At 44.8% G+C, this 70972-nt stretch overlaps 5 protein-coding genes, 1 long non-coding RNA gene and 1 pseudogene across 9 annotated transcripts; 5 read left to right on the top strand and 2 right to left on the bottom strand.

Annotated features, from left to right (window-relative positions):
• Positions 1–8805: 8805 nt before the first annotated feature.
• Positions 8806–9749, top strand: LOC136464994 (CDP-diacylglycerol--serine O-phosphatidyltransferase 2-like; annotated as a pseudogene).
• Positions 9750–10120: 371 nt separating this feature from the next.
• On the top strand, positions 10121–10646 carry LOC136464993 (uncharacterized). Its single transcript, XM_066463909.1, has 2 exons — positions 10121–10555; positions 10638–10646. The coding sequence occupies exons 1-2, from the start codon at positions 10121–10123 to the stop codon at positions 10644–10646; spliced, it is 444 nt and encodes a 147-aa protein (XP_066320006.1).
• A 17465-nt stretch (positions 10647–28111) lies between these two features.
• LOC136462450 (MDIS1-interacting receptor like kinase 1-like) lies at positions 28112–31595 on the top strand. The gene is made up of 2 exons (XM_066461547.1): positions 28112–30788; positions 30879–31595. The coding sequence occupies exons 1-2, from the start codon at positions 28112–28114 to the stop codon at positions 31310–31312; spliced, it is 3111 nt and encodes a 1036-aa protein (XP_066317644.1). The 3' UTR covers positions 31313–31595.
• Positions 31596–39733: 8138 nt separating this feature from the next.
• On the bottom strand, positions 39734–40525 carry LOC136464992 (uncharacterized). Its single transcript, XM_066463908.1, has 2 exons — positions 40307–40525; positions 39734–40201 (listed from the first exon to the last, which is right to left on the bottom strand). The coding sequence occupies exons 1-2, from the start codon at positions 40523–40525 to the stop codon at positions 39734–39736; spliced, it is 687 nt and encodes a 228-aa protein (XP_066320005.1).
• A 4802-nt stretch (positions 40526–45327) lies between these two features.
• On the top strand, positions 45328–47862 carry LOC136464991 (SNF2 domain-containing protein ENL1-like). Its single transcript, XM_066463907.1, has 7 exons — positions 45328–45476; positions 45559–45613; positions 45705–45911; positions 45981–46127; positions 47356–47478; positions 47619–47696; positions 47818–47862. The coding sequence occupies exons 1-7, from the start codon at positions 45328–45330 to the stop codon at positions 47860–47862; spliced, it is 804 nt and encodes a 267-aa protein (XP_066320004.1).
• Positions 47863–59184: 11322 nt separating this feature from the next.
• LOC136464945 (uncharacterized) lies at positions 59185–60253 on the top strand. Its single transcript, XM_066463882.1, has 3 exons — positions 59185–59229; positions 59376–59565; positions 59904–60253. The coding sequence occupies exons 1-3, from the start codon at positions 59185–59187 to the stop codon at positions 60251–60253; spliced, it is 585 nt and encodes a 194-aa protein (XP_066319979.1).
• Positions 60254–64027: 3774 nt separating this feature from the next.
• LOC136462449 (uncharacterized) lies at positions 64028–67035 on the bottom strand. Of its 4 annotated transcripts, XR_010760727.1 has the most exons (6): positions 66684–67018; positions 66244–66337; positions 65759–65840; positions 65535–65669; positions 64963–65152; positions 64036–64488 (listed from the first exon to the last, which is right to left on the bottom strand). It is a non-coding gene; the product is annotated as an uncharacterized lncRNA (long non-coding RNA). The 4 variants fall into 4 exon arrangements; XR_010760725.1 differs by having other exon boundaries at positions 64028–64488; positions 64963–65669; positions 66684–67035; XR_010760726.1 differs by having other exon boundaries at positions 64028–64488; positions 64963–65669; positions 66244–66326; positions 66684–67035.
• Positions 67036–70972: the final 3937 nt, after the last annotated feature.

The following is a 70972-nucleotide window of genomic DNA, read 5'->3' as shown; positions in this document are numbered from 1 at the left end:
CCTCCACGGTTCGTCTGGCCATTGGTTCTTAGGACCATACAACCACTCCTTGAAATGACACTTAGCCATTGAATACACCTAAATAATGAGACATTAGTACATAAACACATATAGCTCAAGATTTTAACACATACACTTTGCACTTACTTCATGCTTGTTTGGACATACAAACTCCAATGTATTCTCAGGGTTTATCACAACTCGATCTCCACAATCGCACAGACGAGGTTCCTCGAGTCGTCTAATGGTGGCTAGGTGCTTCTCCTTAGCTGTCATTGCCGGAGGGTTAGGGGGGTGGAACCCACCGCTTAAAGTGCTCACGTGGATGTCTCCCTCTAAACCAATCGTCGAAAAAGAGGTACCTAGGATCAAACTTTTCTGCACCATCGATCCACTGAAAGAAAAAGCACCTCTCATGGTCCTACACAACGAGATTCCAATAATATATTAGTACCATACTTAAACAAATAAAGAAAAAGGATAGTACAAATAATTTCTTACATTAAACCGACTACATGTGTAGAAGCAACGCGCGGCTGTGTCCGGATATTTCGATTGAAAAACATGGGCCGGGAAACCACAATCACAGTTAGGGACAGGAAGGTCAGGGGGAACAGGGGCATCTTTGCTAGACGCGTCAAGGTATAATTCTCGAGGATGACCCCGTTTTCGCCAAAACTCCTCCCGAAACATTTCTTGCATCTAGCAAATAGGATGTAATTTAGCAAACATTAATAAAAACATCACAACAAAATATCAATGAGAACCATAACTACAATCCAAAAAATTTCATTATAAGAACCAAAAGCAGTTAACATTATACCCTAAACCTAGGGTTTCTCATTTCATCCACAACAATAAACCCATAACATAACTACATGCAGCTTGGTTTGCTAGCATTTTCCATGCCTTGAAATGAACCTACGGTTGTATAATACATATATTGAGGGATACAATGAAACCCTAAGTGATGATGATTCTTAGGTTCAAAAATCCGACTAATATGTACCAAATCTATACGAGAAAAACAAGGAGGTGAGCGAGTATACCTTGCTCTCGAAGATCTATGGATCAAATCAAGGTTTTCAAGGTCCAATATATCGATTCGTGAGGTAGGATGAAGTGGCGAGAAAAAAACCCAAGGAGAAAGAAGAGGAAGAACGCTCGGGGAAGAAGGCTGGGCTGGGGTTAAATGCAGGTAGCTCGGCGCCAGAGTGAATGGCGTCGAGGCCCTTATAGGCCGTTTGCCCGTGGCTAGGAGCTCGGCGCCACTCACTCTGGCGCCGAGCCAAGGGTCCATTTCTGGAATTCTTTCCGCCAGGGGTCTATTTGAGAGAAACTTTCGAAAAAAGGGCCAAATAGTAAAAAATTCGGCCGTCTCGTCTGGACGCGGCTCCTTCACTCATCCGCTCTGCCTCTCTCTCTCTCTCTCTCTCTCTCTCTCTCTCTCTCTCTCTCAAATAAAAAATCCCATGCGCTTATCCCTTCTGCTCCTTCACTCATCCGCTCTAGCACTCTCTATCTTAAAAAAAACTCCATTGCGCTTATCCCTTCTGTCCAAATTGCCATGCCGTCCTCTTCTCATCAGGTTCCTCGCTTTCAAGGTCCATTTCTTCCCCGCCCCGACACCGTCGCCTGCCTCAGCCTCGGGCCTAGTGGCACTGTGCTGCTCGCAGCGACTTCTCCTCCTAGTACTTGATGCGGATGCGGTGGCGCTCCATCTTGTCATCGAGCCACTGCTGCTCGGTCCCCATGCCCCCCTCTTGGTCCCTGGTAGTGACATCGCCTCCGGCTCCGCATCTCGGCGATGGTGGTGCAACGCGATAGCGCTTGCGGTTGAGGTTGGGGTTGTCATCCTCGTTCTCCAAAGCTTGCTAGCTATCACAGTCCCCCACTAGGTAGGCCATGGCCGCCGGCGACGCCGTGTTTCAAGTTTTTTAGGCGTTTCAGACTTATATTTTAAGTGTTTATGTGAATGTTGCAAAATTCGATCTGGGATGTTGCATATGTTGCAATGGTGTAAGGAAAATGGACCCTAGGCCATTTACTTTGGATTTTGGTGTTTGATGACCAACACAACCAAATTGGACTAATGAATTTGCAAGTAGTTGTTTTGTAGTTCAATAGGGTGCAAGACGTGACTTAGACGAAGGCGACATGATGATCCCACGATCAACACCACAAGCAAGACCCTAGAAGCACAAGAGAAGACTCAAGATATCAAGCATAGTCCAAGCATGAAGATGGGAACCAAGCCGGATGTAAGATCACGAAGAAACGAGCTCAGCAGAGGTGATCGGACACGGCCCTTATAGTGACTAGACACGTTCGATCGGTGGTTCGAGACAGTGGCAGGCATCAGCAGGAGACCGAACATTGAAGAAGAAACATGACCGGACGCGATGATGGCACTATTCATCATCACATCAATGTTTTTAGCGTGACTGGACGTAGAGGCACTGGACGACCGAACGCAGGAACTGCAGCGTTCGATCGAGTCCAGAGAGGTTCTAGAGCGACACCAGCGTGACCGGACGCGTCCTATCAACAGTGACTGGACTCAGCGTAGAGTCTGATCAACGCGCGCTCCAACGGTCGGAACGACCGGACGCGTCCGGTCAGGACGAAACAGTGTCCGATCAGTAGCAAAAAGCTGAGTTTCGCCCCCAACGGCTACTTTCTCCATGGGGCTTATAAATAGACCTCCAACTGGCCATTTGAGTTGTGGAGAGTTAAGGAAACATACCAAGGGTGTTGATACACCATTTTAGTGATCTCCACTTGCATAGTGCTTAGTGATTCATTAGGTGATTAGCTTAGGTGCTTTGCGAAGTGCTTAGGTTGATTAGACCACCGCTTATGCGCTTGCTCTAGATTTAGGCCTAGTGTTTAGTGAGGTACCTCTTACCTCTTGGTGCTTGCGTGCACCATTGTTGTACATCAGAGAGGCTTGTAGTTTTACGAGATCACACCAACCGCGTTTGTGGTGTGGCCGCCACCGTGTACCGGAGAGAACAAGGTCCGCGGCGTTTTGTCTGGAAGCTTGATAGTGAAGACGGCGGGGAGCGGTCCCGGAGAGGCTTGCCGGAAGGCACACCGGAGACCCACTTGCGCGTGGGGAAGGCCCGAGGCTATCCACGGAGTTACCCGACCGAGAGCTTGGCCCTTGCGAGGAATTACTTGCGAGAGGCTCCAACGAGGACTAGGGGGAAGCTTGCGTGCTTCTCGATACCTCCGTAAAAATACCAGAGTCGTCGACGGGAGTTTACATATCTCTACCTTACTCTTTAGCTTCCGCATTTACATTGTTTGCATAACACCTTTTTGCGGTAGAGATAGCAACACGTTAGCAAAACCATAGTTGCACATCTAGATAGTTTATCTTTTGCATAGGTTTTGCTAAGGTTAGTAAAAGAGGCCATAGTTTTGAGTTAGAGTTTTAAGTTGCCTAATTCACCCCCCCTCTTAAGCGTCACAGTCCCTTTCAAATGGCAATATACGCTGTTGCAAGTATATGTTTCAATTGTTTCATGTGTTTCAGACGTTTGTTTTAAATGTTTCATCTGGATGTTTTAAAAGTTGATCTGATGTTGCACATGTTGCAATGGCTATTCATGCAAGTTTCTGGTGTTTCATTTGTCTTCAAATGTATGTTTCATCTGTATGTTTCAAAAGTAGATCGGGTGTTGCATTGCGTCGGTGGCTGGCGGAGAGCGGTCTGCCATAGGACTTCGGCTACTACCTCGTGCGACGTACCTCGCCCTCTCCTCTCCTTGCCCTCCCCTCCCTTCCCTTCCCTCCATCTCGTTGTGGCAGTAGACCTGAGCATTTTGCGACTCGGGCAAAAAAAAGCCCGGTTATTTCGGGCTAAAATAATTCCGCCCATGACTGTCCCACTGGACGAGTCTAGGCCCGGGCCTGGGTGGGCCGTCCGCATATTTTATAGTATAAAATAGCTTAAATAAATATTTTGGGCCGGGAAAAAATTTTCTGAGTAGCAAGATTTGTGCCCAGGCCTTGTCCACTAAGGTTTACGGGCAGGCTAAAACCCATCGGGCTCGGACCGAGCCTGCGGCTCGGGTCGAGTCGGACTCAAAATGCTCAGGTCTACGTGGCAATTCGAGCTCAACCTGAGCCAGATGGGCGTGGGGCGTTGCGTGCTTCGGGTGCAAGCGCGAGAGCTCCGTCCGGACGGACACCATATGAAACAGGTGTTGCACATGTTGCGTGCTTCGAGTGGAGCGGGATAGGCGCACGGCGAAGGGAGTTGCGTGCATCACGGTAGGGAACGGAGTGCAAGCGCGGGTGTCCAAATGAGTCCAGACGTCCGGGCGTTAGCACTACCCTTGCTAAATATATGGCTAGTAAGGAGGAACTACTTGACCAAATGAAACTGATGTAGTGATTTTTTTTGCAGTTTTGTTGGTGTACAGTTTCAATGTCAACATTTAAAAACTTTCTACAGTTATAAGCAGTTCCTTACCTTCTAACTAATCCATGCTCTCCTCCCTCGTCATTTTAATTGATGATTTGCCATGTAAAGGCTCAGCAGGTAGGGGGTTTTTTTTTTGAGTGGGAGCTCAGCAGGTAGGTACGTAAAGAAGCAGAAAATAAATTGCGCTAGGCCAAGAAGCGATCGGAGCCCACTAGGCCAGCTTTCGCGAGGCCCTAACGAATTTGAGTCGTAAGCGTGCGTGCGTGCGGCGTTTGTGGGCTGCTAGGTGAACGAACTACGTACCGAGCTCAAGAGAGAGATTTTGGACCAGTTTCGATTGTCTAGACTAGATTTTTTATTAGCTATATAGCTCCTCCCGTCCGCGGGCCGCCGTCCCATCCGCACGCAGCGCCGCCGCTCCCGTCCGCGCGCAAGGCCGAGGCCGCTGCTCCTCCCGTCCGCGGGTTGCCGTCGTATCCATCCGCACGCAGCGCCGCCGACGCGCCGCCGCTCCTCCCTTCCGCGCGCATGGCCAAGGCCGCCTTTCCTCCCGTCCGCGCACAAGGTCCGGGCACTGGCACGGGACTCGGTCGCCCGTGAAGAGGGAGGGAGACGCCACGGGAAGCGACGGAGAGTGGGCGTGCCGCTTTGCTCGCGGAGTCGCTGGTCTCCTACGGCGGTGGAGGTGCTGCCACAGAGGAGCCAGCCAGGTCCAGCGTAGCGAGTCGAATCGTAATCCAATCGAACAAAGAACGAGCTCGGATCAGGACACCAGCTCATCACCTTCTCCTACCACTAAAAAAAACTAAAAGTAGACTATTTTTTGTGCGACTTTTTTTTATCGCTCCTCTCTTCTACCCATATGATACCCCGCACGATAGAAAAAGAAACTGTCATCTCTACGATCCCCGCCTACTTTAAAGAAAACAAATCGATCACCTGAGGACTGAGGCAATATACATGGAAGAAAACAATAATCATGCATGGAAGGAAATAATTGGCAAAGATCAAGCAAGACGACTCAGTGAGGTTGACCCTTAATTTTTGTGTTTCCAGCATGCAGACCTGAAATTAAAAAGTGAATGTTCCTTGAGAACATCAGTGGTGCCAAATAAAAGATGTGCAGGTTATACATGATGAGACTGGTGAACCTTCTGCAATTTCCTAAACGAATATTTCCACCATTCGTATATAGGTACATTCCACTGCGTTTCTTCGTGCTCCAATTAGCATATAATATGAAAATATTGTTGTGTTCATCATAACTTTCAATTGACTACTCCCATTAGCATATACTTCTTCTGCCCCAAAATATAAGTCGTTATGGGACGTGTGCAGGTCAAACTTTCTCAATTTTAACTAAGTTTATAAAAAATATATACAACATTTAACAATCAATTGGTCGCCTGAGGCCACATGTATGTAAAAAATACCTGTATTATAATTGGTCGAAGTTAAAAAAAAGTTGACTTCTCGGAAAGCAAGAATAAATTCTATTTTGAGACAGAATGAGTATATCAAAGCAGTGTTGAAAATATTTTAACAATCAAGTTCGTCTCTGTCCGATTGGTAAGCTTAGACACCATAATGGCATCAAAAAATTTGACCCTCATGGACACCCTCATGAATCAGTGCAAAACATTCCAATCCTACAGCATACATAAATGACAACCTTAAAGACCATCTTAGACGTTCTAGCATTAGAGTATATACATGCAGACACATAGGCATGGTGGTGCAAGTGAGCAGTCAGCAGGAGTCGAGAGTTAGGGGGTATTTAGATTCCAGGACTAAACTTTAGTTCCTGTCACATTGAATTTTTAGATATCAATTATGAGGACTAAACATGAGCTAATTATAAAATTAATTATATAAGTTGTGGCTAATTCGCTTGCCAGCGCCGTGTACAGGATGGTATGGAGATGCGGTGGAACTTATTCGTGGATTTGTTGGCGCACAAAAGAAATAGATATCAGAAATCTCTTTCTGCCGGTATAAAAAATGATTTTAGCCGCATCACGAAAAGATCTACATAGTGGAGTTTATGAGCCTACGACACCATGCTCTCTGTGACTGTGTAAATTTCACGAGCTTAGCTTTTTTGATTAAATGTCACTTTAACGTCGGTCATATACTTTTACAGTATTGTTATCTTATCGTGCGATCCGTGTGTTTTTAGTACAAAAGTTTAGCTGTCCCGTAGCAACGTACGGGCACGAACCTATTTACATATATACTCAAACCTGTGTGTACATAATTATATAGAGATACAGTAGAACTTATTCATAGATTTACTGGCACATGAAAGAAATGGATATCGTAGAATTCTTTCTACCAATATAAAATATTATCTTAGTCGTATCACAAAAAAGTCTATACAGTAGAGTTTGTGAGCCTGTGACGTCGCACTCTCCGTGACTGTGTTAATTTCACGAACTTTGCTTTTTGAATTAAATGTCACTTTGACGTCGGTATTTAATCTAACAGTATTGTACGATCCGTGTGTTTTTAGTACAAAAAATTTAGTTGTCCCGTAGCAACGCACGGGCACACTACCTAGTATCGGTAAAAATCCGAGAAAATTGCATATTTGGACTTCAATCATCGCGCTTCGCAGTCTTGGAACTCTAAACATGGACTTCGTAAAAATAGATCTTCAAACGTCGGACTTTTGATTTTTATGACATTACGTGTATTTTCCTCCTTTTATAATATGTATACGTATATTTGACACCTTCAGTGAACCTTTCTGCCCTCGGGTGTTTCTCCATCATACGTATATGTTGAGACCGACACGCCGTAACCGAAGGAAACATCCATCTATTCGTACCGCAGCCGGCCGCCACCGTCCTCCCCACGCCGCGATCCCGTCTTCCCGCGGCAGCCATGGAGGGCCAGCCTCCCAACGCCACGCCCGACCCTTCGCTTTCCCTGGCCGCTAGCGCCCATGGCCAGGCAGCGGCCGCAGAGCGCCAGGCCACACGATCCCAAGGAAGTGTGGAACGTCGCGGCGGTGATCCCCGTGGAGAAGGGCACGGTGGCTGGAGGAGGTGGTGGGCATCACCAGCATGGAGGCCACAAGCACGACGGGCAGACGAAGCAGCAGCAGCAGCAGAGGGAGCTAGAGAGCAGCAACAGCAGCAGTTGCTGCTTCAGCGGCGAGCTGGTTCTGGGCGAGGAGAACAACTTCCTGGGCACCGAGCTCCTCAAGCGCACATGCAAAGGTAAACCCCGATCAGTGCTGGAGGGCGGCGAGCAGCGGCGCTTCTTCGGCCTGCGGACGGCGGAGCAACGGGTGATCGAGTTCGAGTGTGGCAGCCAGCGGGAGTACAAGATGTGGACCAAAGGCGTCGCGCGCCTCCTCGCCATCGTCGACGGACGGAAGCGCTGAGCCTAACAGCCGCCGTCGGTGCCAGTGCGGTGGCAGTGATTCATCGTAGCCCAGCCAGGAATCATGTAGATGTAGCTAGGCAGGGGTCTCATGTCGCGGCTGTTGTTAGAGAAATGAAATCCCAAGTGATTTGCTCTGACGCTGATGTTACCTGTTCATCTTACTTGTTGGAGAAAACTGCCCACTGAGATATCAAATACATGTATACAGATTATAAAAGGGAGAAAATACACATAATGTCATGTAAAATCAAGAGTCCAACGTTTGAAAGCCTATTTTTACAAAAGCGATGTTTGGAATCCAAAAACTACGAAGCGCGACGATTGGAATCCCAAATATGCAATTTTCTCGTAAAAATCCAATGGTAAGTTCGACATGAACTCCAGAGACAAACTCCTTCATTTTTTTTTCCTGTTTATATATTAGAGATCTCGGTTGAAAAAAGGTAGTCATTGGGATATCTGTTCTCACAGGCCTACAATACTGATCTCGCCGAGCTGAATAAGTTGAGAAGTTCCTCGTCTCGCCTTTGAATTCTGATCTCGCCGAGCTGAACAAGAACAAAAGCTCCTAATCTCGCCGTACACACGATTAAGCAAAGTTTGCTTCTTGATGTTGCTAGATTTTTTCTGCTCTTTTATACTGATAAGAGTAGTTCTCGGATAATTTTTGAAGATTAGTTCATATGCTATTATCTTTGGATTCGCTAGCTGAACAAGAACAAAAGCTCCTAATCTCGCCATACACGTGATTAAGCAAGACTATCTTCTTGATGTTGCTAGATTTTTCTGCTCTTTTATACTGACAAAAGTAGTTCTCGAAGAATTTTTGAAGATCTTTTATGTTGCTATTCTATTTGGATTTGCTAGGTTTAGTTAATTCTGGGTAGTGGGTATTCATATGTGTGTGTTTTTAGATGGTTCATATGTGCTATTTGAGTGCACTTCTGCTTGTGCCCAAAAAAAATCTGAACTGCACCATGGTGAATGTCTGCATGTTTTCAAAAATTAGATTTGACCATGGATTAGTATCACAGTTGTGGAACTAATAATACAATTAAGATCATCTTTTTTTCTTTTTTAATTCCAATGGCCCCTTGTGCTGTAGATTGGGAAGATCAATGTGAATTGATATTAGAACTAGAATGCAATTTGTGAAGACTGGTTTTTACTCCATTTGGCTTGCAGGTGAAAAGGTCGTTGAGCCAGTTCGCTGCTGCACAATGGGATACAGATCAGTGGCGTCCTTTCATGGAGTCACTATGGTTCATCAAGTCCTGTTCCTATGTGTTGTCTTCATGACCGCGGAGCTTAACATATTCTTCCTCAAGTTCGGTCTATGCATCCCTCCAAGGAATCCCTTGGTTGTTTATAGATTGATCCTCTGGTGATTAGCTGATTGCTATTCCAACCATCCGTGAGTACAACTCCTACTTAAAAGACGGGTTAGCCTAAGAATGATATTCGGCTGTTATCAACATCACACATGAAAAAAAATTTAACTTTAATTTTTGATCGGTTACTTCTACCAAGTCTGGGTTTTGATCATCACAGCAAACCAGTCAAGAAGTTTGGAACCTTTTGTTGGCTGTCTGTGGCTATATATGCATATTATTAGAGGTTCTTATCTCATCATCTGCATGAAGCTCGGGCATGGTGAGCTTTCTCTTTTCACCTTTCTTGTCAGGTAGTATAGCACTGTCAGTAGTATACGCTATGATGTATGTTTGGGAGGAAAAAAAAAGAAATATTCTGCAAATTGTTTGCCTGAAATTCAAGTATTGAACAGTCTGATCAGGGTTTTTTCTTGACCCAAGCATACGAGGCAGATGATCTTTCGGAGAAAGCTTGGGATTGCACTTGTGATTTGTTGCTTTCATGGTCATGGACGAGTCACAAAAGATTCAGGAGAAAGCGACTGTGATATACAAATCTCAAGCCATTTCAAACTCATCTTTCTCTCCCTTTTTTTTTCTAGAGGTGATATACTCCCTCCATACTGGTATTAGATGTCGTTCTGGCGTCCGCAGAAATTGAATCAAAGGAAGTCGTTCTGGGTCCGAGTGAAGAATTGGACGCTGCTGCCCCTCGCGCTTCGGCTCCCGCGCCGCGCGTTAATAGCCCGCAGTCGATCTCGTTTCCCCGGCCGCGCGTTAATAGGCCACTGCAGCCGCACGCCGCTCCCTTTATTAAATCGCGTTCCTCTCGTAGTTCGCCGCACGCCGCTCCTGCTCGCTCACGCCGCCGTTCGCTGTTCACCGCACACTGCTCGTGCTCGGCATTCGCTGCTGCACCATGGATGCCTCGCCGGACTCCAAGATGGAGATGGAGATGGTGCCGGACTACAAGATGAAGATCGCGCCAGACTCGGAGGAGGTCGCCGCGGACGACGTCGGGCCAGACTCGGAGGAGGTCGCCGCGGACTCCGTCGACCTGCTGCTGTCCGTGGAGGGGCTGGACTCCGTCGACCCGCTGCAGTCCATCGAGGCACTGGACTCCGTCATCGTGCAAGACTCCATCGAGATGGTGCCGGACTCCATGGAGTCGGCTATGCTGTCCTCGGAGATGGAGGAGGTCGCGGACTCCATGGCCGTGGACTCGGAGGTCGTCGCGCCGGAGACGGAGGAGGTCGTCGCGCCGGAGTCCGAGGAGATCGTCGCGCCGGAGTCCGAGGAGATCGTGGTGCCGGATTCTTTGCCGCCGGGCGCTTTTATTTGCCGCCGCTGTCAAGTCGTTCATCTTAACCGCGAAGCATGGGATCGTGTGCACACTGGGCGCTATCCATGCTCTCGTTGCGGTCTCAAGCACACAGACTACTTGATCTTCGCTGTTATTCATGGCTTCTACGAATTCGAGTGCGAGTTTTTCATTCTAGATGTCGACAATATCGTGTTCGATGGCGATCAAATCGTGTTGCCTCCAGACGTGCTCAAGACGGTCGAAGAGGAGGCTAAGGAGAGGCGCGAGCGTAAGCTCACTGCCAAGAAGGCTATGGAGGACGCCAAAGCAGCGGTAAGATCATTAACATTGAGTTCTAACTAACTGATATAGCAAGAGTAATTAACAAGATTTGTCTCCATTACTAAAGCTAACAACCATCAATCTACTTGTTTCATGCAGCAAGAGTAGCCTCGGCTTCATCTAGTAAAGATGGATCACAAGGGATACAAGATGGCAGCCGACCTTGTCTTTCCAATGTTCCTTTTTTCATGTGAGGTATCTTGAAGTTGTTGCAACCTTTCTTCTTCATAGCTTCCATCAAAACACCTTGTAGTGTTAGAAACATTCGGTTTGCAAGGTGTGGTGAGTACTCCATGAATGCCTACATAACAAGTGTGAACAATTGTTGTGGAAGTTTAATTCGGTTTGCAAATTGTTGTGGAAGAAAACATCGAAACATGTGTGAACAATTGTTGAGCAAATTACCTCTTGCACGGCTGGAAGTAGAGCCTCCATTGTTTTTGCATTCTTCTGATATTGAATTGCTTGTATAGCTCGAAAAAAACCCAAGTTAAGAATGTTGAAATCTTGAGAGTTTGGTGGCTGACATATTAGGCGAATATCAAATCCTCCTAGCTTAGCGGACTCACAAAATTGTGGGTCATCCAATTTCAAGTGGGAAGGTGCATTGTCCTGTTGAATGAATATTGGTCTACCCACATCTTCTCTTGGCCACTTAGCTCTAATGGCGGGCAACACTTGGTTGATCATAAAACCTCTAATCACTTCTCTAGTGATCGAAGTTATGGGCTTCATAACCAAGTCTTCACGGACACGACCGGTCCTCTCATTTCCTCTTTGAGCCGCTTCATATTGAACAAGTGGAAAACAACCAATCCTACCATCAAAAATACAATTCCCATCCCTAAACCTTGGCCGAGCGCAAACACACAAGAACATGAGCCTAGGGATGTAGTTCTTATTCTTACAAGTCCGATGGGGTTCATCTTCTTCGGGTAGCAAATAATATCTTTCAGATTTTTGATGTAGGTAGAACCATTTCTCATCAATGAACACAAAGTCATACAACTCCTTAAACCTTGGATCATCAAGCAACTCCCTATTAACCATGTCAACACACCATTGTAACCTAGACTCCTTGTTAGGTTGAGTGAGATATGGTTTGATGCTACTAGAGTGGTGCCTAATCAATCCTTTTTTCAAATACCTTTGAACCCTCCATTTGCTCATGTTTAGTTTGGCGCACACATCCTCTATAGTCATTCTTTCCTTTAGAGGAATGTTTCGCAATGCTTCCAAATCAAAAGGTATTGCTTTACGTCCAACTCTACCCTTCTTTAGACTAGAAACCACAACCGGAACAGAGCTAGAAAGTTGTGTTTTACCTCGGTTCCAAACACGCTGAGCTGTCCGTTTATGAATGTCAAATTGAGCAGCAACAAATGCAGTGTCTTCCTTGTGTAGTGTACCATTGTTGCTTCTAGCCAACAAAGCTTGGTAAACTTGTTTTCGGACCTCTTCACTCATTTCTTTCCTTCGGTTGCGTGGTTGAACTTGTTCTTCCACGGTTGGGTTGTCCACATCATGTTCTGTTAAAAGAAAACAAGCATTCATATTGTTCTGCATGTTCTAGCTTTCATAGGAGAAAAAAAGCTTGGCCACGGCATGTTCTATTTATAGGGAAAAAACACAAAGACATTCCTCCAATGTCATGTTGTATTTTTAAGATAAAAAGAAACACATTCACGTCATGTTCTATTTATAGGGGGGGGGGGGGCAAACACTTTCATGCAATACTTATTCACGGCATGTTCTAATTATAGGGGGGAAAACAAACACTTTCATGGAGTAGCATCATGAGCATGGATCTAGTACAAGAATGTGATTGTGACAAAAAAAATTACCAGCAAGATTTTGTACAAAGTCCAAATCAACTGCACCGAACTCATCTAGTGGTAGGTTTAAATCCAGTACTGTAAAAAACAATAATGAGATCTGAAATAATATGAACAAGCAACGAACGGATAGATCGAAGTGATGCATTTACCGTCGTCTTGTTGCCCTTGGAGATCAAACACGCCGTCGGCATCATTGGCGCCGTCGTATTATGGCTCGTTGAAATCAAACACGTCATTCGGGTTGGGGCCGTCATCTTCTTATGCCGGAAAGTTGAGATCACCTCACGTTAATGCAGTGAATATCAAAAAAAATGAAAGAAAAATGAGTAAGAATGAGCACGTTACCATTGTTGTTGTGGTCCTCCAGTATAGGCTTGTTGAGATTGAAGAATGAGCCGTCGTCATCTTCCTCCATACGAACGTTCAGATCGAAGCCATGGAGGACATGGCTGGATGAACAAGCCATGGCTGGATGAACAAGCAAGTGAAGAGAAGAAGCTAAGCCATGGCTGGATGAACAAGCAAGTGAAGAACAGACAAGGCAAGGCAGTAGTACCGGCGTTTTAATGCAGCAGGCAGGCGAGCCGTTGGACCAGCTGGCTGTGAGCGCGCGCCAAACGAACGAAAATGTCGCGCCTAAACGCGCCCAAGCGAAACAAACCAGCGAACGAAAAAATTCAACCAGCGAATGAAATATTCGCACAGCCACACGCCATCGGCAAAAATTTGTGCGGCATAGGGTGCACAGACACGCCTAAACGCAAGTCAGCCAGCCAGCGTGCACGCGAGAGCAAGCAGCGACGTGCACAGGGCCATGCAAATTCCCCATGCAAAATCCACGTAGAGGTCAAAAATATAATGCGGCCATGGAGTTCAATCCCTGGACCTCCAGCCTCGGGCCATGGAGAGCTTACCAGTCAAGCTATTAAGAATTGTTGTATAGGAGACACCCGTAGGCCTATTTAATAAGGGCAAAGAAGGAAAACTCCCTTCTAATTGATCACTCTTTGGCACTCTTTGGTATGCGCAATCATGTCCTAAACGACTTCTAATACCAGTATGGAGGGAGTACATATATATTTGATATGTGATGTAGCTTATGAAATTTTAAGCAATTATAATCCCTTTTGCACCAGGGCTCCCTTAACTATATCCGCTTGTAGTTCAGTTTTGGGTAGAAACAAATGTGGCAGCTTAGCTTTGTTCAATATAAATATAAAAATTTAGCAATGGTTATACTGATATTTTACTGGTTATCAGTTGGATCATATCGGATGGCTATGCTTTGATTTTATTTGGTTGCTACTTCTGCAAGAACAGGATATAATGAAGTCATGAAGCAAGTTTATTTAGTGGAGTATCATGTCTTCGATGCTCAAATTGCTTGTACATGTCTTAGAAAAGCTTCATAATGAATTGAGACATACATACGTCATAGGAATTTTATTTCTTATCAAGAAGTACTTTCCAATTTGGCTCTTCAATTATACTTGTAGGAGTTTGACGTTTGATAACTTTTTTTTCTCCCGTACGGGCATGTTTGCTAGTCTATTTAAAGAGTCAAAATTTCTGGCTCTTTTTTTTTCGTCCAGCCCATTCAAATTGGCCAAACCGTCCTGGTCCACTCGCTCTCCACTCTAGGCCCACTTCAGCCACCAGATCAAGCAGTGCTTGCGTCCGGCCCACCGGCGGTCCAGTCCAGCCACCAGCCTTGGCCCACCCCGCGGGTCTGTGCCGCTGGGGATTCGAACTGTGGTTTCCAACATCAAAATCCCAAGGGCTCACCACCTGATGTGAAGGTTGATGAAGTTTGTTTCATTTAGCGGTGCAAACACCTCCAATATATGACAACCTTGTTATGGTTGGTAAGACAATAAATAAATAAATAAAACTATGAAAATATGGTATTGCTTGCATATATTATATGTAATAATGTTGAAATATATCCGCTACTAGACTTGTCAGTTTACTTTAAATATGACGCAACGGACTCCAAACACATGTTCCAGCTCCTCCTGCGTATGGGCGTTGCATGCTACTTGCAATGAGTTGTGTTAGCGTCGGAATCAAATTCCTCCTCGAGAATCGTAAGAAAGGAAAGAAAAGAGAAGAAAAAATCGGCCTAAGCTCCAATACAATGGAAGAGGAATTGGAAATCAATAAAAAAAGAACACAAGATTTTTCTGCCCTATTCTAAATTTTAGACTACTCCAATACAAATTGTTTAAAGCACTGAAGCTATTTTACACAGAAAGGAGTCCTCAGAAACAGATGTTTGAAAATAGCAATCGAACTTATCTTCGCTCCTATAGATAGAAAAAACCAACATTCCCTCAGGCAATAGAACACAAATAAAATTTGAAATATATAAAAAACCGACTATCATGCCAAGTGATTAGATCTGCAGCAAATTTTACAAATCAATTTGTCAGGTGAATAGATCTACAATACATTTTACAAATTAATTTTTTAGGGGATTAAATAAGCATTAAATTTGATTTCATGGCTGCATTGCAACAAATACATATAGAAGTGTATTCTTTTTTTTTAGGGGATTAAATAAGCATTAAATCAATTTCGGCAGTTTCCTCGCATGCTTGGAGAGGGGAGATTGTTCATAGGTGGTGCCGTGTGGTGGATCATATGTGGACTGCTGAATTGCAGGGTAAGCTCTGAAATCTGACGATGTTGCTTAAGCTTGGAGGAGCAAATTGTGCCTGAGTTTCAGCCGTCGTACGTCGATCTGGTTTCCAGGATGATGAATACAATTTTGATATAAATAAGAGAGAATTCCTTATTTGACACGGGGAAAATGAGTTGTTCCTTTCTTGGTCCTGAAATTTTCTTCTTTCCCTATTTGACACTCACTTCAACTTTCATCCCTAATTTGACACTACCATCAAATCCGTTAGCTAACGGTATTAACTGGCTGTTAAAAAGACGTTTTTGCCCCTAGAAAAAAAAACGGCAAAGCAAATTTGAGAGGAAAAAAAAACTGCGCCTTTTTTTGCAGCTGGGTATATATGCTCCATGTTTGTTTCGTTGTCGCCATGGCATGTTGCCGCCGATGACCGACTCATTCATTCAGCATGTTCGCTTGTTGATTTTAGCAAGGACTTATCAGCCAGCCAACAGTGCTTTTCTCTCACAACAAATCAGTACCAGTCGGACTTATCAGCCCAGAAATCAACTAACGAACATGCTAATTGTTTCATTCGATGGGCTCCCACTCCCAAAATGTACGATCGAGAAGGGTATGTAGAAGGCTAGAAGCCTGCCTCACCATGCCAATATGGCATCCATGCATGCACGTGCCTCTCACCAAACGCCTCACTAGGAAACTAACCATGCATATAAACAAGAAATAAAGATGATAGAGCACATTATTATACTATATAATATAATATAATATAATATAATATAATATAATATAATATAATATAATATAATATAATATAATATAATATAATATAATATAATATAATATATTAGATTCATTTGTGAGGATGAGCTAGGGAAATATGGATCGTTTGCATGATTAATTCTTGAGCTGGATCCATCAGCCGGGCAAGTTCATGCTTGATAATGGTGTGTGTGATGAGGCTCATCTCCATTACAATTCTAGGATGATATATACAAACATACATATTCCTACTCACTGACATGCCAGGCCCAGTCCAGTTGGCCCCACATGGAAGTGGTTGACATCCATGCCTGTGAGGTACTGGGATTAATAGATTATATACAGTATAAAATAATCCTATTGCTGCGCGTAAAATAAAAGAATGTGATTAGAGAAGGGTGAAGGAGAGAGAAAGATCAGGAGTAGCTAGCTAGTTTGGAAGCTGCTTAGCAAGAGGGTTTCACATGGCCAGCCTCAATTTATCGTTTGATGTTGCCTGTTTATCCATGGCTCGCATGTGCGCATGTGGCTTACCTAGCTAGCCACCAACTGGTAGCGCCTAGCGACGGTGGTCAGGCTGTTAAGCCAGCCAATTGCAACTGAATATTATTCCCCCATCTCTCCATGATTAATCTCCATGTTTCTCTACATGATTGCTTACTTGTGCATGTTAATTGATTCTGGTTTTGTTTCAACTTTATTCTGCAATAATAGCTAAAGGTCTAGAGAGTCCCCTAATTGATTTCACATGTAAATTCGATCCCTGTGCTAAAATAAATCTGTACTTTATTTCCATTGCCAATAGTAATAAGTAAACTCTGCTAAGTTTGATTCAGATTCTTTTTTAGGACACTACTAGTTATAATATATCGCACAATTTGGGGATACATATATGTTTCTTTGAAATAAATTAAGCGTGCAATCAGAAAAATTTCATACACTCGGTTGATTCTATGACAGGTACTAGTAAGTAGTACTCATCACAATTTTGTTAATTTTTTAAAAAAAAATCAAGGAAAAATAATGCACTACATGGGTGAGATCATATGTTTCTCCCATAAAAACCTAGATAAAAATCTACAATACAATGCAATGATGTTTTAAGTTTATGATATACAGTACCATCTTTGTCAAAAAATGTTATACAGGACCTACTTTTTGTTATTCAATATTCATGTTCATGTACCCAAATTTCAATTAACTTTTTCATACAGGGAACCTGAACGGACCTAATAACAACTAAAGCGGCAGACAGACACCGAAGATGAGATGTTATACCGATGCTCCATGCAACTAGCTAGTCCTGCAACCCTTGTGCATGCATGGCTCAAATGGCTGCATCCTGCTACATGGAGAATTGGAGTTGAAGCAGCAACAAACATAACATGGGAAGAAGAAGATTCCCGCGGCAAGGCAAGGGTGGCAAACAAACTGCCACTATGAGTGATCACCCGTTGGCAACATGCATATGCAGCCCAACTAATGATCAATAATAATTCATCAAATCAAGATCATATCTTTTTAAAATTATATTACCGTACGGTTGCTTTATACTATTAGGCCTGAACAACTCTTTTGATAATGTTTCTGGATGATTGGTGAGAGATTAGATAGATAAGAAGCAGAGGTAGTGGTAGAAACCAGAGAGTGGAAGTTCAGGGAATTCTTTGGGTTTTGACTTTTTATATCCAAGGGTGATAGGACAGGAGTCATATGGATGGTGGTAGCTTTGTGCTGTGGAAAATGAAACTCCTCCAGCTGCGCTAAAGACAGTGAGTGACATCTCCTTGACATTGTTTAATTTATCGACGTCTTGTCGGGTAACCATGTATATTTATCCAAGATACAGGAGCTTGCGACACAGTTTATCGTCGTGCCACTGTTTCCAAGACAATTACGATACAACTCATTCTATGCATATATATTGGTGGTGTTTAGATGCGAAATGAGTTAAAAACTTTATGTGAAATGTTTTCAAGATGAAAACCCAATTCTGCAAAAAAATTTCAGACCCTGTTTAGATGTACCTGAAAACTTTTGAGCTATAACAAAAGATGACAGATTTGCCCATAATAAATGATGCTTTTGAACCATTAATACCAGCCATGCACATGCATGCTATGCATGCTGCTCGACACATTTGCATGCACAGAATCACTCATACACAGAAACTATATAACTCATGTACAAATGTTCAATGTCACAAGTCCATTACAACTGAAGGCACCAATCACTCGTAAGCATTACAACATAAGCATTACAACATATAACAAACCAATCACTCATACACAGAAACCACGTCACTCATGTACGAATTTTATGTCCTATTCATCAAAGCAAGCGCAATTGAGTCACGGAAAGCATTCATCAACGCAGATTCATCCCTTGACGACGAGGCCTGAGTTTGTGGCTGCGATGCCAGAGCTTCAGGTGGCACATAATCCTCATCACAATCACAACGATCAAAATCCTTGTACACTATGCCACTGCTCCTAATAAAATTATGCAGTGCCATGCAAGCTACTATTATTTGGCTTTGCACATGAGGTGGATATCTCGGCATACTCAACAAAATCCTCCACTTCATCTTCAAAACCCCAAAAGACCTCTCGATGACATTTCTAAGAGACGAATGTGCAAAGTTGAAGATTTCTTTTTTACCTTGAGGTTCCTGGGCATGACGATACTCCGGCAGATGATACATGGTTCCCTTGTAAGGTGCAAGGTATCCTGGCCGGTTTGGATAGCCGGAATCGACCAGGTAGTATTTACCTGCATATCACAACCAGTTAGTTAGTGACCTCGATCACAAGTAATCTGGCCATTCCATCTTGATGGGTGTTTACCGTGGGTGTGGAAAGACATGGACGAAGGTCGTAGTGGCATCAGTGAAAACTCTCATATCATGCACTGATTCAGGCCATCCAGCAAGCACAAAGGTGAACTTCATGTCAAAGTTACAAACAGCCAACACATTTTGGGTTGTCATTCCCTTGCGACACATGTGTTGAATCACCTTATGACTTGGCACAACACAAAGTACATGAGTGCCGTCAATTGCTCCTATACAATCCTTGAAAAATGGATAGAACCGTGGACTCATCAGCCTAGGATGGATTGCTGTAAAATCTGAGTCCTCGGGCTTAATGATGTCCTTAGCTAGTTTTGTCAGGCATTTCAACACCTTATAGAAATTGGTATGGACTGTGCCTAGTGACCTCTCTAACCTGTCCTCAGCTTGCCTAACTGACTGGGGTGCACCAACCATCCACAGAAACATTCCTAAGGCTTCAATTGAACTAGACTTCTTACTAGATTTCAGGCCATATGACTCTGTAAGCAACTCATGCAACCTATAAAATATTGTTGGGCTTATCCTAAACATTTTGTAGCATCTATCTCTATCTTGTAATTTATTTTGCACCCATTGAAGCCCAGACATGAAAGGTTGCCTATATGGGGCCCTAGTACAGTATTTATCATAATGCATGGCATACATAAGCATACCAGATAGAAATTCTGAATTGCCATCCTCAGCAATAAGTGACAATATCTCATCATCACTGGAATCCTCATCTTGATCATCACAAATGACCTGTGGCCTCACTGAAATTCCAGCCTGATCATATAAATAACAATAATTAGTACACGTCACTGAAATATAAGTCACTGGAATATACCAAATTAGAACCATATAAGCCACTGGAATAAAAGTTCACTCATATATCAGCATAATATAAGTCACAGTTCATTCATCACAGATTTTAGCATAATAAAACTCACAGAAACCACATCATCCATCACAGATTTCACATAAACCACATCATTCATGACTTCAAGTTCAACCGATTAAATAACAGAACATAGTTGAACTAATTAAATAACACAACATAGTTCAATTGATGGAACTGATGCTAGATAAATGAAATTATAGCCTAGTACCCTAAACCCTTGCAAAGGACTCAATAACCGCACGTCTCCCCTCATTAGTATCAGTTGCAATGAAGAAGTCACGGACTATTGGATCCTGGCAGATACGAAGCACAGCCAACCATTGAACAGGATCTGACTCCTGGACCCCACATTCCTTAGCTAGACGCTGAACTTGCTTAATCTTCTCAAACATGACATCTTCCTTGGATTGTTTGGCACTGATCTTTGCTTCCACAGCCGCAGCAAGGTATTTGTTCCTTTCCTCTTGTATCCTTTCATTGTTTGCCATGAACTTGTGTTTGGCCCATTCCAATTGCGTCTATCTTTTTTAGCCTAAACCAAATTGGAACATAGATACGTACATACACATCATGCATTCGGCAAATGAAAACACGTGAAAATGGTAAGCCAGCGAGGGAGGATATGGTTCATACCGAGGCTCGAGCGTTCCTAGTGGGCGCCGGAATCTCTTTGAGGTCGTCTTCTTCACCATCTGCGACCGGATCCACGTTGAAGTTGTCATCCGCCATGGCTACCGGATGAGTTGCCGGAGAATGGGACCGGCGACCGCGACGGGGAACCGATCCAGAAGGTGCGGTGGACGAAGATCCACGCGTGCCGCTGCTGGAGAGTGGAGGCGGCCGTGGGGCACGCAGAGCGCCGGAGTTGAGGCCCGCGCGGCCGGCCATGCCGCCTCCGCCGCCGGATCGAGCCGTCTGAACGCCAAGGGTACGCCCGGAGGCACGGATGCGCACGGGAGAGGGGGAGAAACCGCCCTCGCCATTTGCTTTGTCCTGGCCGTAGCGTAGGAGGTTCTCGTACCTCCCCATTCCGGGCCAAGCCTCGCCGTTGGAGTTGAGATCGAGGGAGGAGAGGCCGGCCCATTGAGCGTTGATGGAGCTTGAGCTAGGGAACTGCGCCGACGGGTCGGAGTAGAGGTTGAAAGCCGACGAGTGCTCTGGTTGGGAGAAGAAATCGCAGGTGCCGTCGTCGTTTTCGTACCCGCCGCCGTTGCCTTCGAATCCGTCCATGAGCGCTCGGACGCGGCTTGAAAGCCCGATCTATGCGCGGAGAGGGCACGGCCGGCCGCGGTGAAGGAAGTGTGGGGAAGAAGGTGAAGGCTGGCGATGGAGGAGGTGGGGGAGAGACCAGCGCGGCTGCGAGGGAGATCAGCGCGGCGGCGGTGGAGGAGAGTGGCGGAGATGGAGATGGGGAAAGGAAGAAGGAGAGTGGCGGCCGAGCGAATGGATAGGGTAGGGAGGGAGCGGGCGAGGGGTACAGGCGCGTCTAGGCGCGTCCAGGCCGCGGACCGAGGCGAAAAATTTTGGATTCGGGAGTCAGGAGTCCAAAATGTGAAATTTTTTGGAGGAGAACTTTTTGTGCTTTTCACACCCATGTTTAGTTACATTTTGCAAAAAGATGACCCAGAATCCAAAATTATTTTGCAAAATAGAGGAACTAAACATGGCCATTGTATCATGATGCTGTTTGTTAAGGTACTTAAACAATTAGTTACTGCACATGTTTTATCTATGACAATGGACCTAAAGATATATTGTACATGCATGGCTTCTAACCTTGTTAGTTCTAATCCGCGTCAGCGAAAAGTTCAACGTACCATCTAATTAATGAGTATGCTACTGGGACTAGCCTATAGGCTTAAGCTGATTTCTTATGTTAAATTCGTGCTAGCTTGCTGTATCTACAGCAAAATGCTACTGATGCAGTGCAAAACTGCAAACGTACACATTAGCAAGCGTACACGTATACGTTTTTTTTTCGAAAGGGCGGCAAAAGCTTTGCCTCGGATTTTATTAGACGATATAAAGAGAAAAAAAGAGCAAATACAACTTCCTATTTACACCCAACGTCCCCTGCTAATCAAAACGGAAACCAGTAAAACGGCAGAAAAAACAACTGTACGAAAGAAAACAGGTAAAAAGACTGAGACTAGGGACACTCTAAAAACAAGAACCCTGGCCCAACTGAAGAAGAGGTCTACTGCTAGTTCGCCGTATTATGAATTGGAGCCGTCGCCAAAGAAAACCGACTTACATCATCTTTGCATAAACTTGCGACTCGTCTTGAGCTCAAACTTTTTTTGTTGAAAAGTTCGTCTGTTCCTCTCTTTCCAGATATTCCACTAAAAATAGATTATGATCCCGTCGAAGCGCCGTCTTTGATTTTTATCAACTTTTCTCCTACATCTTTGCCAATAATTATGAAGCGACCCAGTTGTGTTTATGGAGCTTAGGTCAGTTAAACTGAACCATATCTTGATCAACTCTCACACTTCCTTAGTGAAAGGGCAATCTTTACACAGGTGCCTTGGTCTCTTGATCATTTGTACATAGTTTACATATGGGGTCATCCGTCCATCCTCGCTTCATCAAGTTGTTTGCGGTCAGAATTTTTTTGTGCGTTAGTGTCCATGCGAAGAATCTGCATTTCGGTTCCGTCTTGGCCTTCCAAATTGGCATAATTCTGAGCTTGGAAAAGGTCCCCTGGAACTGAATTTCATAAGCGCTTTTTGTTGTGTACTCTCCACTTTCTGTACAACGCCATCTTATATCGTCTTCCATATTGTTGATCAACTGCGTATCCTTGATGGCCTCCCAAAGCTCGGCAAATTCATAGACCTCTGCATGTGAATTCGGTGGATATATGTGGTCAATCCATCTGTTATTTTCTAGAGCCTTTTGCACTGAAATCTTCTTCCTGTGCGTCTTCTGAAACAAGCTAGGCGCGATTGTTTTTGCCGAAGCGCCATTAATCCATGACGAAGTCCAGAACAAAGCTGTTTTTCCATTGCCAATATTTACTACGGTCGATGTGTTGAAAAGCTCATGATCGGTCTTGTCGCATGGGACTTCCAGGTTTGTCCATGCTCTTTCCTTTTGTTTCCACTTGAACCATAGCCATCTCAACCTCAAAGCTCTTGTGAATCTCTCTAAATCCATGATACCAATCCCCCCCTTTCCTTTGGGAGGCAAGTGGTGGGCCAGTTAATAAGTGAATGTCCCCCGGTAACGTTCTCTGGAGTTTCACCGCTCCAAAGGAAACTGCGGCGTAATCTATCAATCCTTTTGAGCACCCCTTTGTGCGCCTGGAAAACTGTGAAGTGGTAGATTGGAATGGAGGAAAGAACTGTTTTTACTAATGTTTCCCTTCCAGAGGTTGACAATAATTTTCCTTTCCATCCCGGTAGCCTGGTTCCTATCTTATCTACTAGCGGGTGGAATTCAATTTTCCTTAGCTTCCTTGTGTGAAGTGGTAGCCCAAGATATTTTCCTGGAAAAGTTCCAATTTTCCCAGGGAAATTCTGGATGAGTGAAGGTATTAAGTCGGGTTGTACCCTTATCGGAAAGATCTCCGTCTTTTCCATGTTAATTTTTAGCCCCGAGCATTCTCCGAAGAACTTTAGTATTTTTTGAACATTCTTCAACTCTGTAACGTTCGGGTTTGCAAATATGGCTGCATCGTCCACATACAAAGAGCGTCGCAAGTTTGCGGCCTTGGGCAAAACTGGGTGTAGAATACCCCGCTGAGCTGCATGTTCGATGATACGTTGTAATGGGTCTATGGCGATGATGAACAATAAAGGTGACAATGGATCGCCCTGCCTGAGACCTCTCGCATGAGGAATATTTTGAGTCGGTGTACCATTAACGAGAATTTTGGATGATGAGGTGCCGAGAATTGTTGATATCCAGTTGCGCCACTTCCTGCTAAAACCGAGTGCTTTAAGCACCTCAAGGAGATAGGGCCATTCTATTGAGTCGAAAGCTTTCGAAATGTCCAATTTGATAAACAAAGCTGGCTTCTTGTTCTTGTGTAGGAGCTGGATGACCCTTTGTACATAAATGAAATTATCGTGAATACACCTTTTCTTGATGAAAGCATTTTGGGCATGCGACACCAACTCATTCAAGTGTGGCGCCAATCTGTTCGCCAGCATCTTAGTGATGATTTTAACCATGCTGTTGATGAGACTTATTGGTCTATATTCATTTAAAGTCCTTGCATCTTGTTTTTTCGGCAGCAATACAATATTGGCCTCATTGAACAAACTCATCTTAGCAGTTCTGTGGTTATAGAAACCAAGTATTGCTGCGTAAAGATCGTCTTTGATTATTTCCCAGCATTTTTTATAGAAAACTCCAATGAAGCCGTCCGGGCCCGGAGCTTTTTCGGCAATAATTCCCTGATTGTGTTGAGCAATTTCTCTTCTGTGAATGGCGTGCCTAAATCATCAAGGTTGTGCGGGGAATAGCCCAGCTGCTCCCAATTGATAGCCCGACCTCTCGGCATTCTACCACCAACAGCATTTGAAAAGAATTCTAGTGCAGCTTTAGATTTGTCCTGCTAAGTGACGGCGAGCCCCTCATCACTTTGGATTGTGCTAATATAATTTTTCTTATGTCTAGCGTTAGCGTGGAGCTAAAAAAACTTGGTATTAGTGTCCCCTTTTCTAATCCAAGTCAACCGGGAATGTTGTCTGGCTCTTGCCCTTTGAATGGCAGCGAGCCCTAAAGATTTCATCTTCAAGTATCTTTTAAATTCCAACTCTTCCATCGTCAGCGTGCGTCTTTCTTGTGCTTTCTCAAGCTCTAATAGAATCAAGTGAAGAATGGCGTCTCTTAGTTTCCGATCACTGAGTTGTGTTCGCCTCCATATTTTAAGGGCTCTTGCTGTGCGCAAAAGTTTGACATGCATATGCAGCATCGAGTCCTGAGAGCTTACTGGTTGCTCCCATGCCACCTGGACCATTTGTGTAAATTCTGGCATGTGTATCCAGTGCGCCTCAAAACGGAAACCTCAGTAGAAGTCAAAATCCGTATCTCCCTGAAGAAATAATGGACAATGATCAGAGCCCAAAGATGCTAAAGCCTGGAGGTCAGTTCTTGGGAAGATTTCCAACCATTCGGTTGATGCTAGGAAATGATCAATTTTCGTCATCGTTGGGTTTTGTTGGTCGTTGCACCATGTGAATCGCCTCCCTTTCAACTCCAGAGGTGCTAGCTGCAAATTGTCTATTGTATTTTTAAATCTGTTGAACATTCGGATGTTGACACTACCGTTGTTTTTATCTTCGGCTCTATAAATGAGGTTAAAGTCCCCTATGATAAGCCATGGTGTCCTTATATGCTGCCTGAGGTCTGTAATCTCTTGAAGGAAAGCAATTTTTTCTTGATCATTCTGTGGCCCATATACACCCGTCAAACACCAGGTTAGCGTAGTCGCACACAATGACAACTTACTTTAGTCACCTTTATCTATGTTTCTGCTGCAACACGACATGACTAACAAGTTAACAGCTGGATCATATATAGCCTAAACATGAAGCTTAACTGAAATGATTCCACAGGAAGCTGCTGGCCGGCGGTGCAAAAATGATTGAATTGCTATTGCTATGCATGGGTTACAGGCAAGCAAAGAAGCTACGGGCTAATGATGAGAGAAAGCCAGGCTAGCATGGCTAACTTTGGGGATTTATTTTTCTTTTTTCTTAGTAAGTAGTACTACTTTTCCTCCAACACCAAACTCATGGCTGCATGATTAAGTTTGGTTGGTATGCCTACAACAAGCAGTTGCTTAAATAGCACCGCACGCCATTGCATTCTATGTATGTATGATCCCATCATCTTACAGTACACATTAGCCTGCACTGCACCTCTAGCTCTAGCTGCATATCCTGCTCCTTCATGCAAAGTTTGCTAGTAGCTAGCAGTGCAAAAGCTAGCACCTTGATTTGCTAGGGTCGTCCCTCATTAGGCCCTATGATTATATATGAACTCCTTTGGTTTGTGTTCCACTGTTCCCTAGCTAATTAGGCTTTTCTATCAGTATTATTGCCACCACAAATCCACAATTACACTTTGTTTGATCGATCAAGATGTGTTTCTAGCCGTTTTGCTGTATCGTGGAACATTATTTTGGAGATTGTCACTCTGATCTGTGCCACATACACCAAACTGGACTAGATACACAAATTGATGTATCCTCGGAGAGCATGGCAATTGATCTCTGTATTCTTACATGGTGCAAACTCAGATTAGTCTTTCCAAGTTACTGTTCAAAATCGGTGTACTTAAAGGTATGGATGAATGTATAAATTATTGCTGAATCAGGAGGTTATTAGGCATTGGCAGCTATCTTAGTTTAATTTTGTAATTAGAAAGGCAAGTAAACAAGGGGACGTGGCTATATATATGCAAGAATAGTGTAGGTAAATAAGGACCAGTGCATAGTGTTTTTTACTGTTATTACTTGGCAACATTTCCAGTTTAACTTATCAGTTCTTAAGTGTTTAATGCGCCCTGTTCCTTTGTCCCTAGTTTTTTCTTAAACTTCAAAAATGCTAACAACACAGCAAGGATTTCAAAATATGCTCATAGAGTTGACATCCTAGGGTCTATATACATAGCCCCAAGAAAAAGCCTATCGCAGATAAGGTTGACATATTTTTCTTCAGTACCAGCTACGTACTTGGTAAACACAGCATCTACAAGTTCCATTTACTTTCACTTGGTTTTCTGTTGTTCACTGGGTGAACTGTTCATTTCACTATTGCAATAATTATCGTTGGAAGAATTTGGGATGGCAGTTGTTACTCTAGATGCAGTGTTTCTGTCCCTTGCCATTGCTGTTATTGCTTGATCAGACATTCATTCAGGTCATCAGATACGGAAGAAGTGCAATAAGCAGCCTTGCAGGCCAATTTAACAATTTCACTAATCACTTGTGATTCTTTCTCTGACTGTGTTTCAGCAACAGCAGCCTTCCAAACTGCGTCAACTCACTTGCTAATTAACCCATTTAATTACATTGCTAGTACTACTTCTGTTCCCTTTTCATCTGATGCATGTAGGACAGGTAACATTCTACTAGGGACATGTGCCAAGCAATGCTCAAAGGATCCCCTTGTCAGAGAAGAGCAGTAACAGCAGCAGCTACTGCATGCATGCACACTGTCACAGGAATGATTAGAGCAGGTTTTATTTTAACAAGGTCAACTTGGGCAGACTCAACACATGCAGTGCACACTGTACATATGCTTAGGCAGGGTAAACTTTCTTTAGTTGTTTATATATGCATGACATGTGTCCAGATCTCTTAGCTAGTTAGGGTGCTTGCATCAGGACAACACCAAGAACGTACCCCTCTTGTCTCCCTTTGGGTTAAATCCTTTCTTTTAGAGCCTGCAATGGAAGCATCCTCCTGTTCTACTGACTGGTAAATGACATGACAAAGGATTAGCACTGTGAAATTACTGTAGCTCTTATTATCCTAATAGCTTATCTGTACCACAGAGAGTAGGAGCTAGCTTCTGCATGGTACTAGTAGATGTAGATCAGGATCAGTTGAAATCTTAGGCTTTCATCTACAAAAAAATGCAGGAGTAGATCTGTTTCAGAACTTGATAACAGAAGCTTCCAAAAGAACAGGCCGTACGAACACCTAATTTACAGCAGGTCTGTTGGTCTCTGATTAGTACTCCTTAGTAATCAATCAGGTTCAGAAAGCTAGAGCAGAGCTAATCTTCTACTGTCTGCAATGACAGGGAATGTAAACTGAAGATGCAAATGCAATTAATCTACTCTGATCTGATGGGGGCTGCCACAAAGTAAAAGATTAAAGAATGCCAACATTGCCCAAAAGCAGGCTGCAAAAGCCATGGCTTTAAAACACATTCCCTCCATGTTCCATGTTCTCATGCCCCCTCTCCAAAACCCAGCTCACATTCGTTCGCAGGGTGAGGTGTCCAGGCACTAAACAAACAGCATGGTGGCATGTTAAGAAATGCCAAGAAGATCCATTATTTTATACATGCTTTAACCAATCTTGGGACTAGTGAGAGTGATGATATAAAGCCTTTTCTGCCATCTTCTTCTTCTTCCACCTAGCTGCAGCCTCTGCCATTCCTGCAGATGCAGTAGTGTCAGCAAACAAATTACACCGTAGTAGGCAAGCCAGACAGTGCCTCTGACATGGCGCAGCACTAGAAGCAGCAGAGGCACCTGCTGCAGCTAGAAGCTGATCGATTTCAGCTCCCAAAAGTGCTTTCTAGGAAAGTGGCAGAGGATTCTAATGGAGGCCAGAGTGACAGCACTGGTTCTGCTAGTGACAGTGTCCTCCATCTTGTACACCGGAGCTGGCGCCGCCGCCGCCGGCGGCGACGAGCGGGCGGCGCTGCTTGCGCTCAAGGCGGGCTTCGTTGACTCGTTGGGCGCGCTCGCGGACTGGACGGATGGCGCCAAGGCCTCGCCGCATTGCAGATGGACGGGCGTCCGGTGCAACGCCGCCGGCCTCGTCGACGCGCTCGACCTCTCCGGCAAGAACCTGAGCGGCAAGGTCACGGACGACGTGCTCCGGCTGGCGTCGCTCACCGTCCTCAACCTCTCCTCCAACGCGTTCGCCACCACGCTGCCCAAGTCCTTCGCGCCGCTGTCCAATCTCCAGGTGTTCGACGTGAGCCAGAACTCCTTCGAGGGCGCGTTCCCGGCCGGCCTCGGCTCCTGCGCTGACCTCGCCACCGTCAACGCCTCCGGCAACAACTTCGTCGGCGCACTCCCCGCCGACCTCGCCAACGCCACGTCCCTCGAAACCGTCGACCTGAGGGGCAGCTTCTTCGGCGGTGACATCCCGGCGGCGTACCGGAGCCTCACCAAGCTCAAGTTCCTGGGCCTCTCCGGCAACAACATCACCGGCAAGATTCCAGCGGAGCTCGGCGAGCTCGAGTCGCTCGAGAGCCTCATCATCGGGTACAATGTGCTGGAGGGAAGCATCCCACCGGAGCTCGGCAGCCTCGCCAACCTCCAGTACCTCGACCTCGCCGTCGGACACCTCGACGGGCCCATCCCAGCGGAGCTCGGCAAGCTTCCGGCGCTCACCGCGCTTTACCTATACCAGAACAACCTCGAAGGCAAGATACCGCCGGAGCTCGGCAACATCTCGACGCTCGTCTTCCTCGACCTGTCCGACAACTCGCTCACGGGTCCGATCCCCGACGAGGTCGCTCAGCTGAGCCACCTCCGGCTGCTCCACCTCATGTGCAACCACCTCGATGGCACCGTGCCGGCGACCATCGGGGACATGCCGAACCTGGAGGTGCTCGAGCTGTGGAACAACTCCTTGACGGGGCAGCTTCCCGCGTCGCTCGGCAAGAGCTCGCCGCTGCAGTGGGTGGACGTGTCGTCGAACTCCTTCACCGGCCCCGTGCCGGCTGGGATCTGCAACGGCAAGGCACTCGCCAAGCTGATCATGTTCAACAACGGCTTCACCGGCGGGATCCCGGCCGGGCTCGCGTCGTGCGCGGCGCTGGTGCGCGTGCGCATGCAGAGCAACCGGCTCACCGGCACGATCCCCATCGGGTTCGGCAAGCTGCCGTCGCTGCAGCGGCTCGAGCTCGCAGGCAACGACCTGTCCGGAGAGATCCCCGGCGACCTCGCGTCGTCGACGTCGCTGTCGTTCATCGACCTATCTCACAACCACCTCCAATACTCGCTGCCGTCGAGCCTCTTCACGATCCCGACGCTGCAGAGCTTCTTGGCGTCAGACAACATCATCTCCGGCGAGCTCCCTGACCAGTTCCAGGACTGCCCGGCACTGGCGGCGCTGGACCTCTCGAACAACCGGCTCGCCGGCGCGATCCCGTCCAGCCTCGCCTCGTGCCAGAGGCTGGTCAAGCTGAACCTCAGGCACAATCAGCTCACCGGCGAGATTCCCAAGGCACTCGCCATGATGCCCGCGATGGCCATCCTTGATCTGTCGAGCAACTCCTTGACTGGCGGCATCCCGGAGAATTTCGGGAGCTCGCCGGCGCTGGAGACGCTCAACCTCTCGTACAACAACCTCACGGGTCCCGTGCCCGGGAACGGCGTCCTGCGTTCCATCAACCCCGACGAGCTGGCGGGCAATGCCGGGCTGTGCGGCGGCGTGCTCCCGCCGTGCTTCGGGAGCCGCGACACGGGCGTGGCGGCGCGCGCTGCCCGCGGCAGCGCGCGCCTCAGGCGCGTCGCGGTGGGCTGGCTCGCGGCGATGCTCGCCGTCGTCGCCGCGTTCACGGCGCTGGTCGGCGGGCGGTACGCGTACCGGCGGTGGTACGCGGGGGGTTGCTGCGATGACGACGAAAGCCTCGGCGCGGAGTCGGGCGCGTGGCCGTGGCGGCTGACGGCGTTCCAGCGGCTAGGGTTCACGAGCGCCGACGTGGTGGCGTGCATAAAGGAGGCGAACGTGGTGGGCATGGGCGCGACCGGGGTGGTGTACAGGGCGGAGCTCCCGCGCGCGCGCGCCGTGATCGCCGTGAAGAAGCTGTGGCAGCCGGCGCCGGTGGACGGCGACGGCGCGGCGTCGGCGAGCGAGGTGACCGCAGACGTGCTCAAGGAGGTGGCTCTCCTGGGGCGGCTCCGGCACCGGAACATCGTGCGGCTGCTGGGGTACGTGCACAACGACGCGGACGCCATGATGCTGTACGAGTTCATGCCCAACGGCAGCCTGTGGGAGGCGCTGCACGGCCCGCCGGAGAAGCGCGCTCTGCTGGACTGGGTGTCCCGCTACGACGTCGCCACCGGCGTGGCGCAGGGGCTGGCGTACCTCCACCACGACTGCCACCCGCCGGTGATCCACCGCGACATCAAGTCCAACAACATCCTCCTCGACGCCGACATGGAGGCCCGCATCGCCGACTTCGGCCTCGCCCGCGCCCTGGCCGGCTCCAACGAGTCCGTCTCCGTCGTCGCCGGTTCCTATGGCTACATCGCGCCAGGTTGGTATCATCGCCGATCCATGCATGATCCGCATGCTATCAGACAGCCAGCATCCATCAATGAATCTGAAGCGATTGTTCTGGCATCAGAGTACGGGTACACGCTGAAGGTGGACCAGAAGAGCGACATCTACAGCTACGGCGTGGTGCTGATGGAGCTCATCACGGGGCGGCGCGCGGTGGAGGCGGAGTTCGGCGAGGGGCAGGACATCGTGGGGTGGGTGCGGGACAAGATCCGGAGCAACACGGTGGAGGAGCACCTGGACCCGCACGTCGGCGGCCGGTGCGCGCACGTCCGAGAGGAGATGCTGCTGGTGCTGCGCATCGCCGTGCTCTGCACGGCCAGGGCGCCGCAGGACCGGCCGTCCATGCGCGACGTCATCACCATGCTCGGCGAGGCCAAGCCGCGCCGCAAGAGCGGGAGCAGCGGCGCCGCCAGCGGCAAGGACAGCACCTCCCCCGCCGTGGTGGTGGACAAGGACAGGCCGGTGTTCAGTACCACGCCGGATTCAGACTACGCCTAGGCACCATGATAGCTAGGTTGATTTGCCTCGTGTTCAGTGCCTGTCAATGATTTGTTCATGTACCTAGATTTTGCTTTGCTGCAGGATCTTGAGCCTGTGTGTAGCCAAATGTTTGCTGTGAAGATTAACTAGCTTATAGATTGTGCAGATTGATGTAAGCAGCTGAATAAGCTTTGAAATTTTCCTTACACTGGGAGCTTTGCATCTTTCATCAAAGCTTCCAATCTTGCTATCTCCTTCTCAGTAGAGGCCCTCCCACGTGGCATCGCGCACCATCTCTTCGATTTTGTCCGGCATTTGGCCTAATTGCTCACCCATCTCCACGATGTCTCTATCACCGAGATCCTGACCAGCAGTACTAGCATGCGAGACATCTTCCTTTGTACGGCCAAAGAGTCCATCTGCACGGCAGGACCTGTCATCCATGTGGCTGTCCTGCAGGTCGATTTCCTCGTTTATGCCTTCCTCGCCATGCTTGTTCCAACATCGATAGACATCCATGAAACCACGAATGATCAAGTGTGCATGCACCGTACATGACCTCTCAAATTTCAACTTATTCCTACAATCTTTGCATGGGCACCACATAGCAGAGTTGCGGTTAGTCGACATATCCACCTCTGCTGTTGTAATGAATGACTTGAGGCCCTTCAAATACTGATCGCAGAAACGGTTCTTGGGATACATCCATGTACGGTCATCAGCCATCTACAACAAATAAATATAGATAACCTGTGTGTATCTGCAGGTATATTATAGCAGTGATCTTAGGATTTCAGAGATCGACCTATACTAGATATAGAGAGAAGGGGAACAAATCAATATTTGTCGATCTGCAAGAGGTAGAATGCAGCGAAACACAGAGTTAAGTCCAGCAGAATGCATTAGGCAGAGATTTGAGCAGAGGCCGGTCGGGGGTAATACCTTTAACCCCGATTGCTCGATCGACGGGTGCGAACCCCGGCCCCAGCCGTTGCCCTGCGGGAGGACCTATAGTTAATTAGCTCCGCGCGCCCGCCCCGACCTGGCCCCGCGCCGGCCGCCGCCGGCCACCCGGCCGATCGAGCCACCGCCCGCCGCGCCGCACGGGATTTCACAACTCCAGGGCTACCTGCTAGCTGCTAGCTAGGTTGACAGTGGATCTAGAGCTATTTCGCGATTAAGGCCCCCGATTAGTTGTTTTCCGAAAAGTTTTTGGTTGTCACGTCGAATGTTTTATGGAATGGCAGAAGGAGTTTTCGGATACTAATTAAAAAACTAATTACATAACTCGTCTGGATGTAGCACTTTAGTGTCGAATCACGGACTGATTAGGCTCAAAACGTTCGTCTCGTAATTTACACGCAAACTGTACAATTAGTTTTTTATTTCATCTACATTTAGTACTCCATGCATGTGCCGCAAGATTCGTTACTGTAGTTTTTCGTGAAAACTGTTTGGAACTAAACAGGGCCTAAGTGAATAAGGCCGCAGACGAAAACGCGTCGTAAGGTCTAGCACGACCGAGCAGTCATCTTTGATATGTTGAGTTATAATCCAAATTCAGTTATACAAGATAAAGGCTAACTTCTGACGGAGCGAAGCGAGGCCCATCGTCGGGAGGCTTGGGCCGAAGCGTGAAAACTGTTTGGAACTAAACAGGGCCTAAGTGAATAAGGCCAGCAGACGAAAATGCGTCGTAAGGTCTAGCACGACCGAGCAGTCATCTTTGATATGTTGAGTTGTGATCCAAATTCAGTTATACAAGATAAAGGCTAACTTCTGACGGAGCGAAGCGAGGCCCGTCGCTGGGAGGGTCTTCGTTTATATTGCCTATCTGTTATGTTTAATACCAGCTTGCCCACAGATGTCTCTCCAGTTGTTTCTGATGAGGAGCAGGAACATGTTAGCGTGCAGGTGGAGCACGTAGATGATCAGGAAACTGAAATTGTTGATAATGATGTTCATGATATTGTTCAACACTCACCTCCTGTTTTGCAGCCACAAAATCAGTCCATTGCAGATGGCAGAACAAAGAGGAGTTGTAGACCTCGTCCATATTTAATTGAGGAATGTGATATCGTTCATTATGCTTTTAGTTGTGCTGAACAGGTGGAGAACATTCATGAATCAGCTACGTACACTAAAGCTGTTGTTTCTGGTGACCGCGAGAAGTGGATTTCCGCTATGCAAGAAGAGATGCAGTCACTTAAGAAGAATGGCACATGTGATGTTGTGCGCTTACCTAAACAAAAGAAGGCCGTCCGTTGCAAATGGATTTTCAAGAGAAAGGAGGGTTTATCCCCTAGTGAGCCTCCAAGGTTTAAGGCAAGGTTAGTAGCAAAAGGTTTTAGTCAAATTTCTGGTGTTGATTATAATGATGTGTTCTCTCCAGTTGTAAAGCATAGTTCAATTCATACATTCTTCAGTATTGTTGCTATGCGTGATCTTGAGCTTGAGCAATTAGATGTAAAGACAGCGTTTCTACATGGAGAGCTTGAGGAGGAGATATACAGGGACCAGCCAGAAGGGTTCATAGTACTGGGTAAGGAGGATCATGTTTGCAAGTTAAAAAGGTCCTTATATGGTTTGAAACAGTCTCATCGTCAATGGTATAAAAGGTTTGATTCTTTTATGTTGTCACATGGCTTTAAGAGGTCTGAATTTGATAGCTGTGTGTATATTAAATTTGTTGATAGATCACCTATATACTTGCTGTTATATGTTGATTGCTGCTAAGAGCAAGAAAGAAATCACTACATTGAAGAAATTATTGAGTAGTGAGTTTGAGATGAAGGATCTTGGTGCTGCTAAGAAAATTCTAGGTATGCAGATTACAAGAGACAGAAATTCTGATTTGTTATTTCTTAGTCAGCAAAGTTACATTAAGAAAGTTCTTCATCGTTTCAACATGCATGATGCAAAGTCTGTTAGTACTCCTATTGCTCCTCATTTTAAATTATCAGCTTTACAATGTGCTAGTACGGATGAGGATTTTGAGTACATGTCAAGAGTTCCATATTCTAGTGCTGTTGGTTCTTTGATGTATGCCATGGTTTGCTCTCGTCCTGATTTGTCATATGCTATGAGTTTGGTTAGTAGATACATGGCTAATCCTGGTAAAGAATATTGGAAGACTGTTCAGTGGATTTTTAGGTACCTTCGTGGCACAACAAATGCTTGTTTGAAGTTTGGCAAGACTGATAAGGGACTCACTAGCTACGTAGATTCAGATTTTGCTGCCGATTTGGATAAGAGGAGATCTCTCACAGGTTATGTATTCACTATTGGTGGTTGTGCTGTGAGTTGGAGGGCAACATTGTAGCCAATTGTTGCCCTATCTACCGCTGAAGCAGAATACATGGCTATTGCTGAAGCATGTAAAGAATCGGTTTGGTTGAAAGGTTTGTTTGCTGAGCTTTGTAGAGATGATTCTTGCATTAATTTGTTTTGTGACAGTCAAAGTGCTATATACCTCACTAAAGATCAGATGTTCCATTAAAGAACGAAGCATATTGATGTCAAATACCATTATGTTCGTGGTGTTGTCACGCAAGGTAAGCTAAAGGTATGCAAGATAAGCACACATGATAATCCTACTGATATGATGACAAAGCCAGTTCCTGTTGCTAAGTTTGAGCTTTGCTCAAACATAGTTGGTATAACTGTTTAGCCCAAGAGGCTATTTGGCACCAGAGGTATTCTCTTTGTTGTTTCAGGGTAAAAGGTTTGTTTTATGCTACAAGAAGGAATTTGTCTCAAGGTAGAGTTTGTTGAGTTGTGATCCAAATTCAGTTATACAAGATAAAGGCTAACTTCTGACGGAGCGAAGCGAGGCCCATCGCCGGGAGGCTTAGGCTGAAGCGAAGCGGACCCCTCGGATGCGATCTCCACCTCGCCCGAGCCCTACCGTAAGGCCTCGGGCGGAGCCGACCTCTCGGGAGTAGTCTCCGCCTCACCTGAGCCCTCATGATGTTATCACAGCGCCCGACCCAGCCGCTAGGCCTCGGGCGCACCTGGCCCGTCTGTAAGGTTATGAGGATGCTTCGCTAGCCAGAAAATAAAAATTTGACCTCATAAACCTGGATCTACTGCTAGTTATAGATCATGGGATTACCACTAGACACGCAGGTGCAGCGGAAGCGACTCGATGTAGTCGTACGTGTCATAGTAGTGCCGTGCAGTTGCAAGGTCGTCCATCCGTCCGTCCCTCTCATGCGGTTCGTCCTTGTGCTCTAGATGCAGCACCTCCGAGGTATCAACACGTACAAGGAGGAAGCATCATGCCTCTGGACTACTAGGTCCATGAGGAACAACAGGCGTAGGCGTGGGATGTGCGGCGGCTGCCCTAATAGCGTGTCCAGCCCAGTTGCCCACCCCATCTATTTATAGGCGTCCCTAATGAGCTGCCGAGATGGAGGTCCATTAGTAACCCTAAGCCTTGTCTAACTCGTATCCAATCCAAATTAGGCTTCCAGCCCCTTAAGCATGCGACCCTACGGGTTCACGCACACATAGACATGGCCCGAGTACTCTTACTCAGCCATTAGTTGATAGCGGCCTCTAGCAAGGCATGTAAACTCCTATGCATACGCAAAGATCATATCAGACGAACCACCACAAAACCACATACATCTTATTCCCTTGCCTCACGATATTTGGTTCAGCTCATAGGTTAACACTTAACCCAAGCACGGCCATGCATTTCTTGATCCAATCATTCAAGTGGTCCAGTGATATCTCTCTTATATGAAGAGGGGCAAATTCCATCTTGATTGACTATGTCTCACAGCATGTATCCCGACAAACCCGAAAACCACCTTTATAACTACCCAGTTACGGAATAGCGTTTGATAGTCCCTGAGTAGGTCATTTCACATCTTGAATACATACGACAATATCAGGTCTAAGGACATAACATACATGATATGTATAGAGATAATTAGAACATCTCACGTTGGGTCAGTCCAGCCCCATGTCATACATGTGCCCACACTATTAGTTTGACATCTCTATGTCCATGACTTGTGAAACATAGTCATCAACTAATATATGTGCTGATCTAATATTCATGTGTATCCTCACACGAACTCCGATCAGGGACAACTTTAGAATAACCATACAAGTAAAAGAGTTTTACAAACAATTCTCATAATTGCCAATCGATACAAGTTGCCTTTAATGGATATTCATTGAACTCATAATATATCTTGGATACAACGTAATATAATCATCTCTATGATTACCTCTAGGGCATATTCCCAACAATCTTCCACTTGCACTAGAGTTAATCTCAAAGATATCTAATACCCATAGCTCTCATGTGCGCCTCATGCTTAGGTTGTGGAAGAGCCTTTGTCAAAGGATCTGCAACATTCAAATCCGTGTGTATTTTGCACATTTTGGTCTCACCTCTTCTATTGAATTCTCGAATAAGGTGAAATTTCCGCAGTACATGTTTGTTCTTTTGGTGATTCCTTAGCTCCTTAGCCTGTGCAATTGCCCTATTGTTGTCATAATGTAGATTCAATGGGCTGGACGTATTTGGAAACACACCAAGATCAATGAGAAACCTCCTCATCCAAACACCTTCCTTCGCAGATTCAGAAGCTACGATGTACTCGGCTTCTGTTGTAGAATCGATCACCGTCTCCTGCTTGGAACTTTTCCAACTTACTGCACCACCATTTATTGTGAACACAAAACCTGATTGAGACTATGAATCATCCGTGTCAGTTTGGAAGCTAGCATCGGTGTAACAATTTACAACGAGCTCCTCCTCACCTCCATAGATTAGGAACACATCTTTAGTCCTTCTTAAGTACTTAAGAATGTTTTTAACAAGTGTCCAGTGACTCTCACCTAGATCAGCTTGGTACCTACTCACAACACTTAGAGCATATGATACATCTGGGCGAGTAGATATCATGGCGTACATGATGGAACCAACCGCTGAGGCATATGGAATCTTACTCATGCGCTTTCGCTCTTTAGCTATCGAAGGACATTGTTTTGTGCTAAAGCGCATACCATGTGACATAGGCAAGAACCCTTTTCTTAGACTATTCCATGTTGAACCGTTTCAACATTTTGTCAATGTACGTATCTTGGCTTAATCCTATAAGCCTCTTCGATCTATCTCTATAGATCTTGATGCCCAAAATGTATGCTGCTTCTCCTAAATCCTTCATAGAAAAAGTATTATTCAGTGAAGTCTTCACGAATTGCAACATTAGAATATCATTCCCAATCAATAATATGTCATCCACATACAAGATCAGAAATACAACAGCGCTCCCACTTTCCTTCTTGTAAACACAAGGTTCTTCTTCATTCTGACGGAAGCCAAACCCTTTGACCACTTCATCAAAATGAATGTTCCAACTCCGAGATGCTTGCTTTAACCCATAAATGGATTTCTGAAGCTTGCAAATTTTTCTAGCATTGTTTGGATCAACAAAACCTTCTGGCTGTATCATATACACGTCCTCATCAAAATTTCCATTTAGAAAGGCTGTTTTAACATCCATCTGCCATATCTCATAATCGAAATAAGCAGCTATTGCTAGAATGATCCGGATAGATTTAAGCATCGCTACCGGCGAGAAAGTCTCGTCGTAGTCAATTCCTTGAACTTGCCAAAAAACCCTTTGCTACAAGTCGAGCTTTATAGACGTGAACATTTCCATCCATATCCTTTTTCTTTTTATAGATCCATTTGCACTCTATGGGTTTAACCCCATCAGGCGGGTCAACCAAGTTCCAAACTTGATTGTTTCCCATGGAATCTATCTCGGATCTCATGGCACTTTGCCATTTCTCGGAATCTGGGTCCATCATTGCTTCTGCATAAGTCGTAGGTTCGTCATCGTCTAACAATAACAAATCCCCATGCAACTCATGGATTCTTGCTGACCTTCATGGTTGCGGTGGTGTTTCTATTGCCACGGGTATCTCAACTTGTTCTGCTACATTAGCATCACTCGTAGAGTCCTTCCCAACTAGCTCATCTTGAACTTCTTCAAGATACACCTTCTGTCCACTTTTCTCTCTTTTAAGAAACTCTTTCTCTAAGAAAACACCGTTCCAAGCAACAAACACTTTGCCCTCTGATCGGTTGTAGAAGTAATACCCTAAAGTTTCCTTCGGATATCCCACGAAAAAGAATTTGTACGACTTGGGTGTTAGTTTATCTGACATAAGTCGTTTAACATAAACTTCACAACCCCAAATTTTCAGAAAAGACAAACTAGGACTCTTACCAGTCCACATCTCATGTGGTGTCTTAACTATGGACTTAGACGGTACCCTATTCAATGTGAAAGCGGCTGTTTCTAGAGCGTATTCCCAAAACGATAACGGTAGGTCTGACTGGCTCATCATAGACCGAACCATGTCCAACAAAGTCCGATTACATCGCTCGGACACGCCGTTTCTCTGAGGCGTTCCAGGTGGCGTAAGCTGTGGAACAATTCCGCAACTCTTTAGATGATTGCTAAACTCGTGGCTCAAATATTCACCTCCATGATCAGATCGTAAAGCCTTAATTTTCTTGCCACGTTGATTCTCTACTTCACTCTGAAACTCCTTGAACCTTTCAAAAGTCTCAGACTTATGTTTCATTAAGTAGACATATCCATATCTACTAAAATCATCAGTGAAGGTTATGAAGTATTGGAATCCGCCTCTTGCTGTCGTACTCATTGGTCCGCACACATCAGTATATATGAGTTCCAGCAAGTCTGCCACCCTCTCAGGAAAACCTATAAAAGGCGTCTTGGTCATCTTGCCCAGCAGGCAAGCCTCACATGTCTCGTATGATTTAAAATCAAACGAAGTTAAAAGCCCATCAGAATGGAGCCTCTTTATGCGATTCTCACTTATATGACCTAAATGACAATGCCACATATAGGTAGGACTTAACTCATTAAGCCGAGGTCTTTTAGCACTTATATTATAGACAGGAGCATCATCAAGATTTAAAATAAATAACCCATTCACAATGGATGCAGAAGCCACAAACATACCATTTTTAGAGATCACACAACCATTGTCTTTACTCGCAAATGAATAACCATCCTTCATCAAACATGAAGGTGACACAATGTTTCGACTTAAACTAGGAACAAAATAACAATTATTCAACTCCATAATAAATCCTAATGGGGTTTGTAGTTGCATCGTCCCGACATTCAACGCAGCAACTCTTGCATTATTGCCCACGCAGAAATCAACTTCTCCCTTTTCCACGCTTCTACTTCTTATCATTCCCTACATCGTATTGCAAATATGAGCAACCGATCCGGTATCAAATACCCAAGAATTAATATAAGAATTAGCAAGAAAAATCTTCATAACATAAACAACAAGTGTACAAGCTGTGGGAGTACCTTTACTGTCGCGATCCTTTATGGATTCTAGGTACAGGTTGTAGTTCCTCTTCTAGTGACCTTTCCCATAACAATGAAAGCACTCAGCATCAGCAGCTGGTCCAGCCTTGGGCGTAGATGGGTTTGGCTTAGAGATCTCATCTTTAGCCTTGCCCTTTTTCTTCTTCCAAGAATTGCCCTTCCTTTTAAATTTAGGCTTGTTTTGGACAGCCATCACATGGCTACTGCTAGCACCTTTCTTTATATCAGCCTCTGCTGTTTTAAGCATGCCACATAATTCATTCAAGCCCTTCTCTGCCCCATGCATATGGTAGTTCAAGATGAAATTCCTATAGCTAGGTGGAAGAGACGCAAGAATAAAATTAGTAGCCAACTCTTGGCCAATTGGGAAGCCTAGCTTCTCCAACCTCTGAGTGTAACCAACCATTTTGATCACATGTGGCCCAACTGCTGCGCCCTTTGCTAGCTTGCTCTCTACAAAAGCCTTTGAGACATTGAACCTTTCAGTCCTGGCTTGAGTCTAGAACATATTATCGAGCGCCATGATCATATCGTAAGCTGCATGATTATTGTCAAACTGCATCTATAGATCTGGTTCCATACAAGCAAGCATAAGGCAACTTACTTCAAGATCAGCATCACATGCTTTCTTGTAAGCGGTTTTCTCTGCAGCAGGTGCATTATCAGCAGGCTCATCTGGTAATGGGATGTCTAGAATATCTTCCTTTTTCTCAGCCTTGAGAACAATTCTCAGGTTGTGGATCCAATCGGCATAGTTTGTTCCATTCAACTTATCTTTCTCAAGAATTGAACGCAAAGTAAATAGTTGGTTGCTAGGCGCCATTTATCTACAACAAAAGTAATGCAAAATACTAAGACAATGTATCCAAGACAGAGTAAACAATATTAAACCTTTAATAGAATCTACTCCCACTAAAATCAATATCCCTCTATTGAAACTTAGTGATTCAAGACCCACAACTAACAAGTCGACTAGTGAGCTTTAGCATCACCGCTAGAAGACATGGTAGATCGGTAAGCAACTCTTTGCTAATCATATCACATATGACTCTTGTTGTTGGGTAGCATCTCTATGCTTTGGTGCCCAACTACTCATGCTCCAAGGTCCCTAACCGTTAGGATGACCTTGTCCAAGTAACCAACCCTTCTGTTGTAAGTATTCGATACGAACCTGTCTAGTCAAGGAAAACCAGTGGCACCCTAATTTCATAGGCCCACCACCGATTATATAAGACACATGACATTGCAAGGTTTGGGGAACATTCTAACTTAAGCATTGCCAAGGGATCGTTCTACTTCACTATCGTATGTAGACAAACATTATCGCACGTGAAAGTAGAACATAGTAAGAACGGCATTAACACAGATATGACTTGGTATAGCCCATTGTTCCTTTGGGGATCTCCATCTCCATCGAACTGTTCATCATGACGATCTCCATCTCCATGATCCATGTATGCCATCCTTCAGTGATGAGTCCACCAAGACTAGTCATCACTAACGCAAGGTAGTGAAGAAAATTACATAGTCGCGGATAGAACCATCACAGTTTGACACGCAGGTCATTACATCAAATTGACAATATCTTTGTGGCTCCAGTCATATTGTCATACTCACGACATGCAAGCCATGAATTAATTACATACATGCATCACATACACATACAGGCTATACCAGTCATAAATTCCTGCAAAACAGAGTTAACTGATTCCGACGTCTAATCTTAAAACACCGAAAACACCATCTTCCCGGTGGTTTTTCGCAAATCTAATTTCAGTGAAACAGCCATAGGCCGTCATCAACGGATGTAAAATTTTTTTCTCTACAATTTTCGTTTAGAGTTCGTCTCAATCCAAGGTCGTATGCAAAAGTTACGGCTGTTTTATCGAACATCACTTTTTCTTGCACCCCGGCGCCCGGCAGTAGATCCTATCTATCACCGCTGCGCATCACATGCGCTCGGCACTTGACCTAGGTTCGATTCAATCAATAGAATTGATCTTCATCTTGCCATGACTGGATTTACATGTATCACTTAACTCGGATGGCGGAATTCCGACCGGTACGAGTAGATCGTTACAAGACCAACACGGTAAAATCACGAACCATGATCAGAGACTCATCTACTACCGCGCATATCTTCATATGCACGCATTCGAACCTACAACAACGCAGTAACAGCTCCGATACCACTGTAGGGTTATGAGGATGCTACGCTAGCCGGAAAATAAAAATTCAACCTCATAAACCTAGATCTACTGCTAGTTATAGATCACGGGATTACCACTAGACGCGCAGGTGCAGCGGAAGCGACTCGATGTAGTTATACGTGTCGTAGCAGTGCCGTGCAGTTGCAAGGTCGTCCATCTGTCCGTCCCTCTCGTGCGGTTCATCCTTGTGCTCCAGATGCAGCACCTTCGAGGTATCCACACATGCAAGGAGGAAGCGTCACGCCTCCGGACTGCTAGGTCCGTGAGGAACAATAGGCGTGGGCGTGGGATGTGTGGCGGCTGCCCTAATAGCATGTCCAGCCCCGTTGCCCACCCCATCTATTTATAGGCATCCCTAATGAGCTGCCGAGATGGAGGCCCATTAGTAACCCTAAGCCTTGTCTAACTCGGATCCAATCCAAATTAGGCTTTCAGCCCCTTAAGCGTGCGACCCTATGGGTTCACGCACATATAGACATGGCCCGAGTACTCTTACTCAGCCATTAGTTGATAGCGGCCTCTAGCAAGGCGTGCCAACTCCTATGCATACGCAAAGATCATATTAGACGAACCACCACAAAACCACATACATCTTATTCCCTTGCCTCACGATATTTGGTCCAGCTCATAGGTTAACACTTAACCCAAGCACGGCCATGCATTTCTTGATCCAATCATTCGAGTGGTCCAGTGATATCTCTCTTATATAAAGAGGGGAAAATTCCATCTTGATTGACTATGTCTCACAGCATGTATCTCGACAAACCCGAAAACCACCTTTATAACTACCCAGTTACGGAATAGCGTTTGATAGTCCCTGAGTAGGTCATTTCACATCTTGAATACATACGACAATCTCAGGTCTAAGGACATAACGTACATGATATGTATAGAGATAATTAGAACATCTCACATTGGGTCAGTCCAGCCCTATGTCATACATGTGCCCACAGTATTAGTTTGACATCTCTATGTCCATGACTTGTGAAACATAGTCATCAACTAATATATGTGCTGATCTAATATTCATGTGTATCCTCACACGAACTCCGATCAGGGACAATTTTAGAATAACCATACAAGTAAAAGAGTTTCACAAACAATTCTCATAATTGCCAATCAATACAAGTTGCCTTTAATGGATATTCATTGAACTCATAATATATCTTGGATACAACGTAATATAATCATCTCTATGATTACCTCTAGGGCATATTCCCAACACCGTCGGGAATAATCTCCGCCTCGCTCGACCCCTACGACGTAAGCATGGGAGCGCCCGACCCTCTCGGCATACTTCCGCCTCGCCTGAGGGACGTGTAAGGCCCTCGGGCGCAGCTGGGAGCCACGTGGGCTCCCACCACGACACCTGCCTCCACGAATAAGACGTGCATGACCCCGCCTAGTGTACGGGGGCATGGGAGTCATGGTACGAAACGACATGACCCCGGTCATTCCACCATGACCGGCGTCCACGCCTCTACAGCAACAAAGGTAGCGGCAACTATGCCAGCTAACCCCCTCTCTACGTAAATCCAGGTGCACGCATCGCCCATCCTCGACGGTACAGAAGCACACAGGCCAAAGCATGGCCACAACGCGTTGCACCGGTGGACGGAGAGGCCAAAAACTCGACGGCCGTGCTGTCCTTGTGCTAGGAGGAAGACAGCCGCGCCCAAGGCCACCTTTTTGTTTTTCTCTTTCGTCTTTTTCCCTTTCACTTTCCTTTTTGTTTTTCTCTTTCGTCTTTTTCCCTTTCACTTTTTTACCACAACTGTAACTCGAGCCCTCCCCTTCAAAGCTATAAAAGGGGAGGCAGGGATCCCATCTAGGGGGGATGGATCGACCCATTGAGAGGGACATTGAAAGGTCGAGATGGCGGACTAGAGGGGGGTTGAATAGTCTTTTCTTAAAACTTAATCACGTTGGTTAACTGATTCAAGTGCGGAATTAAAACTATCGGTCTAGCCAAGACTACACCCCTCTATCTAAATACTCTAGCACCTTGCAATGATAGTAACTAAGCAACTAAGATGCCAAGCTAGATGTGCAACAGCTATTAGGACCTGCGACTCGAAAGGTCCACTGATGCTATACATATCAAAGATTGTTACTGATGCTAAAACACATGAACCAATTGTCATTGGTCGTGTATACTCTGGAACTGTTAGGACTGGTATGGGAGTCAATATCCTGGGTCCTGCAGCTGAAGAGAAAGATGCGGTTGGACAGAGCTTTGAAATTGATCCTATTATGTGGATAGGAAACAGACAGCAGCAAGTTAAAACTGTCCATTGTGGCAATGTTATTGGTGTTAGAGTTATTAGTCCCTATTTATTGTTGCCAATTCCCTAGGCTAGACTGGCCCCTTGGGGCGCTGCCTCCAGGCTGGCCAGGCCCTTTGGGCTCTCTTGTACTCTCTCTATATATATGTAACACCTCTGCTGTAATCATTCATTAAGCTAATCAATCTTAGCCTTTGGCTTCTATCATGGTATCAGACGCTCTCTCCTGAGCCGTACCGCCCACCCTCCGTTTCCGCTCTCCCAGGCGCGCGCGCGTTTCCTAGGCGCACGCGCCCTCTCGGCCGCTGCGCGTGACTCTCGGTCGCTGCGCGCGCCGCTCTTCTCGGTGCTCGCGTCCGCCCGTTCGCTCGCTGCACCCGTCTCCTCTCTCCGCCCGGCTCCCGCGCGCGCCCCTCGGTTGGCCGTCGCCCGCGCGCACCCATGGCCGCCACCTCCGCCTCCGATGTCCTGGGTGCCTCCGCCGCAGCCAAGCTCCGCGACGAGGCACTCGCCGCCGCCCAGAAGCTAGAAGATGAGGCTACTTCCCTGCGCTCCACCAACACCGAGCGTAGCCTGGCCCTTCAGGCGGAGGCTGACCTCCTCAAGAACGCCGCCGCGGCCCAGGAGCGCGTTCGCCTCGCCGCCGCCGCTCTTGCCAAAGAGCGCGCGCAGGCAGACGCCCTGGAGCAGCAGGCCGCGGCCCTCCGGGAGCGCATTCGCGGCGACTCCCATCGCGACGAGGACCCGCAGGACGATGACGACGTCCGCTCCTTCTCCTCTGAAGCAGCCGCCATCGCCCATCTACACAGCCAGGCTGCCGCCGTCTACTTCTATCAATTGGGATGAGGGGGATTCATCAGCTTGCTAAAGTGGGTTGCACAGTAATATCAAATAAGTGCAAGGCGGCTTTTCCCATTAGACCAATCAGTTTTTATCTCATGAACAATATGCAAATAAAGGATGTGACTTTAGGCCCAATAGATGATCTAAACCAAATAATCCCAAGTAATGGCACACGTTTTTCTCTGCCGTATGCAGTATATAATGGCCTCTTCTCTCACCAGCGCAAAGGTATGTTTTGGTTTTGGGAACTCCATTGCACCAATAGAGGGGGTATCGTAGCAGATGACATGGGCCTTGGAAAGAGCCGACAAGTCTCTGCTTTCCTACGGGGGCTGTTCAATTCAAATCTGATTAGCAAGGCTATAATCGTTGCACCGCTGAGTGTAATATATCAGTGGAAACCAGAGTTAACAAAAGTTGGTCTTCAAAGCAAAATGTGAGTTAGTCAAATGTTAAGTGTGAGTTTATCTAATGTTTAAGTGTGAGTTTATACCACTGTAATTGTTTTTGTCTTCCAGGTTCACTGAAGGTAACTCTAAAATCCATCTAACTGCCCTAGAAAATGTTGGGAAGGTTAGTCTGATTTTGACTTTGCTCAGCACACTATTTCTTTCTTAGGGACTAGTCGAGCACTAAATAATCACTTCCCTCATCTCTCCCGCAGGAAGGCGGTATTGTTTTGACTACATATGAGACTATCCGCGACCATAAGCAGAAAATATCAGATAAGCTTGGTACTGTAGACTACATCTTCGCAGATGAAGGTCACAGAATAAAAAACGAAGCCGGGAAGGCTTCCAAAGCACTTAAGGGGATCAGATGTGACCACAGAATTGTGGTCACAGGGACACCTATACAAAATAATTTGATGGTACTATCTGCATTCTTCCCCTCCACCATACTGCTCTAAATCCAACTGCTAAATTGTCTCCTTGTGCAGGAATTTTATTCCTTAATGAAATTCTGCAATCCAACATTGCTGGGCAATAAGGAGGAATTTAAGGAGACTTTCTTAGTACCTATCGATCGTGGAAAGTTCAAAGGATCAACTCCTAGTGCGAGACGAAAAGCCATTGAGAGTTCAGAGGTTAATTATTTCTGACGGTTATTCTATTATGTTTCATATTTGCATCACACCTTTCACCACACAGAAAACAAAAGCCATTTGCCTTTCTTTAATCCCTCAACTGCCAGTGTATTGGGGCAAAATATTTGATTGGGGGATGAGATGTCCTGCGCTCTGGTAGTTTTGATTGGGGATTTGGTTTGGGGATGAGATGTCAGTTTTGGCTGGGGATTTTGTTGGGGATGAGATGTCCTGCGCTCTGGTCTTTTGAATTTCCATTTACCATCCAAGACCTGCTTCTGTATCTTGGCCAACATAATAGCAAGATGCATAGTTTCCAGTTGAGGGTTCAGACTATTAGTTCCCCTTAGTGAACTGAGAAACAAAGTACAGCTCATCAAATCCACTATTGTGCATAGAAATGTCGTACTGTCAGCATAATCTTCCCCCAGGCCATCCTGCTTACATTCTAGCAATGGGTGAGGGCAGTTGTGTTATCATAGAGACCAAACTGGGACTGAACATAAGATAAAAACTGAGCCCATGTTTGAGTAGGATGTTGTTTCTTGTGGAACTCGATGGTTGGGTGTGTACTGATTATGGTGTGCCCAGTGGTGTGATTGGAGGCTGATGACGGTGAGGGTGAGGATAAGGTGGTGAAGTGGGAAAACTGAAATTTATCCTGAGGACTCGCACAAACGGTCCATCTGCTGCTTGGTCTGTAGCTTCAAACCATCTGTTGATTTTGACACACCAAACCAGCTGGAAGATCGACTTGGTGGCGGAGTTGTTGGTGAGACAAACCAAACTCACTGACAGGAAGCTCCACATGACTTCCCAGCAACCCTGCGCTGTGATTGATGACTCTCAAATCCATACCAGGTTGGGTGGGAATTAAGGGACACAACTCAAATGCGCAGACCTTACTCTGGGATTGCTCAAAAATCCGCAGTCCACTGCCACTGATGCCGCTGAAATCCCACCTATGATTCAATGGCTGCCCAGGCCTGCCGGAATCCCACGGGATGAATGACTGCTGCAGGCCACTCACACTGCCAGTATGCCCCACACTACTCTCCACACGCAGCTGGATACACCCTGATTGATTCTGCCAATCTCCCTGCATTTTGCTCCTTCCTAGTACTGCCTGAACACAGGGGCTAGCTCCTTAAAAAACATAACAGTTCCTATGTTTCCAAATTTCCTAGAATGATCAATTTATTGAGTCCCTTAAAAATATTTTTCCCAGGACTTGAACAAATTGGTTTCTCCATTTGTTTTACGAAGAAGCAAAATGACTTTGAAAGATTCAGGCAGGATAAAGGCCAACAAGTATGAGGTGATTGTCTGGGTGAAAATAAGCGCTCATCAGGTATGGAATATATATAATATTACATATTTGTGTGGGGTGTGTGGGTGGGTGGGTGGGTGGGTGTGTATGTATGTATAGCTTGTCAGCAAATTCACCCTAACCTTTGGACCTGTTTTACTTGGTTTTGTTTCTTTGTGCAGGCTAACCTTTATGAGGCCCTCATGGTTGACCCCAATCCCAGGTCGAGGAAACATGGTGGAGCTTTTGAAATTTCAAAAGTAAGCCTTCGCAATCCATCATTTTTGCCTGCTGTTGAGGATGCATCATTTCCACTGGCTCCACTGGCATGTTTCTCTTTCTCTGTATATAGGTGGCAAAAAGCCTTTGTTTGGATCCCAGTATCGTTGGAATGACAAGCGCCAAGAATATTTCACAACAATTTAAGCGCCAAGAATATTTCACAACAATTTAAGCGCACCTTAGTGAAGACAATCAACACATCAACTAGAGAGCTAACTTCAAGTAAATTGAGCTTTCTGCTATACTTCCTGGTAAGTTTTTGATAAGTGTCTTTCTAATTCATGTCGTGTTATTTAGAAATAACCACCTAATTTTATTGTGCCGCAGCCTCTTCTCCTGAATGATAAACTCAAAATTCTTGTGTTTTTGACCTCTCTGGAAATGCTACAAGTCCTTGAGGTAACCTCATTACCTTCATGGGATTCCTTGCCATACCTGCCCCCTTCTATCATCACACACACAACAGGTGTTTAAAGAGTTAACTAGCAAAAAAGATAAAAGGAACTAAGCACAAGTGTTACACCATCAAGATCACTCCATGGTGTATTTGTAATTGATACATATATAAACAAATGTTTAATATTTGTAATTGCAAACAGGAAGCTTTATCTGCCAAAATCAATGAAGAGATTATAAGGATGGATGGGACCATGAGTTGCGAAGACAGAGTCGAGCTTATTGAAGTGTACTTTGTTTTCCCCCCATTTTTCTTGATTTCCATTTATTCTTTTTTTGTATTGATTTTCACGCTTACCTTTTTTGGTAGAATTTTCAACGGAAGGATGGACCACCTATATCCCTTCTTACTACGAAAGTAGGCGGAGTGGGAATTACCTTAACTGCAGCATCCCGGGTTGTAATAATAGATCCTTCAGATAACCCATGGTAGTACTAATCCTATTTACAAAACATGTTGCTGCACTATTTTCTTAATACTAATCTTATTGTTAACAGTGATGATAATCAAGCGGTTGATAGAGCGTACAGGATCGGACAAGTAAGGGATGTAATTGTGTATCGCCTAATCACTTGTGGGACCATAGAAGAACATACGTATAGGCAACAGGCAAGATGTTCTTTTCTTAATTTATTGTTTCATGTCATGTTTGTATGTACAAGGAAGTTATCTTTTCTATTTTTCCATGTCATATAATTGTGCCAAATTGATAACTGCTACAGAAAATTGTTGAGAGTTAATTTGTTGTCATCTGCATGTGTTTGGTGTGAGTTAAGTTTTGTCATTATGCAGACTTTAAAACTTGAAACTTCAGATGATGTTCTGTGTAACTAACCTTAGAAATGACGGAAGATGTATCAATTAGTGGAGATGGCCATATATATATAGAGAGCCACATGGGCTATATGGGCCTATAGGATGGGCCTTGATATACACTTAACACCCCCCTTCAAACTCAAGGTGGAAGCGAAGGATCTGAAGCATTGAGTTTGATCAAATGAAGCCGATGTTGCTCTCGAGTTTGGGCTTTCGTGAAAAAATCAGCCAGTTGCAGCTCAGAGGGTACATACTGAAGATCAATTGTCTTCTGATGACAGTGAGAACGAGTGAAAAAGGCATCAACACCAATATGCTTAGTAAGCTCATGTTTGACAGGGTCATTGGCAATTTGTATGGCTCCAGTGTTATCGCACAAAAGAGGTGTGGGTGCATCACAAGATATACCAAAATCAGCGAGTAACCATCGAAGCCATACAATCTCTGCAGTGGTAGTAGCCAGTGCTTGAAGTTCTGCTTCGGTACTAGAGCGAGAGACAGCAGCTTGTTTCTTGGACTTCCATGCAAGAGGAGAAGAACCAAGAAGAATGCAATAGCCTGTGATAGAGCGGCGATCCATGGGGTCACTTGCCCAAGTGGAGTCTGAATAAGCATGAAGCTGAAGTGGACTATCGCAAGCATAAAACAAGCATCGAGATGATGTCCCCCTTAAATAACGTAGCACACGCAGCAAATGGCCAAAATGAACAGAAGTAGGAGCACTCACAAACTGACTTAGAATGTGAACAGCATGAGCAATGTCAGGTCGAGTAACAGTAAGATAAACAAGGCTGACCACAAGATGCCGATAGCGAGAAGGATCCTGAAGAGGCGTTCCATCAGTAGCATGAAGTTGCAAGTGCATATCCGTAGGTGTGGCAGCCGTGCGATTATCAGTAATGCCCGAACGAACAATAAGGTCATGTATGTATTTTGACTGAGAGAGGTAATAGCCATTGGCAGAATGTGAAATCTCAATGCCCAAGAAATAACTAAGAGGACCCAAATCAGACATTTGAAATTGCACACCAAGTTGCTTCTTCACATGGGAAATATGTTCCACATCATCTCCAGTAATTAAAATGTCATCAACATATAGAAGGAGCAAAGTATGCCCACGTGGAGAGAGGTGAATAAATAGAGCAGGACCATGAGCACTAGCTGAAAAACCAGCAGCTCGTATCACAGAAACAAATCTCTCAAACCAAGCACGAGGAGCCTATTTGAGACCATATAGGGCACGACGAAGACGACAAACATATCCTAAGGGAGCATCAACACCTGGAGGTGGCTGCATGTAAACTTCTTCATTCAAGGCACCATGAAGAAAAGCATTCTTAACATCCATCTGAGAGATAGCCCAGTTTGAAGTGGCAGCCACTGCAATCAGAGTACGAACGGTAGTCATATGAGCAACGGGTGCAAATGTCTCATCATAATCATGGCCTTGAGCCTGCTGAAAACCTCTTGCAACAAGTCTAGCTTTATATCTCTCTATAGAACCATCAGATTTTCTCTTAATCTTGAACACCCACTTAGATGTGATTGGCACTGCATGTGATGGTAATGGAACAAGATCCTAGGTCCCTTGACGATCAAGGGCAGCAAGCTCCTCACACATTGCAAGCTGCCATTTAGGGATGCTGGAAGCTTCTTGATACGTGGAGGGTTCATCAACAACAACATTCACAGATGGAAAACCATACTTGTCAGCAGGCCCAATAGTACTACGGTCCCGAAGATTATATCTTGGACCAACCTGTAACTCATCAGATAAAGCTTGTGACTCATTAGCAACATTAGAAACATCAGCAACGGGATCGTCAGGACTGGCCAGGGTGGTAGAGGTAGATGAAGGAGCAGTGGGACCTTTGGGACGACGAGTGAAGACATGTTTAATGGGTGGTTTAGATGGAGGTGGAGGTGGAGGTGGAGGACTCTCATGTGTAGATATCACATGAGGTGGAATGGAGGAGGATGGTGCAGGAACATCATCTCCAGATGAATTAGTAGGAAAACAAAGAAAGGAGGTGGACTCAGTGGGGGAATATGAAGGTTTAGTAGATGGGTTGTAAAAGAAAGGGCGATCCTCAACAAAATTCACATCACGGGAGATACGTATACGATGAGAGATAGGATCATAACACCGATAACCCTTATGCTCAGGACTATACCCCAGAAAGACACTCAACAGATTGAGCAGTCAACTTGGTCCGCTCACGAGGGGAAGCAAAACATAGCATGTACATCCGAAGACTCGGAGATGATCATAGTTTGGAGGAGTACCAAAAAGTACTTCACCAGGACATTTGCTAAACAATTTGGATGAGGGCTGTCTATTGATGAGATAGACAGCAGTAGAAATAGCTTCGCCCCAGAAATGTGATGGAACAAATGAGGAAATGAGAAGTGTTCTGGCAGTTTCTATGAGATGGCGGTGTTTGCGTTCAGCAACACCATTTTGAGCATGTGCGCTAGGACAAGAGAGCTGAGCAAGGGTGCCCTCGGAGGTCAAAAAACGGCGGAAAATATCAGATAAATACTCACCACCAGAGTCAGAACGAAAAACTCTGATAGGAGTAGAGAACTGAGTGTGAACCATGCGCGCAAAGGATTGATAAATAGAGCACAGTTGAGAGCGATGTTTCATGAAATAAATCCAAGTATAACGGGAATGATCATCAATGAAAATAACATAATATTTATGACCACCCTTTGTAGCAAAAGGTGCAGGACCCCATACATCTAAACGAATAAGATCAAAAGGCCTAGCAGAATGTGAAACACTAGATGAATATGGAAGCTGTATTTGCTTTCCAAGCTTGCAACCTTTACAATGGAAACTAGACTCGACAGATGCATGACCTAGACAACCTTTATTTATTAATGTTGACAAACGGGACCCACATAAATGACCAAGACGGTGATGCCACTTGGCAAAGGACGAGGTGGATGAAGATGCAGCAGATGACACACGAGACGTGGATGTGGCTGAAGAAGGAAGGCGCAAGGTGTCCAAAATGTAGAGGCTAGGAGCACCTTTACGGCGATGGCCAGTCCCAATCACAGTCCTGCTTCAACGATCCTGAATGAAACAAGATGAGTCATCAAATCCAACAAAGCAATTTTGATCAGTAATTTGGCCTACTGATAGAAGATTCATGTTCAACTGAGGTACAAGAGAAACATCAGGTATAGAAAAATGAGAATTGCAAAGAGAACCTTGGTGAGTGATGTGACAGGATGTACCATCGGCAGTCTAAACAGAAGCACCATCCGTGACTGACTTGCAAGCAACCAAGTGGGACTGATCAGATGTCACATGGAAAGAAGCGCCTGAATCAAGAACCCAAGACGTCGAGGAAGCACTGACAGGTGAGGCTACAGCAATAGAGACTGAACCTCTAGAAGTGGAGCCCGTACCATGACCACGGGCAGCACAACGGGCATGAAACTCAGCCAATTTCTGTGGGTGCTGGACAAAACAATTTTCTGGAGGATGACCAGTCCTGCCACAATGCTTGCAAGGCTCTAAAGAGGTGCCTTTTGGTGCACCAGACCTTTGCGAGGCTGCCAACACACTATGAGGCACAGACACAGAAGAAGCAGACAGGGACTGAAGACGTGTTTCTTCTGCAAGTAAATCAGCCAAGGCCTGTGCCATAGTGAGATTAGAGGAATTGTGAAGCAATCGAGTGCGAATGGAATCATATTCTGCCCGAACTCCCATAACAACTCTGTATGTAAGGAACTGCTCAATGAAAGTAAGTGATGTACAATTCTCTGTAGCTGTGCATTGAGGTACCATGGAGATCAAAGAACCCATCAAACGATCAAAAGCGGAGTAGTACTCATCAATGGACATATCTTTCTGTTCAATGACATGAAGTTGTTGCATAAGAGTATGCTGAAGAGCACCACTATCTTGAACATATCGTTGCTTCAAATAAGACCACATGGGCTTCGCTCTTTTAAACTTATGAAGACTCATGATCATAGTTTGCTTAACACTATTGACTATGGCTGCCATCACTTTTCCATCATTGATTTCCCAGGTTTTAATAGCAGCAGCATTACTACCATCAGGGTTACGAGCAGGCGGATCATCAGTCAGATGAAAACAAAAACCAACACCCCTTAATGCAGTCTCAACACAAAAAGCCCACTCTGGATAGTTCTGACCATCTAAAGTGATGTTGATAACAATGGCATTGATCTGTGATGTTGACATGGTTGAAAAGGATACTGACCGCTAACCAACAGGGAGACTGACAGCGAACCAACAGGGAGACTAAAGCAGGGATCAGTCACCACCGTTGCAGAAGCAGAAGTCCTCTGTTTCCTCTGCTGTGCGATCCGGAGGAGATCGGATGATGTGGGACGCGGACGAGTGCACTGAAGAGGCGGACGACCGTGCGGACCGCGCGGACTTCGCGGGCGGACGGTCGTGGGACTTCACGGGCGCACCACGCACGGGCGCGAACGTCGCAGGCGGACGGGCGCGCAGGTACGGTGCGGCGATGGTCGCACGGGTGGCGAAGGGCCGCGCGGACGGCGCAGAGCGACAGACCGCGACGGCGGCCTGGGGGAGACAACCGCGACGGCGGCCTGATAGGGATTGGATCGTGGGGGGATTAAAAAAAATTGATTAGCTCTAATCCCAGCCCTAATCCATGGCTCTGGTACCGTGTAACTAACCTTAGAAATGACAGAAGATGTATCAATTAGTGGAGATGGCCATATATATATAGAGAGCCACATGGGCTATATGGGCCTATAGGATGGGCCTTGATATACACTTAACATTCTGGAAGGTAAACATTGTGAGCGAAAATTTTCTGAGAAGGTCGTCTCTCTCTTCAAGATTAACTTTTTGAGAATTGTTAAGTATTGGACAATGGTTTTGTGAAATTTCCTCTCTTTTTTTGTTTGTTTGTGCTACAGCAAGGGCGCGTTATACGTGTCCCAGTCCAGGGATTTGATGTTTCACAAACGCATTTGCAACTGGTTAAAATGTATGACAATACATTTGAAAGGTTAGAAGTTACATCTACTTTCCTTCTTGTTGCATGAAGAAGGGATCATATTTCCATTACATTTATAGTTTCTTCATGGAAACACGTTTCAGCTCCTCAGAGTTGAAGAGAGATGTTGATTTGGTTAAGAAGCATCGTTCTGTCTTTGATGTATTCAACCAGAGTGCCATCTGTTTGTTGCCAAAAGATGTGCCTTTTCGTCCACAGCCTCCACGTTATTCAGATCATGTACACACTGTATGGACTTTATTCTGAATTTTATTCTATTGTGTGCACTATAATTTTTCTCAGAGCTGATTTAAGTGAATATGGTGTGGATTTATTACCAAAAGAGAAAGGTGGGTGAAATAAAGTTTTTTTTCTCTGATGAACTGAAACCCCTTTACCAACACTTATTCCCTCTTCTATGTGTCATCAAACAGGAACCCAAGTTATGGATAATTCAGGCAAAACATGCAGTAAACCAATAGTATCCAGCAAAACTGTAAGTATTATATACATGTTGCTATTTATGTTGCCAACGGTAGTATCTCTAGTTCTTGCGCTAGGTGGTTAGCAGGGTGGATGGTGATGTCCAGGATTTATTGGCTTGCTGCCTTTGCCATTGATGGTAGGAGGCACTAGGGTAGTAAGGTGCAAGGGGGCACAGGAGAACCTTTGGAGCACAATGCAACCAATCTAATTATGCTGGGAAAGATCCGAGCCTGTAGTGCTTGGTCTCCGGCTGGTTCTGCTGTGTCAGTATTTGCTAGCTCCAATTTTATGCTGAAATGGATGAAACTGGGTGGGACAGCTGGATAGGAAGAAAGATGATGTGCCAGGCCATAAACAAGTATTACTGCCCATGTCAATCAAAACTAGGTTGCAAAACTATCCCGTGAAAAGCCGATGACAGTGAGCAGATCCGCTCAGACTCTGTTTGGTTTCTGAGCTTTCCTTTTTTTTTGGTTGTTCTCTACCCTTCCTAAATGAATCCATCCTCAATCCTGATTTGGATTGCACTTGAGGGATTTATCCTTTCAGCCAATGCAGACAACATTGTTTTCTTGCAAGAAACTAAGGTCGCTAACATAAGTCAACACATTTTCCTCTCTGTGTTTGGTTCTGCATATGATAATTATGTTGCTTTACCGGCTAATGGTACTAGAGGAGTTCTTGGGCACATGAAGATAAACCTTTGTTCCTGCAAGAACTTAGAGATGTTAGGGCACACTTTGCAGGTCAGTTATTAGCAGGGGATTTTAATTTAGTTTACCAAGCTGCTTACAAAAACAAATGCCCAACCTGGACAGAGCTATGATGGATAGAGAGAAAAAACTAGTCCAAGGGGTAGATTGGGGGTTAAGTATAACAAATGATATGTAGACCCCTAGAATACATTCGGGGTTAAGTATAACAAATGTTCAGCAAGGGGGCAAAACAAAAAGAAAGTATCACCTAGTTAGGTGGACTGTTGTGTGCAAGAGCAAAAAGAAAGGTGGTCTAGGCATCAAAGACGTCAGGAATGAACTCTTTTATGCAAGTGGTGGTGGAAGCTAGAAAATGAATCTGACTATGGCAAACCATCATAAAATCTAATTATCTAAAGGGGGAGTCCATCTGCACTATTTGGGCCAATTTATTAAAGATAAGATACATTTACTTGCAAGGAAGAACAGTCAAAGTGAAAATTGGTAAATCCACTCTTTTTCTGGAAAGATGCTTGGCTATATGACAAATCCTTGTGTCCTACTCTTTTCAAATTGTGTGAACAGAAAGATGCCTATGTTCACCAAGTGATGGTTGGGGATGTCCAACCCACTTTCACCAGATGGCTAACTGAGGAACTAAACAATCAATGAAGTGATAGTTGGGGGTGTCCAACCCACTTTCACCAGAGGCTAACTGAGGAACTAAACAATGAGTGGTTGAAAATTTTGGAAGACACTAACAACATCAAATTAGTAGACAGTGAGGATTGTGTGGGCTGGAAATCAGGGAAAGCTGAAAAATTTTCTGTTAAATCGACTTGACTCTCAATGAGAGTGGCCAATCTTTCAAAAACATATGGAAAAGCAAGCTTCCTGCAAAAATTAAGATTTTTCTTGTGGCTAATTGAAAATAATGCTATTCTAACAAAAGACAACATGTTAAGAAGACAATGGAAAGGTGATCCTGCCTTTTATTTTTGTCCTATTTGTGAAACTGGTACCCATTGCTTTATACCTGTTTTCAATTATTTGGTCGGTAGTTGCTATTGGGTGTGAGAAAGAAATGGTTGCCAGGGGGCAGAAAGTTTTATGCACTTGGCATTGCAGCAATTTGCTGGGCCATTTGGAAAGCCCGTGACAAGACTTGTTTTGGTGGCAAGTTGTTAAAGAATCCTATTGAGATCTTATGCCATCCATGTGATATTCCACAGGAGGATGACCAAGATGGGGATGACGATTAGGAGATTACCAAGAAATGGCGCATGAAGCGCGGAGCTCATGTTTTGTTTCTTTTCTTGCAAACTGTGATGTTTTTGCTGCTGGTTCTGGATGTAGCCAGTGCATTTGATAGAATTTACTCTAGCTCTTTCTAGTGTTTCCTGTTGCTCCTCGGAACAGTCTAAAAACTACTTACATTTCCGTTGCTTCAGTAATGGCAAAGGTACTGCTTGAGGATAATCTTATCTAGGCCTACCAACAGTGGACACGAGAGGATCTTACAACATCAATGTATTGTTATTATATTATTTCGCATCCCGCCTATATCCTTGGCCAATGTTCCACGAGGCTCTATTAGGCTAGGCGAAGGGAGATCTAAAGTTGCGCTGCCTCACAGAGGGATAACGACGCACGTGCGAGGATGAGGCTAGCGGCGGGCATGGTTGACGATGGGCGAAGGCGGAGAGAAGGGCCGACAGAGGTGACGGGCCAGGGTGCGAGTATGCATAGGCGGTGGCCGGTGGGCGACGAGCACTGCCTTGAGGAGCGAGAGGCGATGGAGCGGAGGACAGAGGAGGCTGATGAATAAGGTTGGAGCGGGTAAGGTGGGTTGGACTAATCGACGAGCCTTTTTATCTAATCTAAGTCCACTATTCTGTTGCTTCTTCTTAAAATGCGTGGGTTCGCTTAAGCTCTAGATGGAGCACCTATCACCTAATGTAATATTATCCTTGGCTCATTATTGTATTTACTATATTTTATTAAAGGACATGGTGGGTAAGGAGGTTCTAAGAGCATCTCCAAGAGTTTCCAAAACAATCTCCCAATAACTCCTTGCTTAGGGAAAGGAATATGCATATTTCTAAAAAGGATAAGCTGGCAAGCACAGGTTTCTAAACAGGAGTTATGTATGGGTTGTGTGATCAGCTGAGCCGCCAAATCTAAAGATTCCTTAAGTTTTTGTACGGCTTCTTTTTTCAATGATTGGTGACAATGAATGCTACGAATGTCCGCTTCCACTAATGTCGTCTCAGGATTGTGAGGTGCCCATAGCTTCCCGGAAGAAGAAGCAGTTCCATGCGTGTGGCAGTGAGAACTTCTCACTTAACTCTTAAATCGGTGAAAGAAAAACACCCAATCGTCAAGTAGTTTGTGGCACGCCCTGTACATGCATAGGAGTGATCTGGACAGCTGTACTTGCATCCAAATGATGTACAGAAGTTGCCGTAGTTCAGCTGAAAAACAACGTATAAGAATTGGCTTAAAAAAACATGCTCTCTGTTTCCATCATCCTCAATATAACAGATGTCACACTATAAGAATTGGCTTAAAAAAAGCATGCTCTCTGTTTCCATCATCCTCAATATAACAAATGCCACGCTGTTGTGAACAATCCTGGCAAAACCAAATAGAAAGAATACTGCCCAAGGGGCTAATCCTGTCAAAATGCCAGATGTAAAAAATGCTACCAAAAATGCAGCTCGGAAAAAAAAACTGGGGTGAAAAGAATTGACTTGGACACACAAACTGAAGCCTATAATCCTAGCAATGTGTAGGCTAAGAATGTGTAGGCTATAACCAAGCAAACTAAAGACTAGTGGAACCTAGATAGCTAAGAATGTGTAGGCTGATCATCTCCCATGACCATCGCCCTGGCCATGCTGTGTAGACTGACCGTCTTCGCCATGACCTTCCTCTTTCCACCGTAGTCCACCAACATAATCAGATCTCCCATTGCAGTCCACCTCGAGGACACCAAGGGCCTGTTTGGTTGGTGTCCTGGCTAGTTTGCCTGACAAAAAATGTTTGCTCCAGGGTCTGAACCAAACACGCCCCAAATCCTCCCTAGAGCTGCCTCCAATGCCTCAGCCCTAACCATCTTATCCGACAGCACCTTCCCCACTGAATGTGGTTCTTTCGATCTGCTTCCCACCACCGCATCTCTCATTTCTCTGCTGCGGTCGTGTGTTCGTTCCTCGGTGGCTAAACCCTAGCTTGGTTCGTTTCGTGTGCTGCGGTTTCGAATCCTGTTTTTATTGTCTGCATCAGTCGAGTTAGTTGCATGTTTGTATTGTTTTGCTGCGGCCTGCGGATTGGTATTATGCTGTGTGTATGCTCTACTAATGGAACCCGCACACCCATGGTCTGCTTTATCAATCCTAGTTGCCCCCTGATGGGTCCAATCCATATATTAATTATTATATAAAGATAAAGAAATATATATATTGTGAAAGTACGTCTCTGTGTTTTGCGGACCAGATTTCCTGGAGTTGCTTTTGTTATGTTGGTTTTCAGAAGAAATCGATTCTGTTAATCATCTAGAAAATTTGGGAATTGGTTATAGGATGATAAACATCAGAACCATGACAACATGCTATTGCGTTAGTGCATGATTTTACTTGGGAATCTGGTATCCTTTATGCTGTCATACCACCCAAGTTTTGCTTGCTGGACTTATGGGTTTCACTGTGAATAGCTGTTGCATTGTTTGACCTTACAATATTGCTGAGCATAACATCTTGTCAACCGATTAAATGTTTGCTCCACTGTTAGCCTTACTGATTTCTGGACCAAAAACTTCAACACGAGCTGCTTCAGATCAGAACTTGCTCTGCTAACTCCTTATTTGCATGTCACCGGGATAACACCTTTTCTTCTTCTTCATCTTTGCAGGTATGGACTTCCACACCACACACTATCGTGGCGTGAGCTCCAGGTACTGTGCAAGCGCAACGACATTTGCGCCAACATGACCAACGCCACCATGGCTGAGGCGCTGGAGAGCCTAGATTTGGTGAGTCCTGATTCCCTTTTTGATGAATTGGTTTGCGTTTACAATTTTCCCCACATTTAATTGTGGGATCGCTCCTGTGCGTTTCTGACGCCTATTGGGGTTGGTTGTGATGATCATTAACGTGGAGGGTTTTGGTTGTCAATCAGGTTGACCGGATAAACTACGAGATGGCGCCCATTCCAATTCTGGTGCCAGCACCCACAGTCACAACACGCTTGACTGCGAGGAGGTCCTTGTCGCGTAAGACGGAGGTGGTGGTGTCGAACCCAGTTCCAGCCATTCTTCGGAGGAGCCAGAGAACGGCAACGCAGAAGGCTTTGGATCAGGAACCAAAAGGTGAGGGGTTTTCACTTCCAGGATCAACTTGTTTCTACTGTTCCATTGCTTTGGAGGGATCCTTGGGGGAGAAGGGGCAACCTTTGATGCTGTTTTCCTTGTTATGACAACCATTAGTTCCATGCTGTGTCAATCAGGAGCATCCATTTCTTCTTAGCCTACGAACCAGAACCCTACCATTAGTTCCATGACCTATCTATAGTTCTGAATAGTTGCATTCCAAAATTCATTGAATCATTGCTTGCTAATTTGTGGTGTGTGCTCATGGAAACCTTTTACTAGTTGTGTATTCTGATGCATACTAGTTGTGTATTCTGATACACCATTGTCAGGAGAAGATGACATCACTGAAGTGAAAGAAAGGGCTGCTTCTAAGATGCCGCAAGCTAAGCTGACATATGAGACTTGTGAAGACGACGACCTTGATGAAGATGAGGAATGGGCTTTGAATGATGATGACTCTGCCGAGGAAATTGTCTCTACTGACGAGAGTGATGAAGTAGCTGGTGAGACCCATGAGGAGAATGACACTGTTTTCACCAGTGGCTTACTACAGGAGTTTGACGGCGAGGTGGACACCGGGCCCGACCAGGCAGCTGTAAACGAGCTGCTCGAGGATCTTCAAGTCATAAGCTTAAATATGCTTCGAGCCACGTACAACGAACTCAAAGACAAACAAATCATCTGAGTACTGCATAGGTACAACGACCTAGGGATGTTGTGTTGGTTCGTAATAAATCTACTTACTTCTGTTTTAGCGGCGAAACGCTATGCAATAGTATCGAAGCATAAGAATTCATCCTGTGCTATTCCGTCACCGGAAATGAATGCCAGCTTATATACCTGTTATTTTATACTTCCTCCGTTCCAAATTATAAGGTGTTTTCATTTTTTTAAATACATAGCTTTTGCTATGCACCTAAATACATAGTAAGGTTAATGTATTTAGAAAAGCCAAAGCATCTTATAATTTAGAACAAAGAGGGTAGTAAACTAAAATTCAGTGTTATGCTTTAGGAGTACTTAATGTAGACAAAGTTGTGACAATAATACCAGCGTCTTGTGGGAACACTATTTCTTGTAGATTTGAAGACATGGTTTGGTGCTAAATAGCTTATTGTAACTGTGCACTGGTACCCAGCTTCTTGTAGAATAACAGTTCATTTTTCTCCTTATTTAGAAAGCACTGTTGTATTTGTAGAGATTGATGACTTCAGCTTATCGTAGCTTACCGAGAACTTGTATGGATCAATGCTGTCGATCTCAGGTAAGAGTTTTGCGTTCTGTCACAGGTGACTGTTATAGCTGCATAGATTCCTCCGACACTTATTCTGCTGTACATTGTAGTTCTATACGCTAACCTTCAAGTGAAATATCAGTGGCAACATTTTTCTGATTGAGCAAATGTAAGTGTCTGGGATCTCTTGATCAAGGTACCAACGGCAGGCTGTATTTCCACTTAGATAAGAGTAGCAAAAGGCAGTTGCAGGTATACAGTACTTTTTTGGAAGGCAGCTAAAAAGTAAAGTCACAATTGGTCTTGCTTCGGCTTCATCATAGTTTTTTTTTTTTTTTTGAAACGGAAGATTTTATTGCATTCCAGGAGTTCCTCATCATAGACTTAGCTGTGTTTGCATGGGGCATCCCTAGAGAGGCGTTTGACCGGCAAAGTTTTCGTACTTCTGCTAGAACCGAATTTATGGGAAGTCTACCCAACAACTTAGCTGGACTACTTAACCGTTTGGTTCCTAACATCGGATGTTTGGACACTAATTTGGAGTATTAAATATAGACTAATTATAAAACTAATTGCGCTAATGGAGACTAATTTGCGAGGCGAATCTATTAAGCCTAATTCGTTCATGTTTGATAACGTGGCGCTACAGTAAACATGTGCTAATGATGGATTAATTAGTCTTAATAGATTCGTTTCGTAAATTAGTCTCCATTTGAACAATTAGTTTTATAATTAGCTCATGCTTAGTCCTCCTAACTAGCATCCGAACGTCCAATATGACGAGGACTGGCATCCGAACGTTCGATGTGACGGAGATTAAACTTTTGTCCCTGGATCCAAACATCCCTAACTTGGGTCATTTGTCTTGCTTGTAACCTTGTCTCCCCAGCATGTAAATCTAAAAATATTTGTTTGCTTCCTAAAAGGCAGTTATTATCTCCTCTAAAAGACAGGATATACTAATATATGAAAGGGAGATTGGTGTTCTTACTCCCGCTTGGAAGGTCGTCAATTGCGATTTCACTCTCAATTTTTTAACTTATGATTGTACCCATGTTTGTTTGGATCCGAAACCCCTGTATGCCCTTGTTCTAAGACTTGTTAGCTGATAGCAATGTAAATGAATTAAGGAATAGAAAAATAAAAGACAATACTAACCCTTGATGTTATCCTAACTCTCTAGGTTTCGCCGATGGTTTATTAAGTATGTGCACCTTATTAAACTTTGCTTATAGATTTGAAATATTTACAAATTTTTCTATAAAAATCCTTTTGAAATGCTCTCAAAATATTTGATTTAAAAAAAGAGTTGGAATCACATGTCTTTTTTTAGCTAAACTGACACCATTAACTCCTATAAATAGAATAGAGGTAAAATCTGGTTTCATTTTGAAAAAACAGTGACAAATCACAAAGTCAAATGAATGAGGGTGAAATCACAATTAAATTTTCAAAACAAGGGTAAAAACATAAGAGCCCCTGTGCCATTCTCAACAATATATCAATCTTAGCTTTCCCAGCAACGGGAAACAAAAAAATTTGAGAGGCCATATTTTAGAGCGAAACTTCATTTTCAGGAGTGCATACGTTGAGTAATAACAAATTAACCTAGTCGAGAATAATAAACTTTGTAAATCGGCGAAAGAAAAACACCCAATCATCAAGTAGTTCGTGGGGGATGTGCTGGGTGTCTTCCTTTTTTCTGTGTGTGCCCGGTGGGGCTTTCCGGTCTTCCGGACTTTCCTGTACATATAAATTTCTTTCCTTCCTTAATTGAGAGGCAGAGCTCCTACCAGGTTTTCAAAAAAAAAAACACCCAATCATCAAGTAGTTCGTGGCACGCCCTGTACATGAAGAGTAGTACTGTACATCCAAATAATGTACGGAAGTTCTTCGGCTGAAAAACATCGTATAAGAAGTGGCTTAAAAAAGTATGCTCTCTTTCCATCATCCTCAATATAACAGATGTCACACTATTACGAACAATCCTGGCCAAATCAAATAGAAAGAATACTGCCCTAGGGGCTAATCCCGTCAAAATGCCAGATGTAAAAAATGCTGCTCGGAAAAAAAAAGTGGTCTAAGTCGACTTGCACACTGCCTATATAAAGATTACATGTCTGCACTGTGATTATTAGGTAAGTTCATTATTATTTCCTTTTAGTATTTTCATTATTTTTAGTTTTTCAGTATATATTGTTATTTTTTATATTGAGCAATATCCTTTTATTCAATTTATTCTTTTTAATTTATTTTAGTTAAGCCATTTCAGAATTTCAGCGCACATTGTTAAATTTTTTTTAGTTTTGTAGCTTTTGTAAGTTGTAACTGTATGATTGTCATTTTCCAGTTTCAGTTATCTGATTTTTCGAAACTCTTTTTCAGTTTTATTGTTTTTTTTGGGACTTGTTTTAATGTTTTCGTTATAGTTTCAGTTGTTTGAGTTAATTAGAAACTCTGTTTCTGTTTTAAGGTTTCCTTTAGTTTCAGTTGATTGAGTTCATTAGAAACTCTGTTTCGATTTTAAGGTCTCCATTCCCCTCTTCAGTTTTTTCCCTTGTAGTTGGTCTCATTTCCTGCTTCTGCAATGTCTGTTGTTATTTGTGTAATAATGCAATCTCCAATGTTTTCAGTTTGCTCCTTCTCTTCAAATCTACTTGTTGTGAACATTGATGTCTGCAAATTCAAAGGATCATTAAATCGGCTAGTATTTTTTTCAGGGTTCTAATTTTTGGTTATCAACACAGTAGTTGTTGATATGACCTCAAATTTTGAAGCATCTCGCAGGACTAAATCAGTGAAGGTAATTGTACCTCCTCGTATCTACAGCTACATGCACATGAGCAGGAGGTTGCCAATTCGATAAGATCTGGGTGATCTTCGTTGGAATTTCAATCACTTTCTATTGTTTTATGCCACTGTAAATTCTGGGTAAATTCTTTTCCCTTTATCTACCAGATTCTGATCCGGTTTCAAAATGTACGTGTCATGAAATGATTGGACACAAAACTGATTGATAAATTGAGACAAAATCAACCGAAAGATGTGTACTGACTCCCTATAAAGTTGTTTCTGGCATGCATGCAGTGGCGGAGTCAGAAATACGTATACGAATTTTTTCTTTGTTATAGGAGAATCAGCGGTACAATTTACTCTGTATAAAAGATGAGGCCAGGACAACCTGCCATAGTTCGGCTCAAACATAAGAATTGGCTTCTCAGTAGGGGTTTCGACCCCTCATGTTCCTTCAAAAAATATATAAGAATTGGCTAAAAAACATGCTTTCTGTTTCCATCATCCTCAATAAAAAGATGTTGCACTGTTATGAACAATCCTGGCAAAAACCAAATTGAAAGAATTTTTAAACTGATACAAAAAAATGCCACTTGAGAAAAAAAAGAAACTCTCATCTACAATTATTATCTCACTGGGGTAAAAAGAATTGACTGGATACACTGCATATGAATGCACCAAGCAAACTGAAGACCGGAACCTAGCTTAGCTAGGAATGTGTAGGGTGATCATCGCCGTTTCCATTGCCATGGCCATGGCCATGCTGTGTTGACAGATAATCGTCACCATGGCCGCCACTGCCGCTAGTAGACGCCTTTGCAAATCTGCCTTTGACTCGGTTTCTTGTGTCTGCTCGTACCTTCCGGAATACATACATGATCTGCTTGCCAAACCTGCAAATGCAAAAATCACAAAGGCTCTGTGTTACACACAAACATTTCATATAGACCGAACTAAAAATTTAATCTTGTGGAACAACCAAGATATACCGTGGAACAGTAACAAATTGATTGCTAGGATTATCCAAATAGACACCACATTATGGCAATGCATTTTTCACTACTAGAACAACAGATAAAGTAATGTTATTTTAGTCAGCAACATTGAAACATGACCAAAAGAAAAGGGATCAGGTTATATAAGAAAAATATGAGGTTGATAACATGTAAACAAAGATGTTAAGTTTAACATAAAGTACCCTAATCAGATAATGACTGCAGTGTAATTGTGGTGACACCTAAAATAGATCTATTCCCAGAAAAAAGAACTGTGGAAGACACATGATTGTCCCACACAAATAACAACTACAGTATAGAAAACTAAAAGAAATTCGTGGTGAGAACATTGGTAATGCCGAGAAAACAAACCTGGCTGAGGAATAAAGGGAAGATTTGTCTCAATAGGTGGCTGAGTCTGGACGTCTGGATACAACTGAGACCTTTCTCTTTCCATAATGTTGTTCTTTTTGTCCATGATGGCACGAAGCTCTTCAGCCGTGAACTTCTTCTTCTTGACTTCTTATGAAGATCACATTACAGATACAAATATTTATTCCTGCTGTTTAAGGTCCTGGTATTAGTAAGAATCTAATAAAAAAACATTAGAAGATAAATAACTAAAAACTGACACTGACATCAGTAGCAAAGAAGTACTAACAACTATAGTTGTCAGGAACCAAAGAGACATGGAAATTATTAACCATTTCAGAAAGTTAGTAACCCTAAAGATATATTATAGATCAGATATGCAGTCTTTGAATTCGCATGATTGCAAGTCTACAACCAACATTTTCAACAGAAGCAGCATAATAAGTAGAGCACCTGAAAGTCCCAATGAACCAAAGCATATATAAAATTTTTATTTTATTTTTTGTAAGCTCAAGTTAGCATCGCTGGACGCGGTTCTATTACAGTTCAGTAAAATAAACAAATGTACTTGCCAAATGATGACTAGTCATGCAAGTAAAGAACATGCCAACTGAATTATGTTTTGAATTAGAGATATATTAGGCTGAGAAGAACTGCAGTTCCAACTGAAAACCCTTGTTGGTTTCCATCAACAAAATCAGCAATCCCTACATAAGAGATACACGGATGGCAATTAATATTCATAACCTGGAGGGGAGGGACTGTCAATAAATGGAAGATATTGAATTCTTCATACCTTTTGAGGCTTCTCGAGCAACCTGACAAAGAATGAATCATCATGAGTGTCTCCAGGAAGCTTCAGTTATTTCAGGCTTGAACTATAGTATTAAGACATAGGGAGGGATGGTAAATTCAATTAGCATAATTCAAAGTTAAAAACGGAAAACCATATCAAGCACTTAAAATAGAGTAGTTCAAATATAAAAACCATTCTGGTTATTCTTTGCATATCCTGGTCAGATGGTTCAGTTCACATTCTACTAAAGGAAAAAAGCAGACTTCGCCAAAACTGTACTCCTAAACTTCCAGCACACAAATCATGTTTACCAGATTATATTAATCATGAAAGGCAGTTACATCAAACTTAGAATGAGCCCTCTTGTTTTTCACTGCCAAATATTAAACTGAAAGGAGGTCTGCGCATAATGGGTGCAATCCTATTGTATTGAGATGAAACAAGGAGATGCAGTGCCGAGTACAAAGATATGAATAATCACATACCTTCCCTGTAATAAGAGGGATTAGAAGTTTGGTGACCAGACTTCTAAATAACTTCTCAGACCTCAGTTCCAGTGCCAATGTATCTGCAAGAGATCTGAAATCAGACATGGTACAAATCTGAAATTAGATTTTGAATAGACATGCTCCTGAAAGTTTAACTAACTTTGCTATTAATCTATAGAAATATTTTCACACATAAAAAAAAATTGACAGACCGATGGGCTTTAGTCCCTGGTATTCCAAAGCAGCAATGGTTGTTGCTAATGTCAGTAACCAGTCTAAAGTCAGATGAATATACAACTAAACATCTAGAACAGGAATGCCAAGCTTAACAAAAGAGATTCATTACAGTGCAATTTTTTATCTACAATCCAATTCCTTTACCCGTCTGGGGACTGATGGGTTATGTTTAAGAAACTATCATGTCAGTGGATACTCACTTGACGTCGGTATGGAGACTGGAGACTGGGGGCCGGCGACGAGGGGATCTGAGACGGGGAAAGTTAGCAGTGAGGAGGAACCCTAAACACTAAATCTCGGGAGCAAACCTGACGAGGGGATCTCAGGCGCCGGCAGTGCTCGACTACTAAATCTGAGGAGCCGGGAGTGCTCGACTACTACAGCTCGCGAGCAGTGCTTGGCTAATCAAGCAAATGTAAGGGCGGCGGTGAATCAATAAGAGGATGTGAGATGTGGAAGACAGGGGCTCCATTGTTGGAAGAGATCTGAAAAGAGACAGGATGTGAGAGATGTGGAAGGCGCAGTAAGCGGGAGGGGGGCGCGGAGAGGATTTCGTATTTGGAACAGGAGAGCGCCGATATGACGAGACGAGACCGAGCGGCGAGATGACGAGAAATTGGGAGAGAAAATAAAGCAAAAGCCGGTCAAACTAGTGGTAGGCACGTGTCAAAGCGTAGACGGGCGTGGGTGGGTGATGTGCGGCTCTAGATAGCCGGAGTTGCCGCACATGGTTTTTTTGATTGATTTTTCGGAGTTTCTAGCGCCCGGACATCCGGCGCGCGAGTGCGTCCGGACGCCGGTGCTTTGCTTTAGTAAACCCACCCACCCTAGTCGAAAGAAGTAAGGAACCACCCGCCCCTAACGACCCCGCCCCAGTCGAAAAAAGAAAGGAACCCGCCCACCCCAACGAGCCCGTCCCACCCTACACGCACGAAACCCGCCACGCCGCGCTCCACACCAAAAGAGCACACGCAGGACGCTACGCCCCCATCTCCGTCGCGCCCCGTAACCACTGCGTCCATGTCCAAAGAGCATGTAACACTTCAACATCGAAAAATATCTACTGCAACAACGAAAAAATGTACTACAACATTGAAAAACATGCACTTCAACATCGAAAAATATCTGCTGCAACAACAAAAAATGTGCTACAACATTGAAAAACATGTACTGCAACATCTCAAGCAGTAGTACTGCAACACCGCAAAAACATCTGTTGCAATGACCGAAAAAATCTCATTGCAACATTCGAAAATCATCTGTTGAAACATCCCAAAACACCCATTGCAACACGAGGAGGGAATAGCGACCCAGAGCTCACTGGAACCCTAACCACCACCGCGTTCCTCAGATCCATAGCAGCAGCAGGAGGAGGAGGAGGAGGAGGGAAGCCCTCAGATCCAGAGGAGGAGGAGGGGGGGGGGGGGAAGCCCTCAGATCCAGTCATCCAGAGGAGGACCGTCCTTACCTCGTCGGAGCCGCCGCGGTCTTCCTCGTCTCCGGTGGGAGCAGTGTCAAGCGCGGGTGCCATGGAGGTCGTAGAGGGGCAAGAGACGGAGGGAGGGAGGGAGCTAGGTCACTAGGGGCGCAGGGTAGCAAGTCGCGGGAGGGGAAGAGGGAGGGAGGGAGCGCCGGCGGACGGGACGGCAGCGAGCGCCCAAGGGCACGGCGGTGCTCGCATGGGGAGCAGCAGAGTGTGGATGGGGAGCAGCCGAGTCGGAATGGCGAGGTCGGAGGAAATCGATGCGAACGTCCTTGTTTTGTTCGGCAGCGTGGTTCTATTGGGCCGTAGGCCTAGGTGTGCGGCGTCCGGATGGGGCGGACGCCCACACAGTATCATTACCGTTGATTTTTCGGTTGGCACCTATGTTTATACCTATCGCAATGGATTGATGATTTGCAAAGGTTGATAGTTGATAAAATCCGACAATCGCCATGTTTTTCTAAGACCAAAGTGCTAGAGAATAATTGATAGTGAAATTCAATGACCAAAGCAATTCATCATTTTGGGTGAAAACCAATATCATATATAAAGTCCTATATAGTGACAACCCACAATATATGGCAGTTGATAATTGATTGAAAAACAATATATATAACTTGGGTATAATCATGCATTTAGACAACAAGGATTCTATCTTAAAGGGTTAGGTTAGGTAGGAAAGGAATACTCTTAGGAATTTTTACAACCATATTTTAGAGCGAAACTTCATTTTCAGGAGTGCATACATCGACTAATAACAAATTGACCGAATCGACAGTAGTAAAATGGCCTCTCCCTAAGGGCAGCTCCAACAATTGACTTTTAAGATAACTTTAAGCATTTTTCTCATATTTTAATATAAGAGAGAAAAACTAGCTGTTGCGCACATTTTAAGGTTATGTGAGAGTGTCATGCGGGGCTACCCATGTTAAAAGCTATGGACTAAAAGTAAGCACTATTGAAGAAGTTGGCTTAGAGCTAGTAACTAGCACTAACCATTGCGGGTGCCCTACGTGCCTCCTGATATACCACTTTCCACAAAAGCAAAGGCAAAGCATAGAGTGGGGAGCAATAAGAATATTTTCAATGCAATCAGGGAAATCAACAGTTGATGGCATCAAACACGCAAGCACAACTCAGTCCTTTGCAATATGTTTTTATGCAGAAACTTTAACCTGCATGTTGATACAAGTAAGATACTCATTCTCTTTTATCAGGGATGTGAAGATGGGGTACAGGAGGCTAAAGGAGAAGGTCAAGGAGTACAAAAGAAGGGATGGCAAATTGTATGGCAACATGATCTCCAAGCTGAGCAAGCTTGAAGACACGGAAGACAATGTAAGTTCCCTCCTCAACCCTCGCCCTAACTTGCCCTGTGATACCTTGATGGCCATTGGTCTAACTGTCAATTTGCTGTTGTTGCTGCTTCAAGGACCAAATGAGTCAGGCACTAAACAAGAAGCGTGGGCTCTTATGGCCACTGACAGAAATGCTTAGGAGATTCTTCACTACCGATGGTAGCAAGGGGTCCACGCTGTGGCTTGTGCTGAGGCTATTGATTCCGGTAATGCTATTGGTTGCAGTTTGTGTCGGTTACTACATGAACAGCAGTGTTCAAGAGATAGACTGCATTAACTGTTAGTTGAGCAAAGTATCTGTTCTCGCCTTCTCTGCTTTTCACGGGACAAGTGTTTATCGTCGTATAGATGCGAGTATTATACGTATTTGTTAGCTGTGTGGGTTGAGGACTTGAGGGTGAAGTCTTGACTACTTGTACTGTACTGTTCAACTTGACTTGTCTAATAGTTACTTCCTCTATCTCAAAAAGAATGATAATCTCATTTTTCCAGTAGTCAATCATCTTGAGTTTTACTAGATCTATAGAAAATATTATTATTGTATCTATTATAAATAAGTTTACTATTAAGATTTATTATACGATTAATCTAATAACACTTATTACTTGTCAAACTTGAGATTGATTAACTTTCGAAAAGTGAGCTTTATATTCTTTTCTCTTCTTGTGTCACACCCCGGACGTGACTCTGTCGGAGGAGCACCTGGCAGGGGCGTGCCTCAGGAGCATCGCCGGGGAGCCCCCGAGCATCAGTAGCCCGGGTGCTTGTCTTCTTGTGCCCGGGCCTTGGGTGGCATCGGTAACCGGGCAGGAGCCAAAGGCCGGGTGCGGTAGCGATGTGGATCGGATGCCCATGGCTCGGGGCAGCCCCCGAGCCTCAGGCTGAAGGCGTTGTGGGGTCAGGCTTGGCCGGACCCCCTTTCCAGAGGGTGCACATGAGCATGCCCGATGGGCATAGCCCCCGAGCCCCGGGCTATCTAAGCGGGATACACCGGGGGGTCTCCAAATGATAGGGAACCATCTGAAACTGAGATTTAGACATACCTGGATGTTTATGATCTCGATAGGAGCCCCCGAGCCTCAGGCTAAAGGCGTTGTGGGGTCAGGCTTGGCCGGACCCCCTTTCCAGAGGGTGCACATGAGCGTGCCCGATGGGCATAGCCCCCGAGCCCCGGGCTATCTAAGCGGGATACGCCGGGGGGTCTCCAAATGATAGGGAACCATCTGAAACTGAGATTTAGACATACCTGGATGTTTATGATCTCGATAGGAGCCCCCGAGTCCTTCGTGGCCTCACTTGTCGTGATGGCGACGAAGGGCTGAATTCGATCTTGTGGTGACCGAGCCCTCCTTGGCGGGGATGTTTCTGCTAATCGAGAGAGGTGTCGCCTTGCTTGAGGACTTCACCTGCAAAAACCATGAAGAAGCTTGGCTCGACCGTCGAGGGCGAGCATTAGTAGTATTGGCTCCCTCGCCAGTTCGTGGTGCTCTGGTCTTCAGCTCGAGCGAGGGCTTGGCAGGCTCGTCTGGGAGCTGCCAACTAGAGGCCTGAGGGCGCCCCTCCTTTCGATCGGGTCCTGTTGTGGGCCAGGTGATCATGAGCTCGGGGCTCTAGCTTGGAGCCAACTGATCAGCCAGAGTGCCATGCC

This window comes from Miscanthus floridulus, chromosome 7, assembly GCF_019320115.1.
Source record: "Miscanthus floridulus cultivar M001 chromosome 7, ASM1932011v1, whole genome shotgun sequence".
In the NCBI taxonomy this organism is placed as follows: Eukaryota; Viridiplantae; Streptophyta; class Magnoliopsida; order Poales; family Poaceae; genus Miscanthus; species Miscanthus floridulus.
The sequence above is the reverse complement of the archived record's forward strand: the minus strand, read 5'-3'. Positions and strand labels throughout refer to the sequence as shown.

Bases quoted from the DNA above. Each gene is read 5' to 3' on its own strand.
- LOC136462450 (XM_066461547.1), top strand. From the start codon at position 28,112: ATGGAGGCCAGAGTGACAGCACTGGTTCTGCTAGTGACAGTGTCCTCC. The intron at 30,789-30,878 runs GTTGGTATCATC...TTCTGGCATCAG, and splicing joins CTATGGCTACATCGCGCCAG to AGTACGGGTACACGCTGAAG.
- LOC136464992 (XM_066463908.1), bottom strand. From the start codon at position 40,525: ATGGCGCCTAGCAACCAACTATTTACTTTGCGTTCAATTCTTGAGAAA. The intron at 40,202-40,306 runs GTAAGTTGCCTT...AATATGTTCTAG, and splicing joins CATGTGATGCTGATCTTGAA to ACTCAAGCCAGGACTGAAAG.
- LOC136464945 (XM_066463882.1), top strand. From the start codon at position 59,185: ATGACCAACGCCACCATGGCTGAGGCGCTGGAGAGCCTAGATTTG. The intron at 59,230-59,375 runs GTGAGTCCTGAT...GTTGTCAATCAG, and splicing joins CGCTGGAGAGCCTAGATTTG to GTTGACCGGATAAACTACGA. The intron at 59,566-59,903 runs GTGAGGGGTTTT...TGTCAGGAGAAG, and splicing joins TTTGGATCAGGAACCAAAAG to ATGACATCACTGAAGTGAAA.
- LOC136464991 (XM_066463907.1), top strand. From the start codon at position 45,328: ATGGGCCTTGGAAAGAGCCGACAAGTCTCTGCTTTCCTACGGGGGCTG. The intron at 45,477-45,558 runs GTGAGTTAGTCA...TTTGTCTTCCAG, and splicing joins GTTGGTCTTCAAAGCAAAAT to GTTCACTGAAGGTAACTCTA. The intron at 47,479-47,618 runs GTATGGAATATA...TTCTTTGTGCAG, and splicing joins TGAAAATAAGCGCTCATCAG to GCTAACCTTTATGAGGCCCT.
- LOC136464993 (XM_066463909.1), top strand. From the start codon at position 10,121: ATGGATGCCTCGCCGGACTCCAAGATGGAGATGGAGATGGTGCCGGAC.